This window comes from Crocodylus siamensis, chromosome 7, assembly GCF_052110815.1.
Source record: "Crocodylus siamensis isolate JL-2025a chromosome 7, ASM5211081v1, whole genome shotgun sequence".
Taxonomy (NCBI): domain Eukaryota; kingdom Metazoa; phylum Chordata; order Crocodylia; family Crocodylidae; genus Crocodylus; species Crocodylus siamensis.
In genome coordinates, this window is record NC_143401.1 from 382291 (window position 1) to 449191 (window position 66901).

The window sequence follows — 66901 nt, forward strand, 5'->3', positions numbered from 1 at the left end:
CTCCAAAGTTATTTCAAAAAATGGCTGAATTGTTTCAGAACACCTAAAGACAAAATCAGCCTTGGGCAGGCAGGCATGTGGCTGAGAAATTTCAGCTCGGATCCTTGAAGCTTACAAAGCTGATGGCAGCTGAAGACCGTGTGAAGGGAGGTGAGAGGCGGCTTTAGTAATAAGCACCTATACTTTGAGTATGCTTGGACTTCTCCAGCTTTCTCCAGTTGTTACTATTATACATGAACTGATTATTAGGTGAGAAAATACAAAGAATGCTAGTGCCTCTGCTGTGTTTCTGTCCCCTGCATATGAATACACCATGCAGCACACTCCTAATTTTTACAAGGCACTTAGGGGCGAGGGTTGGGTGTTTTGAAACCCATTGGCAACTTGCCTGGAAAAACATGGGCAGTAAAGAATATAGCAAGAGCTGCTACCACTTAAAAACTGCTGGGAAGTTTAGTTGTGGATAATTAGAAAACAGGATCTCCACTGTCATGGTGCATAATAATCAGGGAATTAACATAAAACCAAAATGGGATTGGCAAATTTTATCAAACAGTTGTCTTAAGAAACCTAAGTGTCAGTACTGGCAGGAAGCCACAGTCCTGTCTATAAAATTTAGATTGTTACCTGAGCTGTAGATTATTAAAACCTTCTTTGCAGTGCTAGAAATTGATTTTTGTCACAGCCTGATGTCAGTTGTACAATAGACTAATGGCACAAAATTCAGTAGCCTCACATTGAGTTCCTTGCCCTTCAATCACTAGGAATTATACCTGCAGCAGACTGTACCAGTGATGGGAATACATCTCAGGCCCTTGCCAATTCCCTGTCCCACGCACTTAATTTTTTTTTTTTAATTGGCTAGCACCAAACCTGTTGTTAGTCTGGAACTGATGTGTTATGGGTTTAGGAAGAGTTAATCTCACGAGGTGCCCCACTTCTGCAAAATAAGAATGAATTCACCTGGATGTCTACCCAGACTGAAATCAGCTCTTAAACCTGTGGGAGTTGTCCTCTCCTTACCAGGGACCATGTCAGTGATGCATAAAGCGGTTCGTTTCTCTGGAGGCCACAAAAATCACAGACACACACTCATTAGATGGCACAAAAGGTGTATTTGCAAATAGGGTCAGAGCAGAGTCAAAAACTCAGATTACTCTGAACCCACCAAGGAATTTTGCAGGCTGTATTTATCTTTTCCCTCCTGGGCATGTGTGCAGAAACAGGAACTCTTACAGCTCACTTCTGTTTCATACAAGCATACATGTGGTTACATCACTACATACATCGCATGTATAGTATAATTAACTACTTAAGTATGCAGGGCAGAGAGGTAAATATGCATCAGCTAATTAAGCATGCTCAGAGACTACTATAGGTCACCAAGAGTTCAAACCCTCCCCCCCTTTAAAGGACACAGTCAGTTGAATTCCAGCTTCTGTAATCTGTATGAGAAAGGCTAGGGAGAAGCTGGGGGAGAGTCTGCGATTTAGTATAAGAAAAGCTGTGGCAAGGCTGGGAAAGGAAAAAAGTCCTTGGCAGTGTTTCTTTCTTATCGGGTGCAAGATGCAAGCTGTGCATTTCTAACAATACTCCATTTCTAACAGTATTCCATTTCTAACATCAGCACTGTAGGATGAGCTGTTGACTTCCCTCTCTCCACCAGTCGGTGAAATTGGATTTTAGGGGGAGAAAATAAGTGTAGTTTGTATGCAAAGTCTGGTAAACAAACAGATGCATAACATGGTGTATCCAGGAGAAGTGGCAGGCATTACAGTGCAGGGAAGCAGGCAGAGGAAGGATTTTGGAGATTGCCGGGCATGGGCAGGAATGATGGGCAGGCTGCGGGGAAGGGGCTGGAAGAACACCTGCAGCACCGCGGCTTGGGACCCTCCTGAAAAATGCTTGTTGTTCTCTGGACGCGTGGGCGGGAGGAAGTAGAGATGCATGGAGAGAGAATAATCAGTGTCTTGTTCACAAATATCCCCCAAGTCTAGACCTTCCCTGGGCTCTGAAGAGCAAAAGGAGTAACTTTCATAGCTGATAAAAAATAAAAATAAAATAAAAGTCTCATCTTGTTAGCCTGGTAATTTTGCATGCAAAACTTATTTAACAGTCAAAAATGTTATTGTCATATTTTGAACAGCTACATCATTAACTTCCTTATTTGTCTTATTAACATAGTTTTTCATGTCTAAGAGTTTGCCAGTCATCACTAGCAGCGAGTTAGCACATGGCTTAGAGCACTGACTGAGATGTGAAGTTAAGACACGTGTCTCAGACCTGATTATAAACTGCAGCCAGCAAAACAGAGTGATTTAATGAAGTTTTGATACAGCTCATCAAATACCGAAATGGGAAGTTGCAATATTAATTTAGAAACTCATTATCATTTCAGCTCCACTCATTCTAAAGAGTATTAATAACAGGGGAGTGGGTGGCATTTTGGAAGGATGATGTATTATTCTAAAGGCAAAAGTATCCTTCAAAATTACATTTCATTTGACACTTAAACATCGAACACATTCTTATTATGGCCGTGATCAATTTTTTTGCCGTGTTGTCCATGCTGAGTGTAACAGCTCAGACGACACCCCCCCCACAACCCTTGCACAAAAGCTGCTCCAGGGGATGGGCAGAAGCACCAGGAATCACTGGCTCCCATTGGAAAGCATTTGTTATCAAGGCCACGTTGGTTTTCGAATAAGCAGTTTCCACTCTCACTAACTTCTCTCTGCCTGCACAACATGGTCTGGACTCCAGAGGAATTGCTCTGGATGCACCTTTGAGTCGCATTTATATTTCCCATTAGGCATAGTGCTATCAGTCCCCGCGCCTGGACAGTCCTATTCGTCTTCGCACCAGAGTCAATGCACTGAGCAGGGAGCCCGGATTGTAGTCAGCATCCTTTCCAGACCGGCCAAGATCCTGGCATCTTAATTAAGACTGATGATATGCGAGGCAGAGACAACACCACTTGGTTTGTCTGCTCCCAGGTGCAGCTTCATGGAAATTACCATTTGACTTGAGAACTGAGCGGATTTGGCACAAGGGTTATTCAGAGATCGTGAGAGACCTCGTCCTTGCGCGGAGCCGCGTTTCTGATGGCTGGAGAATTCCTCTGAGGGTGCAAGTGCTAAATTTAGGCTCCGAAAAGGAAAGGGTAGCAGTTGGTGCCGAGGTGCATATTGCCACCCTCCGCAGTGAGGTGTCTGGGGGAGGGCTCCCCTCCCTCGGCCAGACAGGGTGAGGTGAGGGATGAACAGATCAGGAAATGCCCTTTCCTCGGAGGTCTGCCCGCGTGCCAGGGGCCCAGCACGGTTGAGACAGGCCAGCAGTGCACAGGAGTGGCGTGATGTGACCACTGGCATGTCCTGTCCAGCCCCTTTGGACTCCCAGCACAACTGAAGCACTTGCCCCTTTACCATTGGGTTGACTGGGGGTGGGAGGTGCAGGGGATCTTCAGTACGAGCTTGGAGCAAGGCTCAAATGTGCTCTTCTGAATCTGTAGTGAGATGCATTTAACAACTTATCACCCACCCCAAGTCCTGCCTGAGAGGCACGTTGCAGGGTTATGGCATTAATGAGAAACCTTTGGTGAATGTTTGAACAGTTCTCCCAGGAGGGGTCTGAGCTCTTCCGAAACAGGAGAGATGGTGTGCAGGGCAGTGCCTTCCTTGTGCTCCAGCTGCTCTGGATTTAAGCACCACCTTGGCCAGGCCCAGGGAGAGATCCCAGGACTGCATCTGGGGCACAGCTGGGCTGGGGGAATCCCGGGGGTTTTACTTGGTCGAGGACAAGGGTAACCAGTGGCTGAGTAACAGGGAAGGGTGGTAGAGATGAAGGCAGCCATAGGGCGGGTTGTCACCTGGGTCCCATCAGGGACCATCCACCTCGCTTACAGCCCCTCGTGCAGTCTGTCTAGTGGGTGCGAAGGACGCTGGCCTGGCGCGGTGTGCAGGCACAGCCAGAGCTGTCCGGCCATGCTCTGCTGCGAGGGCAAAGGACGTGGCCCGCCCTGCCGTCTCCCAGTGACCGCAGCCCGCAAGACGTGGCTCCCCGCTCCGTGCTGGCAGGCTGCACAGGTGCATCGGTTTGCGGGGTTGAGCAGTGTCCGGCAAGCTGCTGTAGCAGGTGCCCAGAGCAAAATTGCCTTTTGTTTCACCAGGATCTGGGGGAACGTCTGTTCACCAGAGCGCCCCAAGGGATGACGAGGTCGAACGGTCACAAACTCCTGCAAGACCGTTTCAGGCTGGACATGAGGAAGAATTTCTTTCCTGTCCGAGCCCCCGAGGTCTGGAACAGCCTGCCAGTGGAGGTGGTTCAAGCCCCTACATTGAACACCTTCAAGAGCAAATTGGATGCTTATCTTGCTGGGATCCTATGACCCCAGCTGACTTCCTGCCCTTTGGGCAGGGGGCTGGACTCGATGATCTCCCGAGGTCCCTTCCAGCCCTAATGTCTAAGAAAATCTATGAAACTTATATGTGGGTGGCACCCTGAAAGCCTTTATGCATGTGCACTCTGTCTTTGAGCTTTAGTCCTAATGCTTTACCATGATTTGCAATAAACCCATTACCCACGCCTCTCCTGGCATTGGCAGGCTCCCCGCGACCGCAGTCGCTCCATCTGCGGCGGCGTCCATCATCCCCTGACACGAACAGCAGCGCGTCCTCGGCTGGCATCTCCCAGCCCATCGGATCTGTCAGTCCCAGAAAGGTTTACAGTGCCTGTTCCTTCGTCGATCAAAACCGGGCTGCCGGGCAGAGCCCAGTGATTGATAGATGCTGGTATGCTCGCAAGGGGAAGTGAATTTATTTCGGCTGCGAGTGGACAGCTGTGCGACTGCCTGTCTCCTCTGCCAGCTCCGTGCAGGGGCACGTGCAGTCGGGGAGCTGCACGTTTTCTGGGCACGTACAAAGAATGGCACTGCATCTGACTGGACGACCCCAGCAGAGCCCCATCCTTGAGGGCAGGGACGGCCCTTTATAGCAAACAAAACGTAAGCGATTGCTGCCTGACAGCTGTTTGAGGTCCCATCCCGTGCCACCTCTCCAGCCACGCTGCTCGGTGCAGGGCAGGGAGGGAGCCCCCATGCACTCCTGCAATGCAACCACTAACACCGGTCCCTCTGTCCCTGGAGAGGGCAAGACACCCATGCGTCCTCCCTTCTCCCTGTGATGGAGAGAGAAATAACGAGGCCATAGTTTACTTCCTAGGTTCTGCCACTGCCGAACTCTTCAAAACGCATTCCCCGAAGCTGTGAGGCTGGCAGCGGGCTTCCATGGCAAGGCAGGTAATTAATCATTCAGCTTAACAATGAGGAAAGTTTCATGGGTCTGATTAGCACCAGGTGAAGTAATTATCGCAATTAATCAGGTGCAGAAGTGGTTGAGGCTGAATTCAGGCAGAAAAACTTTTTGTTTTGGAAAGCAACTGTCTCCTGCTCCTGTGTTTTGAAAATATCCCTCTCTTTATTTCCTCTCACATCACTTATTCTGCTGTCGTGCTCTGCATCAGGAGGCAGGACGCTCAGATGTGGGGCTGGTGCCAGCGCTCGCTGCCAGCCCCTCTCACCAGCCAGGCGGGTGTCAGCCCCAGGAGCCGTGGGATTCACGGGCATCTTGCTCTCAAGTTCATGGCTGCATTTGGCTGCATGGGGGAGGGAAAGTAGCTGTTCCCCCAGTGCCCGGCTTTCTCCATGATTATACTGGCTTGTCACCTGGCATTTTACTTTAACCAGCAGCATTTAATGTTGCAGGACTCTTCTTGCCCCCTGACCAGGCCTGGGCACGCTTCTCGCAATACAAAGCTCAGGTCGGACCACAGTTCCTCCATGAATGCTTTGGCCTCCTGACATCAGCATTCACGTCTGCGACCGTCACTCCCCATCGCAGGGAGGACTCATCTTGTTAAGTGATTTTATGTTTATGCTGCCAACAAAAAAATGAGCTCGCTCTCTCCAATGGCAGGGAAATTCTGTAATTGGGCTGAGAGGTTTATGGGCCTAAAGTAATGAAGATACAAATGCTTGCATCACAGTGAGATGAGCAACAAGGCAGGAGGAAAGGGGGTACAATAATGGATGGCAACAATCAGAGGAGGAAATATCCAGCTGGTGAGATCACAAAGGAAAACAATATCTGCAATCTGGAGGGCAATTAAATCAGCATTATTCTTGGATCGAGAATGCAAATGCTCAAAGAAATAAATCCAAACCCTCTACAGTGTGAGGAACAGAGCTGCTTCCCTTTGTCTCTTCCGGTGGTGAAGACGCCACTGTTCGTCCTCCCTCTGCCCCGCAGCCTGACAGGACCAGTGCAAAACCTCTTACGACTCGGGGTACTGAGCGCTTGAAAACTTGGCCATGAGCTCGTGAAAATGTCACCCTTGATGACCGACTACTGCTCCACTTGACCCCTCGTACCAGCCTCCAGTTGCACCGCATGGCCCAGGAAAAGTCTCAGCTTGTTGATGCATATTCCATACAGATAATTTTGTAGTTATATTTCCGAACAATCCCGGACAGCTGAGTGCACCCCTTGCTTCAATGGCAGGCTGTCATGTCGTTCCTGATGAAATAGCTCCACCATCAACCCTGGAGCTTTCTGCCAGTGTCTCCACCCCTGGAATTCATCTTCTATCTCCGCGTTGCATACATGGTTTTTAAATTGCAGCTTAAGGCTCATTTCTATATCCAAGATAGAGTCGCTTTTCGGCTTTTCGTGGCTTTAGTTCATTGTATTATAATTGGATAGCCTTAGGGGAATTACTGTCAGAGATGATAGTCTTCTAGGTATTTTTTTGTATCTGTTGGGAAACTCCATGTAGCATTTCAGCTGTGCAAGTATTTAACACATTTCAGTGTGCTGCGTTTCCTTTAAAAGTGTACACACATGCACACGTGCACACACATGTTTCTGAGTCGCTAGGCAAGGCCAAGCACGCTGCCTCGTGCCAGAGAGCGGGAGTAGCATCTTTTAAATAACATTATCTTGGCCCTCTCCTATCCGAGATCCTCTCTGAAATCTTTTTTTTTTTTGTGGGGGGAGAGGAGGAGGTGGGATTTCTGCAGGCGTGTTGGGTGGCGGCTCTGCAGACCTGTCCAACCAGTGAGGGACAGATGTCCTGCTCGGCGATGGGGCTCCTGCCGTGCATGAGGCACCACCTTGGCTTATTCACGGTCTCATTCAATGCCTCTCCCGCTGCCCAGCTTCCCACACCTGCTCCAAATGGAGCCCGTAAGAGCTGTGTGAATGACTTTATTGCACCACATTTTCAATGCACTTCCTTACTGAAATGGTGCGTTTCCATCTTAGGAAATGAATGGGCCATTATTCTTGTGATGATTTAAAGGCCAAAATGAGAGCTGTGTAATTTCATGAACCCTCAGGACTACAGTTGCTTTTGCCAGGAGCAAGGCTATTTCATTGCTTCCCGCATCAACACTGCCATCCTGAACGGAGAGGCTAAAGGCAAATTATCTCCATGGAGGAAGAAAACAACCTGTGCGCGCTCCTTTGGGCATTATTACTGTTGTTGGTGTTATTATTGGCATTTTCAGTGTAGAGGCACCAGCTGTGAGTTGACCCCACTGCACAAGCTGCTTTACAAACCCGTAGCTAGAGCTGGCCCCTGCCCTGATGTGGTAGCAACGTGAAGGGACTGGACAAAGGCTCGGAGAAAAGGTGTGCAGCAGTGTTGTCCCTGCTCACCAAGGGAGGAGCGAAGGCCCAGACTGTCCGTGAGTTATCCCAAAGTCTCACGGGACAGCGTGACCCTGCAGCCCAGACAGGCTGCACCCTAAAAACCAACCTTCCCCTGCACGGGAATCCAGCGACATCAGAGACGTCGCTAGCCCGTTAAAGTGTACGGGGGTCCTTGCGCATTGGAAGGGCAAATGGAAATACCTCTGGATCCCGTGTAGGCAGCATCCTGCTTGTGATCGTGAAGCCCACAAAGGGAATCTGTTCTCAAAGTTGAAGCCAGATATTAATTTTTTGCAGTTTGCAGCCCTAGCAGATCCGGAAGCTTTCAAAGGTTAACGCCTGCATCGCCTTAGCTCCCAATCTGCTGGGACTTGCTACGTGAAATGGTGGAAGTGGTGTCTGATGAGGAAATGCCCTTTGCAAAAGGTTAAGACGGCTGCCAGTTTATCATGCAGCTTTGAGAGAGAGGGGAAAAGGGCCGGTGGGAAATCAGCAGCAGGGAGGTTTGCTTGCACTGATTAGCGGGAGCTCAGCTTTCTTGCATCAGCCAAAGTGGTACAGAGAGGCACATGCAGAATTAGGATGAGCCTCGGCACTTGATTCTAGGGGGCTTGGCCTCCGGGTTCAGCCCCAGCAGCCGGCACCATTGCACGACGTCCCTGGTTTTGCTCTGTGGGACGTGCAGAAAAACATCCCTTGCCATGGAGCAGTTTGAACAGGACCATGCACAGAAGGCAGCAGCTGTCTGTGGTCCCCTGGACTCTGGTTTAGATGCTGTTAAACAGGATTGAAAATGTTTGTAGCTGTCTAGGAGTGAAGCTTCCAGCGTACACTGTTTTTTCCTGCAACAAACATCTCCCTTTGCTCCGGCCTGCAATGTTAGTGCTGTCCCCAGCCCGAGGAGGGGAAACGGGGCACTACCCTCAACTGGATGTTGGGGAGGGAAATGGAAGTGGAATTGGTGTATTTCTCTGAACTCTGTCCTGCAGATCGGCTGTTCCTTGCTGTAGGTCAGCAATATTGAACAAAGTTTAACGACACACATCCATCAACCTTTCTGTGTGCCTTTCCCCGTGGGCACACTGACTGGAGGTAGGACACTTTCCTAGTCGTGGGGCAGCTTGCTTGCTTTGCTAGAATCTGAGATCCAGCTTTACATCGGAGCCAGCCCTCCAAACCCTTCACCAATCCTTTCTGGCCAAGCGTTGTACATGCACAATACAATTTCCACCTAACATTTTAGCAGCAACTCCTCTTCCTGCCTTTGCCCCCAAGATATAAAAATATCAGGATTCCTATTGTGAAACTGTCTCCCTCGCCTTCTTAAATCGGCTTTAAAAATGGTAAAAACATTCCCCTTTCCTTGGGCCAAGCCTGATTGCACCATGTTCACAGCATGGTGCAATATTTCAGCCGAAATACACGGGTTAGATGCCTTCTTGTTTAAAATATCTCCCCAAAACTAGGAGGGAGAGGTTGGGGGTGAATTGTAGTCGTGGCCGGTAGAAACCCTGCGATTGCTTTGTACTGACAGAGGGAAGTGTGAAGTGGGAGGGAGAGAAGATGGAGCCGTGTTTCCTCAAGTTACTGGGCTGAGGTTAGGCAGGCGAAGCCTGTGGATCACATCTGATCTGGGAAGTTTGAGGGCCTCATCCACCAGCACCATGGCTGAGATGCACCCGGCCTGTGTGCACGTCACGGCCCATTTCAAACCCTCCAAATAGGCCTTTCAGCCTTGTCTGCTCTGCTGCACCAGGCTGGATGTTGCAGGGGAAGATGGTGGGATTTATAAGTTGCTGATCTCTAGTGTACACAAGGGTTTATTTCTACTGCCCACTTATTTATCATGGGGACTGTCTACCTCGAGAACATTTGCACTACTGTCATCCTTGAGTCCCAATATGACGTCAAGCCTCAGAGAGATGGCTTGAAAAACTATGATTTTGTGGTTGTTGAAAAAATAGTGCACTTTAGAACAGACTTATTTTTATTTTTCTTAGTGGTTCATGAGCTTCTCACTGCATCCATGAGGGCTGGGAACTTGCTTTATTTTTGAAAGATGGCTGAGATTGTCAAAGCATCAGGTGACTCTAAGCAGAGGACAGAAGGGGAAAATAGAAATATTGAAAAGAATCTTGATAAAACTTTAAAAGCCAGGAACTTTGCAATGAATAAAAAGATGAGCTGAACGGTGTGCTGAGTTTATTCAGTGACTTGGCCAGACCTTTTTGCAATGGAAAACCCTGAAGGTTCCTTGCATAAAGCTTGCGTTGGGAGGCAGCATTCATGCAATGCTTTTTCAGCTCCATTAAATAGCACAGCTGCCCAAGCAGCTAAATGGATGAGGCTAATGAACATGTGCAGGAGATGATGGTTCAGGAACTAAATTGCCTAGGAGCAAGCAAAACAGAATTAGGCAGGGAAGGAACCTGATTGTTTTTCAAGTGATAAGAGATTGGCATGAATTATGGGAGGCATTAGAAATTTGGAAAATATGTGATTTTAAATGGATGCATTTGTTTCAATTAAGCAAACATGGAGGATCAAAACAGTGGCTCGATAATAGCATATAGTTTCCTTATCAGATTCATTTGGGATATTGGAGTCAAATTTACATGTGGGGGTGTGGTGGGGAAGGCAGTGGTGCGTCTCTTTTGGGGGAAAAATCCCCTGCAAAGAATCTGAGTGGTATAGATGAGCACAGACCTTATCAAAGCCAGAGAGGTGGAGAGCCACGATTTTACCCAGTCCTGGACAGGTCAGTAGCACTTCCTAAAGCAGGTCCAAATAAGCAGAGCACAGGGATGTCTCCTCTGACCGCCATAAACCAACAACGGTGGATGCCAGTGGGAGTCTGCGAGGGCCTAGGCAAGTGCCGTTCCTATTTGCTTCTTCGAAGTCATTTCCTCCTTGCCACCATGGGGCTACATGGACTGTTGGGCTGACTCTGCCTGGCATTGCTTTCTTCTTGTGATTTGTGCAATTTTGCTAGATTTCAGCCTGGGGAGTTGTACAAACTGCAGTGCACAGAGCCCTCCCCTCTCATGATTGTATGGTTTGGGTGCTTTTCCATCCCTACATGTAATCATAGAAAATCACAGGTAACGAAGATGGGAAGGGACTTCAGGAGGTCATATCTAGTCCAACCCCCTGCTCCAAGCAGGACCATCCCCAACTACATCATCCCAGCCAGGGCTTTGTCTACCCGAGGCTTCAACACCTCCAAGGATGGAGATCTCCACCACCTCTCTCTGGGGAGCCTGTCCCAGTGCTTCACCACCTTCCTGGTAAGAGTTTTTCCTAACGTCCAACCTCAACTTCCCTTGCTGCAACTTGAGCCCATTGCTCCTTGTTCTGCCATCTGCCCCCACTGAGAGCGGTCCAGCTCCATCCTCTTTGCGGCCCCCCTGCAGGGAGGTGAAGGCTGCTAGTCAACCCCCCTCAGTCTCCTCTTCTCCACACTCAATCAGCCCATTTCCCTCAGCCTCTCCTCCCCAGTCCTGTCCCTGAGCCCCCAACCATTTTCGTTGTTCTCCGTTGGACTCTCTCCAATGTGTCCACATCCTTTCTGTAGTTGGGTGCCCACAGCTGGACACAGGACTCCAGATGTGGCCTCCCCAGTGCTGAATAGTGGGGAAGAATCATGTCCCTCGATCTGCTGGCAATGCTCTTGCTCCTGCCAACGCAGCCCAGGATGCCGTCAGCCTTCTTGGCAACAAGGGCACACTGCTGGCTCCTAACCCCAAGATTAAGGTGGGCAGTAACACAGTAATATCCATAACCATTATGAAGTTCACCACTGGATCTGTACCAGAAACCCAATAAATCTGGGGAAGTTCAGATTTAAAAAAAAAAAAAAAAGAGAGAGAACAAAAAGCCTATGTGATTGCTCACTCAAGTGGGGTAAATGAATTCATATACTGTTATCTCTGGGTTGCTAGAGAACAATGCTCTGTAGCCACAGAAAATGCAGAAAGCAATATGGTTATTGCCCCCAAAACACATCTGTAACAGAAGAAATACTCATAGCTAGATCTAATAAAACAATAGTATACTGGTGAAAAATTGCAACATTTTGAAGCTGGTTTATTTTTTCTCACCGTGCTCAAAGCAGATTGATTCCTACTTTTTTGCAAAATGTTCTGTGATAGTTTTTACCAACATTATAGTGAAAAATGTTGTTATGATGCTTTTCAGTTTGATTGTCATAGTATTTTTTAACTGAAACCATCATCTCCTACTCAGGAGTGAGTTTTGGTAAATGAAGCATTTCTAGGATGATTTTGAAAACTATTTCAATGAAAAGGTTTCTACTTACCATCTTCGTCTTAAAAAATGCTGGGTTCTTGTTGGGAAGCTGAAGGAGCTGGGAGACTCCCGAGACACTTGGTCCTTGAGACTACGGCATCCCGCTAGGATCAGATCTCTCCAGCTTCCTTGGTTTGGTGACCCCCCTTCTTGTGAAAACCCCCCAGCAGAATTGAACATGCACTCTCTGGGGCCCGCTGCCTTTCGTGTGTTCCTGTCTCTGTTTAACACAGCCGTTTCTGTGACGGTTCCCGTCATGTCCCATTCAGGTCTTGAGATAACTATGGCATTGATTGAACAGGAAATTCATTTTTGGGGGGGATACACTTGTGGAAGATACAATAATTTAAATAATTGGCAATTTTTTTGTGTATGTGAGAACATAAGAAATAGAGAGAGCTCAATTCCTCCCGGACCGCGGCGGCGGGAGCAGATGAATTCTTATGAAACAAAGATTCTATTTTCATGCAAATATTCCTCCGTAATAAAACGCCCAGGGAATAAAAATGACAGGAAAATATACGATGTACAAGCAGAATTGTTTCCAAAGCAGTGAATTTTCCAGGAGGCCTCAGCCGCTCGTTATGTCGCAGGCCATGTTAGCAGTGATGTGAGAAGCATGTTGGGATGCCCTGCTAATGCAGCAGCAGGAGGGAGGAGCGAGCGATGCTTGACGGGGGTTTTGCCACGTTCTCGGCATGGAGCCACCCTCTGACCGCGCAGCACGGTCGTGGTGCTGCTGGCTCGAGGGAGCCGGCTTGGGATCAAGTGGCTGTGAGCGAGGAAGTGAGAGGACTGGACGTGCTGCGAGCTCTGCTCCAGGGTCCGTCTCGCGTTACGGGGGGATGTCTGCCTGCCGGGGTCTAGTCCCTCTCCCCCGTCCCTCTACCTCCTACAATGGGGTTCCAGGCTCTGCTTTCTTGCTTTTCTTTATTGATTTTATGTATTTATTGTGCACGTCTTAAGGTCTGTTCAGCACCTGGCACTCGGGCAACCTGGTAACGTAAAGAAAGGAGCTCGAGCCCACGTGTTCTCCCGAGCTCTCCAGACAGGCTAGCAGCAGAACTGTGTCTCAGTGACCCTGTCGCCTATGATTATCCAAGTATCTGGACTCAGGAGGAGCTGGCGGACTGTGGATAAACATGTCTGTCCCTGTCATCACCCATGGCCGAAGCGCCGAATCTTTTCCAAACCAATTCAGGAGCTCCAAATCGATTTGGAAAGCCTCAAGCTTCCAGAGATTCGATTTGGATTCGTAGATTCAGCCTCTGAATCAACCGAATCATCTCCGAACCCGAATTGTGATCCGAAGGTTTGCACAGCCCTATCGCCCACCCTCACACCTTACCTGGTCCTTGGTTGTGTCTGATCCTAGCATGTTTGGTGAGTTCCCTGGCAGGGCAAGCAGCCTCCCGCAAAGGGGGCTTCGCTCACTGCTCCCCACTGACCTTCCTACAGCAGAAGTCAGGAGCGATGACCCCGGTGCCTGGGTGCTTCGTGCTGTAGGTTGATGTATTGGGAGTGCCAGATACAGATCTTTGGGTTTCCGTGGCTCAGACTTTGTGTTCTTCACCTCTGCTTGCTTGTCGAAGCTCAGATTCAGCTATGGTTAGAGACGGAGCCTCAGAGACAAGCTGCTCTGTTATTAGGATGAGAGAGGAGGCAATGGGGATTTTAGTGCAGGCTTGGACTTCCATCCGCAGTCGCTGGTGGAAGAACCTGCATGTCACTTCACGCTCCTCAGATGCATCCTGGTGTGTTTTGCAGAGCAAAAAGTCCCCTCTTCTTTAAGGCAAGCTAATGCAAACGTGTCTGCAGAAGATGCAACTTTACACAGCAGATATTATTAGAGCTCAGCGATCTTCTCAGCTTCTGGTTTTGAGAAAAAGTGCCCTCAAAATTTTTAAGATGATCTAGAGCAAGCTGTTAGCTTCTCTATAGGCAGCTGATAAATTACTGGAATATGGAACATCCCCTGCTGCCTGGGCTAATGATTGCTTTCCAAATAGCATATGTATTCTGGAGGGTTTGAGGCAGACATAGCACCGCTGGAGAAAGGGAATAATCACACCAAACTAAATCTTAAAAAGTGCTGTGGGTATATATCATTTTTATTGTAAGGAAGATTAATAGACCCCGTGGTGTTTTGGCTTGTTTGGGTGGAAGGGACTGTTTAAGATGCTAGTTTATTTCAAACTGTTACAGTAATCTGGGGCTAATAAAATTCAAGTTGATTGGGTTTTTTGAACTCCAGTGATTTCTGATGTGTTATGAGTTCACTCATCCCAATGTCTCATGCCATTGCTGTGATGGGACCAGGGCAAGGACTGTCAGGTTTTGCTACTTCTGCAGCACAAGGAGACGTTGCTTCTTGACCTGGCTCCCAAAAGTGGCAGTGCAAAAGCAATAATTAATAACTGCATTCAGCTTCTTGTCTCTTCCATCAAGAATCATCCTGGCTTGAACTGGACGGGCAACGAGTGGTCAGGTCAGCCATCCTTTTGCAAATCAGCTGCTAGCTTATGCTCAAAGAATGTAAGTTTTACATAAAAAAGAAGGAAAAACAATTTCTAATGCACATGTGGCCTTCACAGAGCTGGAAGAAAATTGTTTTGCACATTTTTTATCAACACTTTAATATTCCATGACTTCATACTGATTATGTTGAATCACAATTTGATTGATTTTGCACTAAATTGTTCATTTGTCGGGGGGAGGGAGGAAATGAAAAAAAAATCTAGATCACACATTTTGTTTCAACATTTCTGAAATGAAACATGTTACTTTTTTCAGCTGAAAACAACTTTTCAAGAAGAAAGTTCCTTCACTTTTATTACAAAGAAGTCAAAAGTTTTCTTTCAGTCAAAACAAAGTATTCTGTTCAACTTGGAATGAAACTTGCAGAATTGTCAATAAACCCCACGTTCCCTTGGCCAAGACCTAGGTCTTACTTGCATTCATTCAACCAGTGATTCATGGATAACTAGAGATGCTCGGTCATAAGCTTTGAAGTTTAAAACCTTGTATGGTATGTTCTAACATTAGCAATCCTAAATTATACTCACTTTTCTCCCAATGCATTGTTTTTTGTCATATGTGAACAAAGAAGAATCTAAAAATGGGCGAAAAGTGTATTTGTGACCATTACATAACTTGACAGGATGAGCTGGAGTTGCTTAGTTTTCCCAGATCATTTCCTTCAGATCTAGGAGATTTCAGCCCAAAAAGAGATTTTTTTAAGGAAGTCAGGAGCATGCGCTACCGCCAGAATTTACAGTGAATGTCCCGACATAACCTCATCTCCATCATGCCTGTGTGTGCATATGTGTATAGATATCAGTTTGAGGCTTGCAATGGGGGGGAAAAACATAAACTTACCTTTTTCAATAATGTTAAGTCAGTCTATCCCATTAATCTATTTTTGAACCTGAATATTGCATAAAGACTGCATTATCTTGGAGGAAGAAGCAACCCAGTAATGTATTCTGACCATAATGTAGTCTCATTCACTATGCAAAATGCAGTGTGTCGGAGACGCAAGAAATCAGGCAGACTTATTTAATACTGGGTTTGAAAAACAACTGAATCAGACAGATAAATTATCCATACATTTTTAAACCTGCCATTGGCTTATGTTAATTTTGTCTTTATTTATTTTTAAGGATGTGTTTGGTAAGATTAGTCTGTTCTAAATGAAAAGGCCTTTCGGGCGGTGCTCAGAGCTAATATTACATTTCTCAGGAAGGCTTCAGGAAGCAGTCTCATCTATTTAACGCTGGCTGCTAATCAGCTAGGATGCTGTACTCTTGACCCCCTGCCAAACAAATCTCTATTACTCAATTAGCAATGGAATCAGTGCTCTAACCATGAGCGGGCCTAGAATTAAGTCAGCTCATCATTTGGAAAGGGAAGGGTGGAAATTTGCATTCTGAGGCATTGTTCCCAACATTTTGCAGCATTTATAATCTCCGGGAAAAAATGCTATTGTGGTAGAGGAAGTCTCAGACCCCAATTTGATCTCTTTCTTTCTCTTTCTCTCTTGCTCTCTCTCATTAAACTTCAAATGAATGCTGTCTACAGTGACTTGCAGACTTCAACTTTGCCCTTTCCTGAGCACGTTTAGAATATCAAACACGACATGCATGAGGCTCTTTGAGTGCTATTTGTGGTCAGGGGAAGCTCTGGGAAGGGTGGTGTTTAATCGCTGAGCAGACCGGGGGCACTGGGTCAGCCATGCTGTTACTTGGCTTTGGGAAATTTAATAGCCCGGAGCCACTTTTTGGCTCTTGAGTTGTTTCTTTCCTGGCTGTGCCTTTTGCAAGGGGTGCAATGCAGTCCCTGCTGCAGCTGCAAGGGTTTCCTGAGCTCTCGCTCTGTAGCAGGAGCTCAGCTCTCAGGCCGCTGTTTCATCCGTGGGACTGGCCCAGGCAGCATCGGCATTCGCGCACCAGGATCTGACCCACCAGCAGGTTCAGAGGGGGAGCAGAGGGTGTCCAGCTGGGTGGCAAAAGGGCTTGTTGGCAGCTTCCCGTGGAAATGAAGATGTCCCCTGGCCTTGGAGAATGAAGCAGAACTGAAGTCATTTCTGAGGTAGTTTAGATGAAAAGTAGAAATGCTAATTCTGAGCTGCCTTTGAGGTCAGGGACCACTTTTCTGTTGCACGTGGTTTAAACTGCACCCTCGTCTTTCACCGGAGTGTGTGCGTGTGAGAGAGAGATGTCTGTCTGTCACCTCTGCAGGGATGATGGTGCCAAGAGTTCGCGTGCTGTGTTTTGCCAAAGGCCTGGCCCGCATCTATATCCCACCACGGTCTGCGGCCCAGGCATCAGCCGATCCCGGCCTCCCAGGTCCAGCAAGACGCGCTCTGTTCTGCACAGCCGCTCGGTTGTTGCATTTGCTGATGACTTTTGAACAGAAACGCTTCATGCCGTTGGGCTGCATGCCCTGTCCCTCTTCCTCTCTCTGCCTCCCTAAGCACGCTCACCTCTGAATTTATCACTAGATCTATTCAAATGTTTGCAGCCCCTACAGTGCTGGATTTCCCTGGGTTTTGGGCAAAACCACATCCACATGGAGTGGAAAGCCTCAACTGTCTGCCCCCACGACAAATACAGGGGACGCCAGCTCGCGGCCGCGTCCCCACCGAGTGTGCTATGGGTGTGCAACTGCCGTGGACGTGTGCCCTCTGCTCCCGCTCTCTGCAGTTTCCGCTGGCTCTGTGAATCCCGCGCCAGCCCCGGTTCACGTGGGCCTCCGTCGCCTGCAGCGGTGGGAGGCAACCGGCTGAAAAATCTGCTCTATTGTTTCACTCCCGTGCGCTGGAAAATTGGGCTGTTCCTTTTCGAAAAGGGCCTGCAGCACAGCCAGACTGCACGGGAAACAGGATTGCTTGGCGGGGGCGGAGAAGCGGGATCTTTTGCAAACACCGTGCCTGGAGTTTCACTGACTTCAGCAGGCCTGAATTGGACCCGGCTCTGGGTCCTGCACTGGCAGCCTGCTCCCCACCGAAGCGCCTCACTCCTTATTGCAGGTTTGTTACTGTGGCTGGTGGCAGCAATGACAAGCTGGTGCAATGTTAATTAAGGCTTTTTCTGCTATAGCTTGTGCTCTACAAGTGTGGGTTTAAACTTTAAATGAAACAAAATTAATCAATGTACAAATTAATTACCAAAAAATGACTTTGCCTCAAAGGCTGTGAGGAGGGAGGCGGGACTCTAAATGCCAAAATTAAAACCTCAATTATATTTTGCAAATAATGGATAATTACAATTTTTACGTTCACATTAAATCGTAAGGAATTATTAGATATTTAACTGACATTTATCCAGATAGCCCACAGCAAGTTAGGTAGCAGCTACATGCGGTAATAAATGTCAGCATTTAAAAATTAATTGCTGCACTATCTAACTTGCTGTGGGCTGTCTCGTTAAATATTAATGGGATGTCTAAAAATACATTAGGAGTTGAAAGGATTGTTTAGGTACGGGACGGCAGAGCTATGAAGCACCTGCTGCTTGCGGGGGGAAGACGAGACATGCAAGCACCGGGGGGATGGAGGAGTCTCCCGGGGCTGCATCCTTGTTCTTGCAGGCTGGCCAAGGTACCAGTCTGTGCAAGGGCCAAACTCTTGCCTAGCGAGTCCCTCGTTCTCACAGACTGGGGCCTGGTTCCTGATCCCCAAGGACTTCTCCAGTTGCTCGGGATTGGGATCTACCGGGCACACCGTGCCTCGCCCTTGCCCCGGGGCCTTCTGGCTCCCTCCGCCAGCGCCGAGAAGGGAACAGCCCAGGAATGAGCCTTGCGGCCTGGCTCTGCCCATGTTGCTGCCCACAGAGAGTCCCTATGAGTCCTGTGGTGGGGGATCGCACCTGGCTTCCCCTGCATTGGCACCAACCTCCAGCATCCCTGTCCTCAAGTGTGCATGTGCGGACATGCACCCACGCTGAATACGCCCATGTGCCCAAGGACCTGGCGAGTGGCAGCCCCTGCCCCTTTCCATGCAGAGCTGGTGTGAGTGGACCCTGCCTGTGGTTATTACTTTTCTTCATTGCTTATTTAGGGTAAGGGTCATTTATTGCTTTCCAAAGAACCACGCCCCGCAGCTCTCCCCAGTTTGGTAAAGCAGCGCAAGCCCTGGGAGGGCAAAGTCTTTTGCAGCTGAGCGGTACAAAGTGTAGGTTTTCCTTTTTTTCTGTTCTAACTCAGTATCGCCCCATGAATAATGCATGCCAGTTTCCCAGAAACAGAGTAATCAGAAATGCACTGTGTCCAAGACAAACACAGTGCACATTACTGTAATAGAGCCTAAACACCATTCACGTCGACTCACTATTTAAAGCTAAGAGCTGTGCTGTGCATTTTCCCAGGCACTCACCACTTTAAGCCTAATGCTTTGCTACTCCCCAAGCACTAATAAAGTGTTTAAAGTGAGCGAGAGAGTTTGCACAAGGAGGCAAGGACAGGCTGTCCAGCCAGGCAACTCAAGCTTTCCTGGTGGGTCTGAGTCCTTGTGGGATGTTCCCGTGAGCTCTTGCAGACAGACTTGGTGCAAAGCAGAAAGGTGCCTGCTGTCTCTACGTTGCAAGGCGTGTGAGAACAGGGGTGCAAAGACCCTACCCCTTGCTGACGTTGCTATGCCAGCAACCCCCCTGGTAGGACTATGCTGCAGAGGACTTCCCTCTGCTTGGCCTCTGTCGTTCAGGGAGGATGTACAAGTAACCAGCACTAACGTTGGCATGTGCCAGGGCTCTGCTTTGGGGCTTGGGTGGGGGTGGCTCCCCAGGAGCATGTACCTCCAGTGCTCCCCAGCGCACTGCACATTGTGATGGAGCCCCCCTACATACCACTCCTCCCATAGCACGGCTAGCTCCATCCACCCAAGAAACCACTTCTTCCACCTGATCTTGGAGAGGTGCAGAGGAGCTTTTCCTCTTGGTTTTGCCCAGCCGAGCCATGGAAGACCAGTGTCATTCATCCTGCGCTCAATGGGAAGCCAGGTTTGCGGCGGCAGGACCGGGCAAATACAATTTAAGGTTCCACTGCGTAGATGACAGATTTAATTAGTGCGTACAGGAGCCTGGAGTTGCCCAGGAGGTGTCTGTTTGCATAAAATGGGCCGCTTCTGCCATTTAAGGTGGAATAAAACATACCAGTTATGAAGGATGTAATGAGTTGTTGCATAATGTCCTTTATAAACACCACCCTCGACGAGAAATTCTATTAGGAGATAAAAACTAGGTTAGTGAAAGCAGCCAAATACGGCGCGGCGCAGCCCTGTGGTTACTGTCGCTGTAATTCGTTGGTAATGTCATTCCATTAATCTGAATGGGAATTGCAGGGCTGCAGTGGATGAGGGAGGAACCAGGATGACAATCCCCGGTGCTCATTATCTCATTGCTCCCTAAGTGGAAACATTGCTTTCTCAGCTGCACTTGCTCTGGGGCGAGAGAGCCCCAGGCATCCTTGGGAAGGGAAAGTCAATGTAATCCCTTGTAAACATGCATGTTCGGGGTCCTTTGCCCTGTGCCTGTGTGGATTGACGACCGCTCCACTGCACAAACTCGCCTGCGTTTTCACACATGCTCACAGGTATAAGCAGGTGTGCACACAAACATGCACACATCTGTCAGTCTGTTGTCTCACACAGTGTTGTACGTGCAACCTTTCCTGCAGTCCTCTTCATTCCTCTTTTCTCCTCCTCTCCTCTCTCCACTAATTATTTTCACCCAGAGCAATAAGGGAATGTGGAACTCTGCAAATCTCCGTGGAGGTAGGTTGAATTAAACCACCTGGAGATTTGTCTAAGTGACGCATCCTGAAAGTAGGTGCCATTGAAATGAGTCGGGGGATGAGGCGGTGGCTGCCCATCATTAAACGTCCCATCTGAACTTGCAAATCTTGACAACAGTTGAGCACAAACTCCTGCTCCATCCTTCTTAATGCACCATCCCCCAGGGAAGCATAGCTCCTGGGCTACGTGAAATCTTTATCAGCTGAGTGCATGTTGCACACATGCAAAGTCAGGAAGGCCAGCCACATCTTGTCCTGCATCCACAGATGCATCTCAAGCAGGTCCGAGGAGATGATCCTCCCCCTCTATGCGGCACTGATCAGGCCTCAGCTGGAGTACTGCACCCAGCTCTGGACACCACACTTCAGGAGGGATGTGGACAGCATGGAGAGGGTCCAAGGGAGGCCATTTGCATGGTCGGGGGCAGCAGGGCAGGCCCTACGAGGAGAGGTGACGGGACCTGAACCTGTTCAGCCTCCAAAAGAGAAGGCTGAGGGGGGATCTCGTGGCCTGTTATAAACTACTCAGGGGGGATCAGCAGGCATTGGGGGAGTCACTGTTCCCCCAGGCACTGCCAGGAGTGACCAGGAATAACGGTCACAAGCTGGCGGAGGGTAGGTTTAGGTTAGATACCAGGAAGCACTACTTCACGGTCAGGGCGGCTAGGGTCTGGGACCTGTTTCCAAGAGAGGTGGTCCTGGCTCCTACCCTGGGGGTTTTTAAGAGGAGGTTGGATGAACACCTTGCTGGGGTTGTTTGACCCCAGTATTGTTTCCTGCCATGGCAGGGGGTCGGACTAGATGATCTGCTCAGGTCCCTTCCGACCCGACCAACTATGAAACTATGAAAACTCATAGCTGCTTCCTGGCAGATTTGAAATTAATTAATCCCTGTCATGTTTATTTTTTGCAAATATTTCAGTGATTGAATTATGGGCAAACTCTTTTGCCAAAAAAGCACACTTTATGCAAGTATTACACAATATTTACAGAAAGCAAACTGAATTTGTAATCTTTTGTAACCAGATATGTAGCCATCCAACTGATCAAGAACAATATGTCTTCTGAGTATGGTGTCCAATCAAAGCCACTTGAAGAGATGCTTAGAAGTAAATTAGATCAAGAAAGATTAGTCATGGGGGTAATGCCTTTGAGGAATGAGTACATTCAAGAAAACTGCAATCTCCTGGTGACCAGAAGGAATGGGGTTCATATGATGACTCGCCTGTCCCAATTTTTATGCTGCGCACAAGGAAGCAGATATATTTGGCATTCTCATTACTGTCCAGGAGCATGCTGTTACGCACGCACACACACACACACACGTGCACACCCACTCTGGTGTCATGCCATTCTCCAACACCGTAAGGTTTTGCAGATGCATCCTAGGATTCATGTCTGCGTATCGGCTGCAGATCTGGCCCTCAGCTTGTTTTGCTACTACCTGGAAGTCAAAGCCTAACTCAGCTGCATCCAGTGCAGATCCTGTGGGCTAATTTTAAAAACCCCGGGTAACTAACTTAAGGCCTGACCATGCTGTTTAGGAAAAGCTCAGTGAGGGGTGAAATGCAACGACGGGTAGAACCTGGTTATGGGGGGAAGGAATGGCTCGCACTGGAAACGCTGAGTTTCAGGTAGCGGTTACTGCGAGAAATCAGGTGAGTCACACGGAGATCGCACCATTCACATTCGTGGAAAGGTAAGTCCGTATGGCAGGCTAGGGAGTACCACAGCACACAGCCCAAAATGAAATAACCCTAGCACATTTGGTTGGGTTGATAGGAGACGGCAAGCAAACCATTTCTTTGCTTTTCTGCAATTTCTCCAGGGTTTTGACTTCTAAATAATTTCCAGGCATGAGCTCGGCCTCATGATTTGAACCAGAAACTTTTTTCTTGCCTGCCTTGAAAGCTTGCCTTGTTTGACACCATTTCAAGTAAAACGGGAAGCACAACGGAGCCGTGCAAGGGAAAGCAACAACTCGAAGGTGTCCATATTACTCAGCTAAGTGCAAAGATGCAAGGAGCGGTGGGATTTTTGATTCCACCTTTCTGGGGACAAAACCACCTTTTCTGCTCCCCGGGACTTGGCAAAAAATAACCTGTTCCAGTGCTTCACCGCCTTCCTCGTGAGAGCACTAAAGGGCCCCTCAAGGGCAGTGCTGGGAGCTGTACATAAATGCCAGCAGAGATTGCCGCTGTCCTAAGCACGTGCAGTCTGCAGGACGAGACAGATGGGAGGAAGGCTGTGACACCTGGGACGTCTGTAGCAGAGGCAGAAAGCTGACTCAAGCTGCAAGGCCATCCCGTCTGCCGAGGAGATTGGACACTCCCGTCTTTGGTGCTGGGAGCTTGTTCCCGTAACGGCCTGCAATCTCCGCGGTCCGGCTGCTCCCGGCCTGGGGAGTCCAGCTCCTCCCCACACTAATGCACATGCAGGACTCCGGTTTGCTGCTGCACTTACTCCGTCAGGCAAAGATTTTGCTGCATTTCCAGGCAGGCCTGGGGGTTGAAAATGAGGTGAAGCGCTGCTTGAAATAAATAAAGTGCTTAATTAGAGGAACTGTTAATAAAGGAATTGCTTTCTTTATAACACATGCAGTACATCTTAATAAAGCAAAACGCAGCTGATGAAAGGAGGCTGATGAAATATTTAACTGGAATTGCTCTCTTCTTCCTCTCTGATAAATCCCCGTTGCTGATAAATCGAGGAGCAGCAGAGGCTGCTGCAAGAGCGGGTTCGGCGCTCAGTTATTATCCGGTGCCTCTGGAGGTCACTCTAACAATGGGAGAAACACGGTGCTGCTGCTGCTGCTGCTGCTGGATGGCTCCGAGCGCCCCGCTCTGCTCTTCACCCTCCTTGCAGCGAAGGCGGGAGGCAGCCTGTGCTGTCGCTAAGCACATAAGTCGTCCCATTGATTTTATGGGGTTGACTCGCCTGGTTAAATATAAGCATGGATTGAAGTGCTCTACTGCATTAGGGCTCGGTCCTCTGAAGTACCTGGGGCCTGACTCCTGTCAGGCTCTTTGCGCAGGCTAGCAGCTCTTGAGGCTCTTGGTCAAAGGGCTCTGCACCTCGGGACATGAAGTCCTGCGTCATTAAGCAGCGCTAGAAGTCCCCCCGCTGCGGGTGGCGTGGGGGCACAATTCTACCTTGGTGTGATGAGTACAGGATCATGCCTGCGGGAGCTAGCCTGAGCGTACCTGAATATGGGGCTGAGCCTCCTGGGCTGCTCCAGAGGCGTGGGAGTCACAGACCACACCTGTAGGGAAGATGCCTAGGCAGGCACGCGCACTTGTGCACACACACAGCTGCTTGAGCCTCAGAGCAGACGTGAATAACCTCCATCCCGGTTTGGGGGGCTTCTTCACCCCCATCCAGCCGTCCGGCACCCCTGGACTGGCCCAGCCTCTAAAGATGTCCCATGCTTGGTATAATTGCCTATAAGCTCACCCGGTGGAAAACCAAGTTTCCCTGCCCTTATTCTTCCAGAGCAGCACCGGATAATCCCATTGGGCACAGGTGAGCAACATGTATGAACCACGTCATGAGCATGAAAAATGAGTGGGGGTCTGGGAAACATGACTTATGTGGAAAGGCTAAAAGACCTGGGATTGCTTAGCATGGAGAAGAGAAGATCAAGGCAGATTTGATAACGACCTGCAAGCATCTGAAGGGTGGCTATGCAGAGGATGGAGCTGGGCCGTTCTTGGGGTGCCAGGAGACGGGCCAAGGAGCAACGGTCTCACGCTGCAGCCGGGAAATTCAGGCTGGAGGTGAGGAAGGGATCTCCGTCCTCGGACATTTTTAAGAGCAGCACAGTTGGACACTTGTCTGGGATGATTTAGGCAGGGGCAGTCCTGCCTTGCGCAGAGGCTGGGCGAGGTGTGACGGCCCGAGGGCCCTGCCGGCCAGGCTCGTGAGGACTGTCTCAAAGGCAAGCAAAGCTCCAGATGGGGACCGACCCGCCCAGCCTCACTGGGACAGATGGGACTGTTGGAGGGGCAAAGACTTGCCTGCGCCAGAAGACGCAGCGTGGCCGTGGTGCTCTGCCGGTGCGGAGGGCCTCTTTGCAAAACAGCTATTTTTAACCCCTTTTTGTTGGATAAACCTTCTATTTCTGCTCTAGGGATGAAAAAGGAAAGACTCTGAGACGCGGTCTTTGATCCTTTTCACGCAGGAGGAGGAGCAGAGCCCATCCTGTCCAGTTGGTGCGCATCAGTCACTCCCCCTGCCCTGTTTAAAGACTCTCCAGTGGTCGAAAACCAAATCTCAAACCTGGCATTTTACTTCTGGCCCTTTCATGTTTAATATGCACTAACCTATTTAAGGCAGTCAGAGGCCCAGATCCTTCCCAGGGGAGGCTTTGTTAAATAACGAGGGCTAAGTCTTCTGTACACCAAAGCCAGGAAGCTGAACATTGGTTTCTTAAGAGACTTTCTTTGGAAGAAATAGTCTAAAGGCAAATTACCCCGTTAGCAAGTAATCAAATCTCCAATATGGGTTAGCAAGTGAAGTATCAAATGGACCGTCCTAATAAAGCTAATGAGAGAGGCACTGACAAGTAGCAGCATAAGGCAACAGCTCCTAGTCGAGCTTTCCCAGTGGCACTCCTGGTCTAGCTGAAATGGGCCTGATTCTTGCAAGGTTTGGGTGTAACACCAGCTACCAGGGGATGAAGTGACACCATCACATGGCTCCCCATGAAAAATAAAGTCTATGCAAGACAAACAAGACGGATGCAGACCATCGCTAGTGGCTGGCGGCTTCGCTATATGCCGCCGGCTGTCCCTGCTGGGCCAGCGTAGTGAGCGGGCCGCTGAAATGTGCGTGGAGCCCGGAGACTCCCGTCCCCTCCTGGCACATGCGAGGTTGCAGCTTAGTCGCTCAGCAGCGCACAAAAGACCCTTGGTGAAGACGGGGACTATCCAACGCTGCCCGTCTGGCCCAGAAGCTGCTCTTGGCACACCCAGGACCCTCGCTGGTGTTCATCTGCCTCATTCCAAGACGGCGCCTGTGAGGAGCTGGGGGACCGTCCCCTCGTTTCACAGCCATGGGACAGGGAGCTAGGGTGTCATGCCCAAGGTCCCAGAGGAAGTCGGTGGCAGAGCCAGGAGTGGAATCAGAGTCCCGGCCCTGGGCCCTGGTCACAAGAACATCTTTTATCCCTGCGTCCTTCGTGGAGGGAGATGGGCTCCATTCGCCAGAGCCGGGCACCCGGGATGAGCCTGCTGAGACCAATGCACAGGCAGCCCGAATAGGCCCATCTTGGGAGCTGGGTGCAAGTCATGAGGAGCCTCCCAATATTTGCAGGGGATTAATGGCAGGAAGGAATTAGGGCAGCCGGTGGTTAGGAGAAGACTTGCAGTAATGGGACTAAGGGAAGTGCCAGAAGCCTGGGACGGAGGTCGGGGGTGCCTGTGTGGCAGGAAGTACATGAGCTGCAAAACCAGCTCTCGCGTACTTCAGCCTCTGGAAACTTCCCTGGGAAAGGCACCCAAAAATGTTGGTCCGGGGACTATCCTGCATTGGGTGTGCAGGGCGGGCTAACAGACACCAGGTCACTTCCACGCTGGCCGGTGGGAGGGCGCAGGATAGATACGGGGAGTCCTTCTCCCTCTCTGGCTGCAAAGCGATGGCAGAGAAGACGAGGCAGAAGGGATCATCTGCCAGCTGTGGGGTCTGCGCAACCTGGGACTGGTGAAAGGACTCGTGGGCAAGCATTTGCTATTGCATTGTCCAAAATACTGGTTTGGAATGAAATCCTTTTGGAGGGCACTGGGATCTACGACAGCGGTCTGGCTGAGGGCAATTGCTAACGCCAGGAATTGCTGTGGTTTTGTTTCTGCATGAGGACAACTTCCTATGAGAGAGGATGAATGAATTGCATGCCCAAACAACACGAGTAACCGTCCCAGAGCAGCCAGCTTTCAGCCTCTGCCCCGGTGCTTTCCCAGCATTTGGGACCAGTGGGAGAGAAGATGCATTTGCCTGTCCTAAAACTGAGCTAAACAAGTCGCTAAGCAGAGGCACGTGGCGGGAGGAGCCCAGGGTGGTGTCAATACTCGTTCATATTCTTGAAAGGGAAGATAATGCAAGCAGGATGAAGTGAAGAGCTGACATTGCCATGGGAGGCATTGAAATTACTACGGAGAACAGGCATCGGAGGGGGAGTCCCAGGACCGCCGGGGTCTGCCCAGGGCAGACAGGCGCTGCTGGAGAGCGGAGCTCAGATAAGCAATTACAGAATCATGATCTCAAATGCGGAGGAAAATGGGGGGAAGGGAAGGCTGGGAAGTGGCAATGGCTGAGAAGACTTGGGTCCACATCATAATGAATCCCCCAGCCAAGCTTTCGGGTAGAGGCAGTTGGAAAATGCTGTACATTTCCTTCTGTGGTTGTTTCCAACAAGTGATGAATGAGATAGGGCTGGGGGCTGTGCTTTCTTCTCCTTTCCACTTTTTTCCCTAAAAAAATAAATAAAAGGAACATCCATAATTTTGAAATTTTAGCTAAAATGAAAATGTGCATTGCTTTTTACTTTCAGCTGGAGAGCCTTTTTTTTCATCCAGAAAGCATTTTGTTGGAAAAAACTTTGCCCTGTTCTGTTAACCAGGTCCTGGGTGCGCACAACCAGTGCTTGTCTGTTGTGTGCACCTTTTAACCAGTCAGGTCACAGGGCAAGACTAACCCCTAATAGAAATGACCATCCTGGTCGCTGACACTGCGACCCTCCACTCTCAGAAATCGGAAAGAAAAATCGCCCAAACGTTCCCACCGATGAGGCCAGATTATAGCATAGACTAGGGGGGTCTCCTGTGGTAAGAGGACAGCAGGTGCCAGGAGTGTCTTGCCCGGGAAGCGCAGTGTCTGCTGCCTGATGCGTCACCACGTAGATGCAGTTTTGTGTGCGATGATGGCTCAGGCTGACTCTTCACCTGCTCCGTTCACGTGGTGGTTTCCATTTGCAGGCAGACCCGGGGTTCGTTTGATCCATGTTCGCGCTGCAACTCTTCAGGAGTCTCTGAACATTGGCATTGTTAAACAGACAACAATTTTTCTTCTGATTAGATGCTGCTGCAGCATGACTGTCTGGGTTTCAGACTCATCTGAGCGGTTTTCTCAAGTGCTGAAAGTTTACCCTTGAACATGACAGGTATAAAATGCCTTTGCTGTATTCGTGGAGCTTTCATTTGTGTGATTGATCTGCAGCATTCCCGTGCGCCTGGGATTTGTATCTCTGATGCCTCCAGACTGGAAGAAGGGATGACCGAGTGTCAAATTACCCAAGGATGCCCAAGCAATAGCCTGTCCCCTGGCATCAAATTGTGTACACGGCATGGATATGAAATTGGGGCTTAGCAAAAAGCTCAGCGCTAACACTGTTTGCAAGGCCATGCATGGGAGAAAAACAGCAGGGGCAAGGGGCAGGTGGGGCTTGAAAGCTCAGGCATGTTGCCTGATGTCCCTTCCTCTATGAACTCTTTTTCAGGTGTCTCCATCCCCATGGTTAACCCACTCTGTTACCATTAACCCACCCGGCTAGCACGGGGTGCATAACAGCTTAGCAAAGTTGCCAGGGACTGTGGGATGGGGACCATGTCCCTAGGCAGTGGAAGGAAATGGGGGTTTGAAAACGTTTTTTGCAATCTTTTGTTAAATGCCAGGTTGGATTTGGTGCAGCCAAAGGTACAAAACTCCAGCCGGGCAGGGGCAGCTCTGCCTCCCTGCCCTAACTCTTCTCGGGCCCCTTTTGCCCCCTCAGCCACCCCCAGCCATTGTGGAGCCCGTGTGACTCCTTCACTGTCCCTTGGACTGGCTGCTCCTGGATGATGCATCTTCCCTGACACCCTGCGTGGGGCTGTGCCTGTGGAGTTAGCTGGCTCTCGACCAACGGCACGTCTGCAGAAAAGACAGGTTAGGTATTTGATAGATCACGGGACCAATTACTGCATAATTTATCCACCAATTGACATGTGCTTGATACCAGCCTTTGCACCACATTTCCAGAGATGGAGGGTGGGAACGGGGACCCCGTGGCCAGTAACCAGCAGTCTGCTGTCTCGTGTCGGCTTGGACATGTGCCCTGTAGCTGGCCGTGAGGTCCATGCAGGGGAGCAGTGATTTTGCTACTGGGTTTGATTATATCTTTCTATCAAAGGGCAATTAGCAACAACAAAAAAAAGAACTGGGTTTGTCTTTCCTCCCCGGCAGTCCTGGCAGACGGGCGTGTGTGGCACAGTAAATTTCTGACAACGTACTGTCATGTTTTGCATTGTACAAGATCCTAATCGCAGCAAAATTTATAAGCGCTTCTCATGAGATAATCAATCTCTCCCTCTAGTTTTATGCCGCCCTTCTTTCCCCAGAACATGGGAAGCAATTGATATTTGGCCCTTTGTCTTGTTACAAGTTTAATCAGCTGAATTTCAGTGTTTTAATCAGCACTAAATGCAGAGGAGGAAATTTCCTTACTAAGAACAATCAAACTGTGCAGGGTAAACAGCATACGATGTTGTACTTCACTAAAAGACCTAGCTTGTTATGCCTTCTGGCTGTTAGCTGCAAAGAGGAGGGGGAAAAAAGCAATAGAGATTAAGTAAAGGTCTGTGCAACTGTGAAAGACAAAGAGCTGAATAAGAATAATAATTAGAATAGAAATCCTCCATTCTGGAGTCCAAAGATGTTTCATTTTGGAAAGAGAGTGAAAAGTCGGTCAAAACTTACCAAGAAGTCAAGGCACCTGAACTTCAGAGATGAGGCTGCTGGAAGTGGTGCATGCAGCCCTGATTAAATGGACAGAGTCGTACAAAGTGCGTCAACTCTTCATTGTGTAGCTCGTGTGGGCGCTTACTTTAAGTGCTACCATGAAATATTAATTCACTTCTTTCATTGTATGCGTAGCCCAGCCATTGCAGCGAGCAGTTCAGACATACAGGCAGCTTGGCGGAGCATGAATTTCCAGACCGGGGGGGAAGATTTCTTGGAAACTTGAATGGCAGCTGTCAAATGTGCAACTGAAACCAATGTCTGTTTAATTTGCCTCAAGAGATGAGAAATTCCTTGGCGACATTTCGTTATGTCTCAGAAGGTGTTAGAGGTTAGGTTTTTCTGAGACCACTTTTCTGAAGTGCCACAGAATAAGTATTCAATTTCCTCCTCTCCCCAGAGACCCCGGGCATCTTTGCGAAATATCAAGCAGGGTAAAGTGGAGAGACATAAAAAGGTCATTAGACAATATTGAGAAAGTGGCATTTACCAAGTGGAACTGAATTATGTCAAACGAAACTCTGGCATGAGCATTAACTAATTGTTATACATATATTGTTATCTCCAGGAACTCTGAAGTGCCGGAGAAAATCTCTGCAGAAGATCAATGAAGAAAGTTGCCGCTCTCTTAATTTGGCCTTTGGCTTTACCCAGATTCTTTTCTTTGTCAGAGAAGTGCCTGGAAGGTAACACTTCCCTTGAGTTATGTTTTAATAGACATAAAGGACATTATTCTTTGGTGTTTAAGATGGAAACGGCAAACACTGTAGACAGCATGGCTGCATGTTCAGGTGGTCGGAGTGTGCCTGGATGTCTGTCCCTGGAGAGAGGAGGTTTGGGTCCTGCTTTGCATTCAGTGTTGCATTTCCAGCCCTGCATAAAGAGATGGATTTCCCTTGGGAACTGAGCCAATCTCAGTCTTCCCTTGAATTTGGTGGGCTTTGCATTGAGCTCTTGGTTTACCAGTGGGGAGCCTCTTGAACAGAGACAGCTGCTGACAGAAGAGACATGAGCGTCGCTCCAAGGATTGAGTCTGCTTTGGTGAAGAGCCAGGGAGATGGGGTGCAAACCCTGCTCTCGCTCTGGTGAGATCAAGTAGAGCAGAAGAGTGGATTGAGAGAGCTGAGATGCTGAGCAAAGAGGGGAAATTTAAAGCAGCTAAAGGGGTGACATGCGCCGTGATCTGTGCACGGGAAGCTGCGGGTCCCCACGGCCCGTCAGCGAGGTTAAAAAAGCTTAGATGGGAAATGAAGTGCAGCTTTTTAAACCAGTGTCCCTGGTTGGGGAGTGCCAAGGGCAGCAGGTTCATCACCCCTTGAAAAGGATCCTAATGCAATGAGGGGGCGTGCCTGGGGACACCAGTTTCCAGCACTCAGGGCAGGAATTAGCGGGTGGAGTTTTGGGATGGTTATGCAAGACGTCAGCCGAGAGGATTTAGAGTTGCACTTCTGGCCTTGAAGTCTATGAATTGTGTGTGGAGTACCTCACTTACACCTGGCTAATTTTGAAGTATCTGCTTAAAGCTGAGCAGAAGCCAAAGTTTGAACGTGAGTGCCGTTTTGAATCGTGACTTTATTTTGTTCAAGAATTGGTGGCCTACTGGAGAGGGTCGTTCTAGGCAAGGCCAAGCAGTTGTTATCCGCCGTGATTATGGGCAGGGGAAGAGAGACTTCACTTCACTTCACTTCTCCTGTGGAGGGCTGAAATCTGATCCTCAGAAACATATTATTTACCAACATCATTTTCATAAAGAACAGTTTAGGTGGGTGCGAAACCTGGCCTGTCTGTGTTTCTCCCTCGGGAAGTTCAAAATGCCACAGAGCTGATCAGAAACCATTGTCTCTCCCCCAAATCCTTGTTTCTCCCCCAGAAGCATTTTGGATCTTTTTGTTGAAAAACAAAAATCCTAAAACAAAATTGCTTTCCAGGGAGAGAAAACCGAATAAACTTTTTGCCGTAACCTGCTGAACACTGAAAAACCTTTGTTTCTTGAGAAGGCATTGAAACTTTTCCAGGAGAGCAGGCGCTTTTCATAAAAATTTTAGTTTCATTGTAAAGGCAATCTTCTGTTTAGGGGGAAAAAAAGGTTTCAACAGAGCATTTTCCAGCAGCCCTAATGTGCTGAATAGCCAAGGGAAGCTTGTTAGAGGAATATTTCCAGAGTACTTTTAGCTCTCATCATTTTCCCCGTCACATCTGGGCAGCTCTGCTACAGAAACAATTGCATGTGTAGTGCTTAGGAAATGCCACTACCTACTGGGACATAATGGATTAAAGTACTGCTCTACTGTGTGTTTAACCTTGCAGCGTGCGTGGTTAATTATTTTACCAACATCGTGAGAGAAAACAGAGTGTTTAAGTACCTGTGTACTCACAATAGAGTGCAACCAAACGATCTTTAAGTATTGATACCTTTCTAAACGGCTTTCAAAGCACGTGTAACAGGGAGCTATATTAAGGTATAATAGGATAGGTATCTCAAAAATGAGAATCCATCAGTAACGTTTCAATTGGCATCTGAGAGGCATCGGCTTCTGCTCGGGCTGACGGGCTGAAAGTGCCTCGTAGAATAACCCGTGGAAAACGTGAGACGAGTTAACCGTGAACCCGGGAGGAAGGTCTGAGAGTCTGCTGGCAGCAAGAAGCCGATCAATGGAGAACAGAGAGCGAAACAATGGTGAAGTCTAGCAGCTAAGTAGGTCACCGGTTAACAAGAACGAGTGAGTCACAGAAAGGGGGACCGTTTAATTTTTAAACGGCAAAGCCCCAAGTTTTGTTGCAAATTATAGATATGTATTCCTTTAGCAGCAGGTCGAATCAAATAAAACATTTGATTTCATGTTATTTCTCTTCACTCCAGTGTTGGCTATAATATGATTGCATTGCTAATAATGGCGAATGTGCGAGTCTTCTGGTACTAAAAATATTTCCCTGGCAGCTGCTTGGAAGAAGAGGATGGTTTCTCTGCGTCGCTGTTGTGCGGACCTGCCCCACGCACCTGGACGCTGGAGCGGGGCGTGCTCCAGCACCTGGGGCCTGTCTGCAGCATCACCAGCCGCACTTGGGAGCGCCACGGCCTGCCCCCCGTGTGTGCCACGCCACCAGCCCGAAACAGCAGCTGGCAACTGAAGGTGACATGAATCCTCTGAGCTTCCAGGCCAGCCCCTTCCCTCAGGGCTGCTTGCAAGCACCCGCGAGTAGCAAAGGTAGCAAAAAGACTTTGGCTGGCAAGGGAAGGCTGGTTTGTTCTGAGCATTTGAACACACTGGGGATTTGAACCCTGGACAAGTACTGTTATGAAGGGGCAGAAGAGAGAGAGTATTTTCAAAAGCTGGGCAGCCAGGGAACACGCGAACCAGAAACCAGGGGAGCATTTTAACCACAAGCCAAGCAATCTGTAGGAGCCATTTCAAACAGTTTTGCATGCAAGCAACTTCTCATCTCGAATCTTTCTAATCAAAACCATCTGCTCTGTATTAGTCAGCTCATATGCATATTTCCCATTTACATTCCTGGCTCACCACAGCGCCAGACTTCCCCGACTTTCCAGCTCCTTCTAGTGACATTCTCCTGATTGCATTTCCCCCTGTCAGGTCGATGCTAAACGCCCCCCGGCCGAGAGCCTGCTATTCCCACTGAAGTCAGCCAGCCTCAACTCGCCAATGCCTGAGTTTTCCCATGCCAGGGGAATGCCATGCTCATTGTGGGGAGCAATGTTGTGGGAAGTTGGAGAAAGCCCCGGCTGTGGAAAGGGAGACCCAGAGGGGCCTTTGCAGCAGTCAGTCCTCTAGCCCCCGCCCGCCCCTTGCATGTCCCTACGTCCAGACCCAGCGCGATGGATTCGTGGGCCTGCTCCCAAGAGGCACTGCCCTGGAAGCGGAGCTGGAGACCAGCAGAGTCGCCACCTCCCTCCTGCCCTGCTTGTTGGCAGCATGGGGCAGGGATGAATTGAGTGTGGTCTGCTGTGCACAATGGGGCTCTCGTTAAGAGCGGCATTGTCAAAGCTTAACAAGTGATGAGCAAAACATGCCAGAGTTGGGGGGAGGGCAATAGTTTTTTTTAATCTTGTCCCATCCCTTCCTGCTTCCCTCTGCCCCAGGCAGTGGTTTATATCTAGTCCTTGTGCAGTATGGAGATGTTTGAATGGTTCCCTCTTGTAGACACACTCGTACAGCAATACACTCCCAGGCACTAAGCTACAGCAGAAAAACAATATTTAGAAGTAATTTAGGTTTTGAGTAAATTAAGTATTTAGGAGTTACTAGTTCTGAGCTCACCAGATAGGAGACTTTATAAAAACTATTCCATATTAATACATTTATAATACACAAGATAGATGAGATACCATCCTTTTTAATAGATTGTCATAGAGCATCATTATAAGGGTGCGAGATTTTCTGCTCTGTCCTTCCCAAGGTTTGAATAGCAATAATATGGATTTATTCTTGTGGTGGTGATACAGGGGGTGGGTTTTTTTAATCCCTCTTTTAATCACCTTGCCAGTCTATCAATAAAAGGCTGTGGGCAATGCAATTTCAGCTGTTAGCGGGTTGTATAAACAGCACCCAGAAAACTTGGAGTAAAATGTTTGTTGGTATTCATTTAATTGAATGCAGGACATGCAATTTATGGCTCTGATCTAGAGATGGCTGAAAGCAAAAGGAAACTGGGGTTCAAACTGCATTCAGAGAAGCCTTCAAAAGCACAGAAACAAGTCTAGAAGTGGTCCTGAGTTATGGGAACCTCCCGCATCTGATGCATTGGACAGTCTCAGGCAAGCAGCGCCACGTGCAATGCATGCCCACGCATCGCTGCAGACAACACCCCCGTGTCTTTAGTTCCCGCGGTGCTGGGGCTTGTGCAGGTAGCATGGCCCTCCGCCTCATCCCGGCAGGATGGGCTGCATCACCAGGCCTTCTCCAGATTGCGCAGATGATCTGGTTTTGGGGGCAGGAAGGAGCCCCTGCCGTGCTTGCAGCTCAAACGAGGATTTGGTTCTGAGTCCATTGTGAAAACAGGCACAGGTCTGATGGAGACTTTGGGGGTTATTTCACCTGGACTATTTTGTTTGTCCCTAATTTGTACCTTGATAGACCTGTATAAGTGCCTACAAGCTACCTATTACTGCAGAGTCTCGGTGCTGGCTGCTGGGACTCATCAGACAAAGGCACATGCCTACCTAGGAATTAATTTCTTGCCCCGTTCCTCGACTCCAGTTAATGGAAGTCATCTTCCCCATCGGCCCCAGGACACGCTCGCCCACAGACGGGCTCGACCGCCTCCAGTGGAAGGGAAGCCTGCAGAGAGGACACGATCCTGCCATTGCAAGGTCAGATGAGATGCCCTACCTAGTCAGACATCTAATCAGCATGGTTTTTAGCCATCATTTCTACGAGGTAATGCTGCACAGGTAGAAATGCTTGCAGTTATGTCACATGGATCATTTCACACCCAGGGACTGAAGTATTTCATTCAAAAGACAGCTTAAAGACGGCGCAAATCGTGTCTTGACATAGCCGCTCCGAGCAGCGGCCTGTGTGCAGATGCGGCGTCATCTTTATAGCCTATTTCCCTGCTTGCCCAGAAATGAGTTTGGGCCAGGGGGAGGAGAGAGGGGAGTCTTGAAAGAGGTTCACTTTTGCTATAAAAAGAAGAGAAGTCCTTTTTTCAGCACTCTTCCAGGAAGAAACTACTTCAGCGTGAGATTTAAAAATAAAGACAAACCAGAAGAGGAAGCAGCAGCAGCATCCAGGGCCCGCTACAAAATCACAGGTCTGCACCTTTGGGCAACCTTCGCCAGATGCTCTCACCTGCAGCAATGAGGATCCCATGGTTTTTTAAAAATCTGCACCTTCCTAGTTAATGTCCCCCCACCCTTGGATCACAGAACCGTCCATGCAGACATGGAATAGCTTTGGCAAGGCACAATTCTGCTCTTGTTACTTTGCTTGATTGTTAGGTATTTATATGTTAGATACTTCATTTTTGTGCAAGGGGAAATGCCGTTGCCCCCAGACCTATTTCTGAAGGCCATTGCCATTTCGTTGGTGGCTTAGCAGCAAGACGAACTAGATGCTCAGAGGTGCAGAGCCCTTTCGGTGAGACGCCGTCACCCGTTTTTCCAAGGAAGATGCATGCTGCAGCCCCTGCTCAAGAAAAGAGTTAGCCATATGCTTTTTATCAACTACGTAAGTAGATCTGAAGATCGGGCTAACCCTTTAAGTATCCTGTTGAACTCAAGCCTTGTGTGTATATAGAGAGAAGCTGATTTAGTTCAGCCAGAAGCACCTTTCACAACTGATCATCTCGGATGCCTGGATCGCAGACAAGGCGGGCTGGCAGGCCCTCGGGACGTCATGTCTAGTCCAGTCTCCGGCTCACGGCAGGATCACCCCTGACTAAACCAACCCGCCTAGCGCTCGTCTCGTCATTGAGGGGTGAAGACGGAGCCCGGTACCTCCGTCCATGGGTCCCTCGGGCCCCCCGGGGAACCACGTACTTACACGCAGGCTTCATTTTCAAACACTTGAATAATCCCAGGAGCGTGAAAGGTTTTTGTGTGTGTATTTGAGTGGGTCTTTGGATTGAGTGGGCCTGGGGGGGTGTTGTAGCCATGATGCTTCAAGACACGTCAAGAAGCCAATCTCTGACCTCACAAGCCTTGAATTAAAAAACAACCCTCCAGAAGACAGGCCTGGGAGCAGAAAGACATGGGTCAGATAGTAAAACATATGGTCTCAATGGAAACGGTGACTTTATGGCGTATTACAGCCTTACAAATATTGACAGTCGTCCCCTTGCACTTCATAGGTAAGAGCTGCCCCCTTCTTGAATGCTTTCGCTCTAACTAGACGGGTCTTTTCTTCTTCTGTCTGATGAGGACTCCTGTTTTCACATCAGTCACAGTTCACAGCCCTCCTTCCCCCACAAGCAGACTTTGCATTTCCATGGAGCCTTTTCCCTGAGGTTTAGCTCAGCTCGGCCTGTTTCTGCTTTCCCTTCAGGCTTGCGGAAGGGCCCCTGTGGCCCCAAAGCGTGCCCAGCAGCTCCCCCGCCATACAGTACAGCCGGTCCACTCAAAGATGTCACAAAAAGCCATATTGGCCTGAGGCCTGCAGCAGCTACCATGCATCCTGCATAACACCACCAGAAAAACAGTACATAAAGCGTGTCTACTTCCACATGATTTTTTTTTAAGGAACAGGAATTCATTTCCATCTGGATTACAATCATATGAAATTAAAAGGGGAAAGGAAATGCTGTCTTAAAATAAACAAGATTTTGCTATTCAAAGTACATTTCCAAGGGTAAGGGTAAAACCAGGCCTACCTCCCTGCAGCCCTCAAAACACATGTGACATGCATGCATTTCTCTGCAAAGCACACGCATGGAATAGTTTTTTCCTAATATATATAGAATATATTTTCCTAACAAGGGAATATATCAGAGCTCCCCAAAGTCCTTTTTTCCTATCTGCTGCTGTGGAACAACCTTACACAAGCAAGTAGCCACAGAAACAGGAACACTCATAATGTGTTGGGTTTTTTTGGAGATGATGATGATTATGATAAAAGACTGAATGTCATAATGAGGGGGCTCATGAATGATATTTATGACAGCTTAGGATTGGTAAGGACTGAAGAAGAATAGAAATGATGATTAGACTTCAGGCCGGCGCTCAGCTCTGGGTGCTGGCATGTCCTGGGGTCCAGGCCCCCATCACTCGGGAGTCGCTTCCACTAAGCACCAAGTACCACAGCCTCGGGGCCTGCGACACAAGTTGCAGAGACTGAGGCTTCGCCTCTTGTTTGCAGACCTTGCTCCTGCTCTGGGTGTGAGGCTGCAAGTCCTCCCATGAGAGCCGTCTTCCTTACCCACCCCTGGGGAGACTGCCTCTGGGCCCTGCTCCCCCCCAGGGCAGAGGTGACTGTCCCCCAGCCCCCCGTGAGCATGTAGGGGCACAGCCGAGCCCGCACACCCAGATCTAGACAACAAAGGCAGAAATTACAGAATAGCGCCAAAATCTGTTTTCTCTCCAGGGAGAGCCGAGATGCTCAGATTAAAATAATAGAAAGTCCCCCAGAGTGTTTGTACTGCATTTGTTGTGCCCTGCTAATACACAGCCGAGCCCATGGCGAGCCTCAAAATCATCTTGGAAGTGTCCTATCTCTGATCTTAACATTACTTAAGCAAAATCCCTTATGTGGCTCTCAGTCCTTTCCTTTGATGTGAGTCACTCCAACTATTCAGCTCAATTTTCCATGTGTTTTGATTTCTCTCAGGCATTTCAGATCAAAAGAGATGTGTTATTTGGGACTCTCTTGGAATACACAATGGCCTGCTCCTTCCCGTACTGCAACCGGTGCAGCAGGATGTCACGGGCAAACAAAGCTGGCTGCTCGGTAGCTTTGCTTTCTACCCCGTCACAGAAAGTCTTTGCAGGGGGGAGCGCAGCCTTGCAGTATGGGCATTGGGTTGAGCATCTCGAGATCAGAGCCCAGTGTCCGCAGTCACCGCTCTCCGGCACTTGTTCTCATACACAGACAGAACATGTAGCTCAATGGCACTGGTTCGTGCTGTTAGGCCTGTCCGTATTATAAATAAAAGTAGAGAATTAAAGCCTCTGTTTGCCCTTCCAGGTTGATGAAAATTGAAATAAAGATTTTGGATTCACTATCAGCAGAGACATATATGTACCCTTACTAAGCAGGGGCAGGGGACAGGAAGGTGGACAGTTGCAGACAGGGCCTTGCCAGCATGCTTTATATTTTACTGCACTTTAAAATCTCTCATTGAAGCACTTAGCAGCTTTCCTCCCTGCCTTCAGGAATCTGGGGGTAGTTTTTGGATTTCAAGTTCCAAATAGCTCTGAAGTTGAAGGTGATTTTCTGTGTTTGATCCTTCCTGCCAACCTGCCCCGACCCTGCCCCATTACTCCTGTAGACACCACTGCTCATGCCTCAAGCCTCAATCAGGGGCTAATAAATTATTTACCTGCTAAAAGTTTGACGAGTGGGTGGGGGGGATGAAGAATACAGCACAGTGAGGTGCTGCATTATTGACTAGTGAGAGAAGGTAATCATCAACAAGCCGGAGCATCTGTTAGATGAATGCACCAAGCTACTCTCATGTCTCATTTGAAATATCTCCTGCTTTAAAAATTAAAACAATAAAGAGGGACACGTAGCTTTTAAATAAGGATTGTATTTTTACTGGTGGGCGTGGGAAGGAATGGTCACTTCCCCATTCTTATTAGCAATTATATAAGGACTATGTTTTTGTCAGGGTCCTCAGGGCTTTTTGAGTGGCATCTCTGATTAATCGTTAACTGAAAAATAACTAGGCAAGGGATAAATTAATAATAATACAAAATGTTGTCCTGTTTGTGGAGATTCAACACTGCAGGCAGCATTAAAAGTCTAATACCAGAATCCGACCTAACAAGCTAGTCACAGGAGCAGAAATTGGCACAAATTCAATTCATTTTTCTGACTGAGGCTGGAAATAAGTATGGGAAATACCATCACCTTAATTCATTATTATTTCACCTTGTGAATTGTAATCTCTTCATTATCCTGTCTGCCATCTTTAGGGTAGCTCTGTTCCCTAGGGAATTTCAAGTGTTTTGAGTCACGCAGCAATGCTAGCAATATTGAATGTTGGATATTGGTGCACCAGTCACAGGACTGTGATTAACAAGGACACGGTCTCATTTAAACTCCAGTGGGGCCCCTTTCCATTAGTTAAGGTGCTATCTTCATTATGCTACATGGCAACTGCTCACATTGCCTTTACACAGATGGACATTAGATCAAACTGTTTGTTCTTTCATTATGTATTTCCTTAGTAATCATAACTCGGCGCGCAGAATGCTCTGGGGATACTGGGAGGCCATAAGGAGTACTGAGATGTACTTCATTACCACCAACCGCGTTTGAAATAAAAAAGCTTGGTGGGTAATTTAGAAACTCACTGGACCAAATAAAATGGGATGTCGAGACCTGGAGGATGTGGAGCACGGAAACTTTGAGAGAGTGCGTTTGAAACTCTGGTTTCTGTCTCTCTTGGCCTGGTTTGGGAAAGTGCCGGGACACGTGTTTCACTTCCATTGGCTTCAGATGGAAGGAAGCAAACATGGAAGTGTTGTCCAGGACAAGGATGCTCTCCCACTTTGGGGCCTAACTGGCTTCTCCGCAGGGGTCACCGCAGCCCCAGGCCACATGTGCGCTAAGGTTGTGCTCATTATTATCAGGTGAATTGTGGAAGCACCTGTGAGTGCTGACCCTGAACTGGAAAAACAAATAGAAAAGAAATTAAAATAGCATAACTTTCCAATGAAATCGTTCTACTGGCATTATCCCAACTTCCAGCCTGAAAAGGGTGGGAGGAAGGAAGGGACCATTGAGCCGGGGAACACAGGAGAGGCCATTGCAGCTTGGCGTGAAATCCCAGCTGGAATTACACTGACAGGCGTGGGGCGACCGCTCGGTTTGGGGCTTGGGCTGCGCTGCTCCTTCCTCTCCGGGTCGCCTCGCTGCTGTTTCGCACCTGGCCGCGCTGGTGCAGAGGAGCCCGTGGAGGAGGAAGCGGAGGGGCAGGGGTAAGTGGCTGGAACGAGCGGTCTGATGACATTAAAGAAGTCACCGGCAGGGCACCAGAGTCTGAGGCTGGTGCCTGTTTCCCTCTTGCCATTTTCATCGCGGTTGACAGCTCTGTCCTCGCCCGGCAGTCCGAGGCAGCGGGCCGCGGCAGGGACCTGACAGCGTGATAAAAAACACGCCGGTGTGTAGGACAAATTGCAGTGGAAAAGCGGTGGTATCAGCTTCTAATGCAGAGGGAAAATAAACTGAGCATCGCCTGGACAATGCAGGCAGCCCTTGTGTGACTGGTGCCCAGGCCCATCCTGCAGAGATCATCATCTGCCCATCCCCTCTCCGGCTCCCCCCGAGCCAGCCCACCTGGCAAACACAGAGCTAACTGTGCCTAGATGGCTGTAAAGAATATATGATAGGTGATATCTGCAACAGCATCCATCTTCATGAGTGAGGGCAGGATGGAGTGGCGTAGTCGCAAGTGAGTTATCCTGTCACTCCTGACAAATGAAGACGAATGGTGTGACATCAGCTATTTATTTATACCGTTTACACGGGATGCATGCCTGTGTGAGCACCGGGTGCCCCTGACACATGGACTAGATAATGGCAGGCTAGGCAGGTTTCTCGCTGGCCTGAAAATTAGGGGAGGATCCGTGAGTGGGGATATTTACCAAGCAGTCGCTGAACTTCGCTGTGACAGAGAATCCAAATTTAGCAAGGAGACGGCCAAGGGGGCAGATGGAAACCAATGCTTGTGTGCAGCACGTGAGATGCCTCCTGCTCCAGCCCGCTGCACAAACCATCAGCTTTCCGAGGCCCATGTGGGGTCTGCGTATCCTCAGCCTGGGGTCACCACAGTCAGGGGCTGTTTGCTGGCACTCCTGACCTGAGCCTTGTGCTGGGTGAATATTTGCAACGTGGCACCTCGTGGGTGAGGAAGACGCCTCTCTCCGAGTGGGGGCTCGGGGCAGGAACAGATGAATGTGGAGCAGGCATTGCGGTCCTGCAACGCACAGACAAACCGGTGAGCTCCCGAGAGCGAGGGGAGCTCGGCTAGAGAGGGGCTGCCAGCGAGAGCAGGCGCCGCAGTCCCTGCTTCCAGCCCTTTCTGAACATGGACCTCCTCGGTTATCTCCTCCCCTGAGCAAGGACTGCAGAGGCCATCTGGCTCCGCGTGGGACAAGCTCTCTGTTTCAGCCGTCATTAAGCTAGACGATGCACCTGGCAGACCTGCAAGCCTCACAGCAGACCTCCATCCAGGTGTTTGCCTTTGCAGATGGAGGGAGCTATCCATCACGCAGAAGCACTGGACCCTCCCGCGAGCAGAGATGGCCTGTTACCTTGGCCCATCCATCACGCTTCTGCACTCTATTGTTTTATGACTGCCGGAGGTGTGCTCCTGCTAATGTGGCTCGCTGCCACCACGGGTCAGCAAAGCAAACGGCTTCTGCTTGGGAGGCTTCAAGCAACTTAACAGTTTGCAACAACTGGCCCTCGCCTTAGCACTGACGGCGATTCATCACCTGCGTTTTGGGCCAGCTTAGCATTTGAATGGGGCCGGGCCCATCTCAGCACAGGCACAGTCTTTGCAAAATCCTAGATGAGCACCACGGCTCCTTTTGTACATCCCACGGATGCAGATGGACCGCGTCCTCCCTGCCGAGCTGGCCGTGATGGAGGTGCCAGCAGCGACGGTGCTTTTTTGTGACGGGAACAAACGACAAGAAAGAACCTTGTCGCAGGTAAGGGCCAGGGAGCAGCCGCGAGGTCCGAGACACGTCCTCAGAGGAAAAGGATCGTTTCTGTGCCGTCAGTGGACTGGGACATCAGAAGCAGGATTCAAATCTCAGCCCTGCCACAGGCTTCTAGTGTGACATTGGGCGAGTAACTTTATATTGCAGCTGGCCAGAAGATTAGACTTTCCCGCAAAAAAGATCAATAAAAAATTAAAACTTTCTATTCATTGGGTTGGAGTGTTTGAGGGGTTCTGTTTTAGTTTTGGTGTTTAATTTAAGAAATTACAGGTTTTTTTAATGAATTAGTGGATGAGAAATTAGGAAACTGTAATTTTTTTCTGCCATGAAATATTCTGTTTTACTAAAAATGGGATGGGAAATATTTGACCAGCTCGACTCAGCGGCTCCATGGCTGTTTCCCATGTATGAGACAAGGATAATGATGAACACTTGTTGGCTGGTTTCCTTCTTTTCTTTAAAGACTGTATGTCCTTTGAGGTGCAGCCCATGTCTTGTGTGCTTGTACCTAGCACCGTAATCGCCCATCTTAACAGTCATCTGGTTCTGCGCCAAGGGCTTGAGGCTGAAGGCTCACTAGCACCTGCATTAAGCAGCCACTTGGGCAAAGATGCGAGATTCAGATTCCCTAAGGATGCAAGGCTGGGAAATGCCTAGTCCATGTGCATGAGATAAATCGACTTCGCCTCTGCAAAGGAAAGCAAAAATAAATCTAATTATATCTGTTACTGTTTGCAGTCAATGATTTTGTGGGCAATTGACCTGTTTTATTTATTGTGTAAACCATCATGAAACCAAGGCTCCATATTACTTATGCTAATAAAAAGTAATAGGTCATAAATTTAGAATTACAATATTGGCAACACAGATGGTGGCGGGTGGTGCTCGCTGGCTCCGGGTAGAGGCAGGCATTTCTGACTCGAGCGTGCCAGTGAATCCCTGAAGAAGAGGTGCATCTCCACGTGAGACAAGGCGACGGGAACCCGAGGGTCTGGGTGGCACCGAAGTCCCGTCTCGGCCCACGGAGGTGACCCCAAAGGCAGGTGCTAGGACATGCTTGAGGCCGCAAGCCGGTCCCCCGGTGGGCTCCGCGTGCCTGTTGTGAGCACATCCAGGGACTGGCAGCGCTTGGGATGATTTACTGTCACCGCACCTCCTCCCTCCCTTATTCTCAGGAAATAAATACCCAACCTGATTTATATTCTCACTCCAAGGTGAATCCACTTCACATGGAAACCAAATACGAGCTGGGCAGAAAGCCAGTTTTTTACATGGGGAAAAAAACAGGGCTTTGTGCCTGGCTATAAAGGTCTGTGCATCCTGGCAGTAATCCTTTTTAATCAGGAAAAATTCGAGAAGAAAAAAAAGGCTTTTTGAATGCTCTGGACATTCCTGTGGGAAATTTCTGTGTTGCTTGAAAACCTTCTTATTTCTCACTGAAGCAATTCAACGCAGAAAATTATTTGAAGAGTCAAAATAAAAAAGGCTATTTTTTCTGAGGGTTCTTCTGTGTTCCTGCTTTTCTTCCCCCGCCCTTTTTTTCAATATGCATTTTTCCAAGAGAGGTCCTTGCCAGCTCTGTTTGCCTGTGGCTTAGTTTGTTTCCATAGAACCGGTATTATCCTATGAAAACTGAAACAGATATTTTGCAAAATTCAAAATCCAGGAACAAGGCAATTGCAGCACGGCTCTATGGACAGTCAGCGATGCCTACAGCACACACTTAATTGCGGCAGTCGTGAAGACATAAGAAGCAGGGGGTTGGAGTGACATTATGCACTTTGCATTATGCACCTTTATAGATGCAAATTTATATTCAAATGAACTCTCAGCTCAATGGAGTCCTACTAATCCTTTTACAAAGGCATGAAATGCTAATCCCAGCCTAGCACAAGACTAGCTATTTTTTTAAGTAGTTACCTAAAGTAGCTTTCAGAGGTAAGAAGAAATAAATAAATATTTATCCATTGTGCATCCAGAGCACATTTTGACTTTGGCCTGACTTGTTGACACCTTGGAGAAGGTACCATTTCACCAGGGATGCGAGGGGAGCAGATTCATGCCTTGAATTTCAAGGGACAACCTTGCTAACAGGTCAAAAATCACTTAATGGAGGCCTAGCGGAAACCTGCCAGTGTGCCTGTTCACCCCTGAAGCATATCCACCCCCATAATTTAGCTCCCTGCTGCAACGCGCTTTCACTCTGTCTATTATGTGACACCTTCACCTTCCAGCAGCCCTTGCCATTGCCTGCAGCCTCAGTGAAATGTATTTGAAGACTCATTTGTCCCTGTTAAACAAGATTTGGGAGATGTATTGAGGCTGCAGGGTATGTGCTGCTCTGCAGCTCCGTGCTGGGAAGACGGTTGGTTCAAAAGGGCAGTGTATGGCCGTGGACATGATCGGAGCGGCTTGCCTGGGTGCAGTATTTTCACTAGCAGTATTTGCACTATGCTGAGAGGGAACTAAACGGACCCCAGTCAGCTGGGTCGCAGTGGCCTTTGGGAGCTCCCACAGGCAGGAGGGGAGGTGGACGGAAGTCTGTACTGGGCCTGTCCAGTAGCCTTGGGATCACTTGCGGACCTGCTGCAAAACACCATGGAGAGGTTCTGCAAAACCCTTGCAGGGCTGCTGCACAGACATGGAGGGAGTTTGCAAAACCTGCCCTGGTGAAGACTTGGGGGGACTGCTGGAGACACAGCCATTTATACGCCTCTCTTCAGCATGTAGCAGGGACTGCAAGGAGCATCTATCCAGCATCTGTTCAGCGGTGGGTGCTTCGTCTCAGTCTGGCTCTTAGTGGGCATGGGGACTGTGCCCCCGACCCTGCTCCACCTTGGATCAAGTTTGGTAGCTGTAGGCACCTGCTCTGTCTGCACACCAGGTGCAGGGCAGGGCAGACCAGGCCGCAGGATGATAACAGACCTGCCACGCTTCCAAACCCCATCATTAAAGGTGCCAGGTGCATCTCTCGTGGGAATGGCTGGCGATGCTGTCATGCCCGGCTGCTTGTCCTTCCTCGTGCCCCACTCCAGGATGATAACTTTGCACTGTCGCCGCCTTATAGGACTCCAGAGGAAATGGGGCGCAAGCGAGAAGCTGGCTGCATTTGCTGCAGGAGGGTGTTGGATGTGATCCTGCCTGGAGAGCTCAGATGCAGGCGCCAGAGGCTTCAGCACGGCAGCCTTTGCTGTAGCAGCCACTTCTAAGAGAAAGCTGCCGTGTATTAAAAAGGAAGGGAAAAAGGCAATAAGCCCATCCGTCTCCCAGCCCCCTGAATTAGCGCAGCGTCTGCGATTGGAAAAATAAAAGGAGAATTATATTAATACGATGTCATAATTTTTGGCTCTGGCACATAACACAAATGTGGATCAAAGCAAAGAAGGGAGATGACAGTGGTATTAGCCAGTAATAGCTAGCAAGTGAAGCAGTGAAGGAGGCATACAAATAGGCTGTGCCGCGTATGGTGATTACCCATTATCTTCCATCAATGGATTGATAAACTGTTATCACTAAATTATCCTCAGTCTAATACAAGACTTTACATCAGCCTGGTATGAAATCCATTACTGTCTGTCAAACCACTTGGCTAATGGAAAAAAAACCGTTCCCTCCATTACATTTCCGTCAGACCCCTTTATCTGTCTATTACTTTTACTAGAACTCTTTGAAATGAAATTGGGCTAATATAAAGTGACAGAGACTCGTACGAAGTGACACTCAAATGGGGAAGCTGAGTAAACCCTGGGGCCCTCCTTGCTGGGCCTTGCACGCTACGAAGCCTGGCTTCGTCTGGTGGGTGGGTTTGCTCTTCATTCAGCAGCCCCTCGGAGGAGTGTTGTCCTCGGAAAGAGGATACCTGGTGCCCGGAGACTCGGATCTCAAGCTATGGGAGACACCCCAGTGTTTGGCTTCAGTTTTACAACACAATTTTAAGCATGGTTTTGCGAGAGTAGAAACAGATGGAAAGACCCAGAGTCTCCGCGTGCTCAGAGTGGCTGGGCTCAAAGCAGGCCTTTTTTGCAAAACTGGAGCCTTCATCTGGAAGTTTAGTTCTTCCCGCTGCTTTCATCTCTCTGCCGTTCCCTGTGGCAGCAGCACGGCCCCAGTGCAGCGTTCGCCCCTGAACTATCTGAAAGGAAGGAGGTTTCGGAGCGGAAGTGGAAACCTCGCTGCTCCCATGCAGCGCGCGCGGGGCGACTGCAGCGTGCGGGCACAAGCGCTGGAGCGCAGAAGGTGCGTGTGCTTGCCGTGGGGTGTCGGGGCCCTGGCAGGGGACCCGCAGTCCTGGCTCTCAGCCCAATTCACCACGCAGAGATGGCGCATGCTTCGCTCCTGCTTCCCTGGAGCAGCTGGGTTCCCGAGACCGGCCGCGGAGCCTGGTGTTCAGTGTTGGCTCACTCCTTCGTGGTGGTCGCTTGCACTGAGTGGAGGCAGCTGCTAAATGCTGCTCCCTTGTGCTGGCCGTGGCTTCCCATCCGGTCGAGGGGGTTTCCTGCGGGAGGCAGCACCAGGCAGCGCTCGTCACGCGTTCGTGGACGCTGGCTTGTTGCTGACGCTCCTGGGCCGGGCGTGAAGAGGCGCCAAGCTGAGCACGAGGAGGGCAGGCGAATCCAAGAGCGGTGCAGGGGAAAGGGCCAGGAGCAGAGGGCGCAGCGGCAGTGCTGAGGCTGGCCCTCGCTGCAGAGCGGGCAGGGCCAAGCGGGGCGGCTGGGACGGATGCAGAAACAAATGCGAGACATTTTCATGGAAAAAAACTAATAAAAAAAAAAAATTCCTTCCAAACTGCCAGGTGTGTTGTGTTTACGTGATGCATGGCAGCAAGAACACCTCGTTTTATTCCTGTGTCTGTCCTTCCCTCGTCCCCGCAAGCCCAGGCCTCTCGCACTGCATCCTCTGCTGTTCCAGCTCCGCCAGCCTCTGCTCTTCTCGGGACCTCATCCCCTGGCAGCTCCTGGAGACCGTGGGCGTCTCGGAGGTGGAAGGCTTCATTCTTCCTCTCGCTCTTTTTACCTCTCCTCTTTGCTGCGGGCCTGAAAACAGCCCAAGCGTTTTGGCCCCTTGCCAAACCCGCTTCTTCTGGAGTATTGCTAACTAATCCCAGCTTCCACTGCTGAAATGTAATCCACGTCAAAGTTTATTCTTCGCTTGCTTAATTTAAGAAAAAAATCCCTTTGTTCTTATTCAAATTCTTTGTCTTTATTTTTCGAAGCGTCTTAGTCTCCTCTGGCGGCTGCATGTTGATGGAGCCTTTAAGAGCCTTTGCTGAAGGCCGGGAGAAGGTCTGTGCAGCCTAAATTGGTGCTAATCCTGGTCGGCAGAGGCTGGGACTGAAGGGAAGATCCGATCTGGCTCGCTCTGCAGGAGAAGCCTTTCATTTCCAGTGCTCCCCGGGCTCCCCCGTCCCTGCTCTGGGCAGGGAATCCTTCACCGTGCCTGAGCTGCTGGGCGCTCTCGTCCTTTCCCGATAAGTGCAAGGATTAATAGAAATAAATAAATGAATGAAGAAGTGGAGTGTTTCCTGGGTAATGGAAAGGTCTACGCAGATCATGCTGCGGCATTGCCTTCTCTCTAAACATGTTTTTCTGCCTTCTCGTTAATCCCAAGACAAGCCGCGAGTGCATTAGGTCGTCTTTTTTACATCCATCTCCCAGGAGGCTGGCGGGATTGTCGCGGCTGTAACCAGTTGTACGCTCTCCCCTGCTGCAGATATTAATTTTTTGTTTATAGAAAAATCAATAAAGTTTGAGTTATCAAAAGCTGTGTGCACCAGTTGGAAAGGCACAAAATCAATACTGAAATATTGCCTTATTTAATGGCTGCTGTAAATAGCTCTGTTATGATTCTTTAGTAGAGGTAAATTATGAAAGCATAAGAGAGGTCAGTTTAACTGCATTTGTTTCCAGCAGATACTGTATGTAGCAAGCCCGTGGCTCGCTTTGCCAGCCAGGTGTTAGCTGACAGGACCGTGAGAGATTTCGGTTGCACTTGGAGGAAAGCAGGATGGGATGCTGGCTGGGTTTGGGTCCTTTCACACATCGGTGTGTATGTGTACGTTCATTTATCTCTCCTCTTGTGGACTGTTGCACCCTTGGTGTCTAGCATGTGCCGAACTGGACTCGCCCTCCAGGAAAAATGCTGAAGCCAAGCACCTTTCCTGTCCAGGGCTTTATTCACCCTTGTTTCTCAGTCTCGGGGAGCAGAAAGAATCGGTTTCCATTTCCCAGACACCTGATTGCTGTTGGGAGGAACCATGGACAGCAACCGCCTCTTGCTTTTCTCTGGGATGGCTCGACCACGGCCTCCGGAGAAGGGGTTTGACCGGTTGGCTCTTTCCCCGGTGACCTGCACTCCTCCAAAAGTTCAGGTCTCTGCTGATGGGTAGAAATGGAGCCTGTGTTAGGCTTTTCAAAATCTGCGATCAAGTCAGGTTTTGTTGGACGTACTTACCCTGTGAAGAGTTTTTCCCTAAATCTCCCTGGGGCTTGGCTCACCTGCCCGACTGACTTTCCCCGGGAGTCACCATGGCTCTGCCTCTGTGCGTGCCCCCAGCATCCTGATTCTTGTGATGCAGGAGAAAAAATAAACCCTGTGCTACAGCTATCACGGTGCAAGAGTCACGTGCAACAAGGAAATTCCTCCCCAGCGCACGTCCTTGAAGGTCACCCAGTGCTCCCTTCGAGAGCAGCATTAGTCACTCCGATCACACGTGCAAACGCCAGCATCTGAAGGGCTCATGGGAAGCTGATAAGAGTCTTCCCGGAAGCCCTGCTGCAGCCAGGCAGATAGCACATGCATCACCTCTGTCAATATTTAACCTCAGGTCAATACATCTTGATGGCTGGCTTAACAGAAGTTAATATCTACTTAATGCAGGTGCAGCTCTGGGAATAATATCTTGCTCCGAGGGGGAAGCAATTTCTTTATCATGCAGCTCAGGAACCCCTGGCTTTTGTGTGGTGAATCCACACGGCCACCATCCTCCCTTGTGTCGAGCTGTTAGATGCTCATTAAGGTGACTAATTGTAGCCTGCAGGGCTAATGGGCATGGTAATCACAGAGCTGATGGCCTTTCTCCTCTCCAGTAAGAGGCCCTTGGATGAGTCCCTTGCACAGGCTGAAGGTACCCAAAGATGGGCAGAGAGGAGAAAGGCAGCCTGGAGATCTCTGCCTCGTGTGCCTGGCCCTCCTCCGAGCAAATGCTGGGAACGTCGCCCAGGTACTGACATGGAAAGCGGCATCTCCAGCAAGGACCCCCAGCTCCGTGCATGATGAGCCTGTGCATCCTGGGGACCCCAACCCATGCCCTGGAGCATCCCTGCTGCCTCTTGACCAAGACGAGCCGTTAGGAAATGCAGTTATGACCTGGCTAGTTGCACGGTGGGGATAGCTGTCTGGTCATTCAAGGAGTCCTGTGTTTTATTGCCAGGTCTCCCAGAGACTTGCTGTTGACCCCGACAGCTTGCCCAGCCTCGGTTTGCCTGCCTGTATGCTGGGGGGAAGGCAGAGTGGTGGCCCTGCTATGGACTTGCGGTGCGCTGCAGACCGATTTCCAGGGAGATTTTCGAATGAGACGTGCCTGTCTGAGCAGGGGAAATTGTCCTTTCTTTCTTTTTTTTTAATGGGGGCTGTGAGGGGTGAAGCTGCTCTGGGCAGATTGTGGGATGAGTTCCCAACAAACACGGCTGTGTCCTCCAGAGAGTAAAGGTGCATCTGCCCGCTGCAAATGTCCCTGGCTGGCTCTGAAAGAAAAGAGGCAGGGGGTGGGGAATGGCATTAGCGTGCGAGGAGATGCCCCGGTGGGAGGCAGGGAAGGGGCTGCGGCGGTCCGCGGAAATGGAGACGCACCGGTTGCCCCCCAGCTTGGGTACTGAGCAGACGGACGAACCTGTTCTGAGTTTGCCGCCCAGCTGCACCCGTCTAGGGTGTTGTTAGCAGTTACGTGGTTTACTGCAGCACGTAGAGGTCCCAAGCAAGACTGTGGCCCCGCAGTGCTTGGCGCTGTACAAACTCAGAAGAGACAGGCCCTGTCTCATCCTGTGCAGGCTGGAAAAAAGGGGCAGGGGATGCCCAGAGTTAGGCACGTGCACCGTCATGGGAAGAGCTGGGAGCAGAGCCAGGGTGCCCTGGCACCTCGGGCCCTGCCCAGAAACCATGCTGCCTTCCTGGCACGTGGCCGCCTGTCCTAGTCTCCTGCTCCTCGTAGGCCTCCCCTCTCCTCACCCTGCTGCGCCCTCGAAGTCCGCCCCAAGCCCCAGTCTCTGCCCCGCTGGCAGCCGTCGCCTCCTCCCGCGCTAGCTGCTTCCCGGGGTCCGTGCCCTCTGCAGAGTCCTCGCTCCGGGCAGGGCCTAGCTGTCTGAAGAGCCGGCCTGCTCTTTATTATGGCTTTAATATTCATGATGCACACAAATTAGCACAGAGGCAATTGCCCCAATTAACACAAAGTGGTTTTTCCCCCACATCTTTACTAATTTGATGCTTCTGCTTTCCTCATAAAAAAAAAAAAAAGTTTCCTTGTGAAACTGCCTCTGACCTTGAGTTCACACAAAGGCCTGCTGAGCTTCGGTAATTAAGCTGTGATTAGCCGGCTATAAATACCCTTCTTGAATTCAGCATTGCGCTTTTAGGGCAAGTGGGGATAATGCGGTGCAGCAGACAGTCCCCAAGATGGTCACTACCTACCGCCCCAAACCAGGTCTCCCTGCACCTCAAAGCAGCGGGAGAGGTGGGGGAGCACCTGGCCCACGGGGAGGGAGGAAAGGGGCATCGCTCAGGTGCTCTGGGGAAAGGGCGAGGGGGTGCACTGAAGAGTGCAGCTGCATTGCACCTCCTTCCCCAACGGTCCATGGCACCTGCACGCCCAGTGTCCATGCTGCAAAACGGGAGGCACCAGCAGCACTTGCCGAGACTGCTGTCGGGAGCAAGGGACCTGCAGAGAAGCCCGTATCCTCCTGCGGCACTTGGGCTTGGTAAAGGTCCGGGCCCGGGCGGCCGGACACTGCAGCCATACTGGCCGTGCCCCGGGCTTCTGCTGGGCCCGAAGCCCCTCGTGTGCGGCCCAAGTCCCGTGCCAGAAACAGCGGTCTGCAGCTCCAGTCGCTCCGGCACAACGGAGAATATATCGCATGCCTTGCAATAGGTCCAATCAAAGCAGTGTGAGCGCGTGGCGTTAACGAGCGGCTCGCGAATGAATTAGGGCCCAATATTTCATCACAGATATTATTCAGACAAAGAATAAATGTGAGGAAACCAGGCCAATTCAATGAAGAAAGCATGATGACAGCTCCCGAATAAATGATTCACTGCATTATTCACCCGACCGGAGCTGTTTACCACAGTCGTCCCCACTTCTGCAAGGAAGTTGGTTCTCTTCAAACGCGGCTGCTTTTCCAGTGCTGTGATGTGACAGATGAAATCTTCACTAGCGCACTTCTCTCTCCAGCTAGAAGCTCTGTCAAAGCAGATCCTCGAGCTGTTCACGGACAATTCATATCAGCTGCTAATTCTTGCCTACTTACTTAGCCAAACCTGTTGTGTGTGTTGTAATGTACTCATATTTTTGTTTTAAAAACACTTCAAGAGGAGAGACTGGAGATTATCTGGCTGTTTAAAGGGCTGTCACTCCGAGGCTTTCCTTTCACCAGCTTTTCCTCCCCACTATTGTTACCGCAGTGTGCCTGCAGCGGTGTGGCGCGTGGTGCCGGCCGAGGGAGCTAGTGAAATCCCAGCACGCGGCTGCAGGGCACGGGAGGTTCGTAATTGTTTCCAAAGGGGTTGCTGGTTAAACTGGCCAGTAGGGAATCCTGGAGGGAGAAATGATGATGTTTAAATCTTCCTGGAGCCTCAGATGCCTCACCTGGGCTGCAGGAAGTGTATGCATGAGATCAGGAGTCCTAACCCAGACCCGAGCTGTTTCTTTTAGCCTTTCCTGCCCTCTCATCTGGAAGGAGGGCTGCCCTGGCCTCTGGGTCTAGCTCCTCAGACTCTATGTATTTTACATTAAACAGCGACAGGATAAGATGCCTAGTCTCGGACCAGCCCCGGGCCCCCGAACTTGGCACTGGAGAGGCCTGTTCTGTGACCCGGTGACTCTCCAAATCTCATCTGCACGGGGACACAGCACCCGCGGGAGAGGGGCAATGCCCCTGCCCTATCCTATCGACCGTGGTCAAGGCAGTGCCCCGTAAGCAGGGTGATCTGGGCATGAGCCCAGGCCTCCCACATCTGGGGGACACTCTCTGACCTCCTTTCAGCAGGGCGGTCCCTGGAAGACGGTGGTGGCTGCAGCTGCCCCTCGAGCAGACCATCGTCCTGGAGGGGCATTTCCTGAGTCCCCCGGCCGACCAGGGAGATGGGGGCGGAAGGCCCAGTTTGGGGGCATAGGCAAGAGATGGGCACCAAGCCCGGGTAAGATGAGGGCAGTCTGGCTGTGCACAGGGGCAGAACGTGGGCATCTAGTGAAAGCATCGGTGCCTACAGGGTTCGGTGGGGTAGGACTTAGGCACCCAAATGCACAGCAGATGCACAAAGTGGCGGCATCTCTCCTCCTCCTTTGCAACCTTTGCTGCCAGCAAGTCGGGCTCAAAAGGGCTCAGCACCTGCCGAATGAGGCAGTGGCTGCACTCAACCCTGCCCTGCCTTGCCGTCCATTCCCTATGCCCTCTGCTGTAGATGAGCCTCCAAATCCCTTCATCTGGAGGGGGCAGGGACCAGCCCATGCACGCGCATGGTGCTGCACAGTGCACTGACTGGTCTCACAACAGGGGTGGGGGAGGCTGAGCTCAAGGCAGAGGACGCGGGGAAGGGACCGGGTGCCAGGACAAGACTGCAGCTGGGGTGCTCGATTTGCAGCATGCGATGCACCAGCCACCACCTGCAAACAGCCGGAGCTGCCAGGAGGACACTGCCTGGGGGCCTGCAAATGCGTCCCAGATCGCTGCGATAGCATTGCTTCCTGCGCTGGCCTCGGCTGTGTCCGTGTCTACATTACCGCTGGCAGCACCAAGCAGCTGCGCTCAGGGTCAGGCGGGGAAAGAATCGACCCAACGTTTCTCAGGACGGGGGATGTCTTCCCTTGCTGCTAATTCTCTGCGTGTTTTGAATCTCCTTCGAGTTCCCATTCAACTTTGTGTGGGTGCTCCTGATGATGAGGTGCACTCAGAACTGGCATACGATTTTACCCGCTAATCACGGCATGATTGTTATCAGGAATTAAGAGGCTTTTTTCTGTAAAGTGGTGCCAGAATTTCATTTTTGAAAGTCCCCAACCTGTCATTATGTTACTTAGGCCTACAGCAAGGAGCAAGGATGAGAAGGCGGAGAGGGTGATTTCATGAGAAGAGCAATCATGTGCAGGCCATTTTACTGCAGCCAGCTTCCAATATTGATCGTGTCTCTGGGCAATGCTCAGATGTCTCTTCTTCATGCTTGCCGAAGCAGTTGAGTCCTGACCTGCTACCTTCATGTTGCCCCCTGCTCTGCCAACCCGGCCCTGCCCTGCCCTGGGCATGCCAATGCGGAGATTTTGTTGGTTGTTTAGGTGAAATCTGGCAGTTTTGCAAGCGTTGCCTTTGTTGTTGGAAGGGTTTCTATTTGTGCCGGCAGAGAAAAGGCTAGGACCTTCTGTCTCCTGAGGCAAATGGGCCTGGGCCTTTCGGAAGGGGTTTGCAGTGTCCATGGGAGGACAGAGCAGTAAAACATCTGTGCAGGTCACTGCAGCGCAGTGGTTTCATTGCATCTGCTTGTCACCCCATAGACACCGACCCCTTCCTTGCACCTTGCCCAAACAAGCCCTTCCACTTGGTCAGCCCCGTTTTTAGGAGAGGGTCGCCTCATTCAAATGCTGCAGGGGCTCAGATTTGCAGCTGTATCAGCCTTCGCAGGTGAAAAGCTTGGGGAGGTGCCTGTTCCTCCAACCTCTAGCTGGGTTGGACGATCCATCCGCCAAGGAAACCCATGCTGCATATTCACCTACAGATGAAATATTGATATTTTGCTCATGTCACTAAAGGCAGAAGCTGCTTTACTCGCCCAGCGTTACAACTGACCAGGAAGTCAATCCACTGCTGGAGGGGGACGGACATGCAGATGGGTCGACAGGAGCAAAGCGAGTCGAACATATTCGCAGCTTCTGGCAGCACCTGCAACAGACACTTGGTGAGCTGTGAACTCGTCAGCTCCCACCCGTTAAGCAGAGTCAGACCAAGTCAATACAGTGATCAGAGACCCCGGTAAGGAAAAGCCCTGTATTGAGGATACAGCAGGCAGCAGCATGCTTATTTCTCCAAGCAAATCGGCACCGTTTCTATGCTGCCTATTGCCACGTGTCTGGGAACAGCTGCTGCAGTGGATGGGCAATCCCAGCCCAGGGTCGGGGCGCGATGCAGGAATTTGCCAAGAGCAGCACCAGGGGCCAGCCCTGGGACTTGGCTATGACGTCTGCCTTGTTCCTGGCTGCGTCAAAGCTTTCCAGATGCTTTCTGCCTCGCACCAGTAAGACACAGCCTGGTACCCAGCAGGAACAGCCATCTGGAGTCTCGCTACCTGGTATCTCAATTCCTTCTCTGGTCTGTCTTCCGCACTGGCAGGATTCATTTCTTCTCCAGATACCTGACAGGAATGCTGCAGCGAGGTGCATTTTCCCTGCCCTTTATGGACGCTGAAAGGAAGGAGAAGAGGAAATGGTTCCTAACAAATCATACATCTGATAGATGTCGATGCTGTTTCTGCCCTCCAGTTGCTTGCTAGCTTCCCGTGATCTCAAATATAACCATGGTTTGAAAGGTTTGCTGAACCATTTGTGAATAATGGTCTGTAGTCAGTTTCTGAGCAGATAGCTGGGAGAATTCGGTCAGTGAAATCACGCCGTGACGGCTGGGTTAGACTGCACATGGAAGTTGTATGGTACACATGTACTCAGAATATTTACAAAAAATTACTGCCAGATTTTCCCAAATTTCCCTCTCGACTCATCTAACTGAAGTCAAAGCACGCGCAGAATTTTCATTCGCTAAAACTACACAAGTCAGCAGGCTCTGGGGTGCCAAGGGCGTGCCAGCTCCCATGACATCACGTTGCAAAGAAAGCATCCTGCTTGCTGGAGCAGGGCTAGAGCGGGCAGTGTACCTGGCACCGCGGTGTCATTGCAGGAAAGGTGCACAGTCCAGTGCGGCAGGTGAAGCATTTGCAGTTACACCCATCACAAGAAGAAAAGAGCACAAACAGAGGCTCACTTTGGGCACATCTACATGTGCATTAACACACTTTAGTTAATGTGCATTAAATCTAGTACCTCCCTTGTGAGGTACTAGAAAAATGTGCATTAGCACAGGTTTTTAAGTGATGCTTAATGTACATTAGCCCAGTTTAATGCATATTTACTAAAGAGCATCTTTTTATTGCCACTTTAATGTGCATTAAAATAGGCAAATATGCGTTAAAGTGCACATGTAGATGCTCCCTTTAGGTGTCAAATGCAAGCTGATGAATAGATGGGTGCAGTAATTCTCAGGCATGTCTCAGTGATAAATTTAGGGAGGGTGCATGAAATATATGTTTGCTCTGATTTTGTGGTCAAGACCAGCAGGCACTGGGCAGGGAAAACAGCTCTGCCCAGTCCGGTGGCCTGACGGTGGGCAAGCCACTCTTGATTTATGCTCTGACATTATGTTTTACTTACCCCAAAATGAAAGGTTTTGCTTTGTTAGCAAGGTATTTCCCCCACTTCTCTCTCTCTCTCTCTCGCTCTCTCTATATATTTATATCTATATGTATATATTTTAATTGTAGTTGGGTGAATTAGTCTTGAAATATCATTGCAAAGTGACAAACTGAAACAGTTTACTTGGAACACAGGCCTTAACTTTTCCAAAATTACACACACACACACAAAAATTCTCTGAAATCATTTGCCAAATTTGCCCTAAATCAATTAATGAACAGGATTCAGTGCTGCACTGGGCACATTTCTTTACCCACCTGGTCCTCGGCAGCCAAGGTGGTGACACACTGTACAGGGAGAGATCAAAACATCGCACTGTGGTGCAGTGAGCACAAAAGAAGCCAAATTGCCCAGCGCTGCACTTCTCAATCACCATCACCTTCAGTTTTGTCGTCTTGGTCAACATCTCCGCCCCACTCGGATCAGCCCACGTGCCAATTCCATGTTCCTTGTCAGATGAGAGATTTCAGGAGAGGCATTAGTAATTAGGAGCTCCGCTCTCATTCAGGAAAGTAATTACTAAGAAGGGATGCAGTTTACAAAAGCCCGCTCAATTAAAGAGAATAACAAGCTTTTTACAGCAACAAAGAAAGGACTAAGTAGACCTCAGTGAGTAAATAAAGCTGTAATCAGAGTGATTAATTTAAAATCTCAGGAAGGGATGGCTTGAGCTGATAGTCCAAAAGTCTAATGCATCCCATGGGAGCACCAAAGAAATCATTTTACATTTTAAGGGGAGAAAGAGGCTTCATCAATTGTAAACAATGAGGAAAAAATATAAAACTGATACGCTCTTTTGACATAAATTTCTTTTCTTTGCAAGCTCCCTTTTTTGGTATTTTTAACACGGCTCTTGCACAACCCCACATGTGTTGCCGAGCTATCATTTGTTAGGAATAAATTGGTCAGAAATATTAACTGAGCATTTTTAAAAGCTTCTTGCTTTTGGATGCACGAAAGCAAAATTCACAATAGAGGGTATTTTTATTGTAAACAAAGATGGCATTACAAAGGAATCTCATCGAAGGAGGCTAAATATAGGAATTAATTTGAGCTGCATTGTATCTCCACATGGGAGAAGGAGCCAGGTATCTGAGCCGGCTGTGCATTTTAAAAGAAATAAGGGTGTTGAAGGGCGGCGGATAACAGCGATATGCAAGCAGAAGGTGCAGTGATACTCCATGGGTGGTTCAAGCACCCACTTTGATCACCTTCAGGACGCGCTTATCTTGGATGTTTATCTTGCTGGGATCCTATGATCCCTGCTGACTTCCTGCCCCTGGGGTGGGGAGCTAGCCTCGATGATCCTCTGGGGTCCCTTCCAGGCTGAATGTCTATGAAGTCTGACCGAGTGTATACACGCTCCCCTCCCTGGTAGCATCTGAGCGTGCTTTTATAACCCGCCGCCTCGGTACCAGTTGCTGGTAATTCAGCCATCTCAGAGCAGTCTAGGACACAAACAGTCTCATCCTCAAAAGGGAGGCTGCACCTGCCATGTCCCTGGGGTGGCTGGAAGAGGTGCCTCGCGTCCCTCCTCACCCCCTCGACAAGGGCGCAAGGGTAGGAGCAATCATGGCAAGTAGTGGAGAAGCCGCCTCCAAGTTGCCTCATAGGAGCAGCGTCGAAGGGAGGATAGGGGTCCGCTTGGCCTCTCCAAGCCCTGCGGAGCCGAGAGCCCGAGGGAGGAAAACCAAAGTCTGTTGTTTTTTCACTGCCCTTGAGTTTATGCGGTCTCAGGTGCTTTGTGCATGCCTCCAGTAAACTCAGAAGTACAAGGGTGCACAGCTAAAAAGAGCATGCACACCTCATTTCAATCAGAAAACTTGCCTCGCAATCCAAAAATTGGCTCTGCTTTTTTGTGCGTTTAACCTTGGAGGTTAACGAACACTCAGCAGCTGGATGGGAATGCAGACTGTACAGCGCAGAGAAGTTTTATTGCCTTCATCTTCCATTGAAAATTGATGATTTTATGGCATTTTATTATACTTCATAATAATTTAAAATGCATGTTTAGCACATCAATAAAACCTGTTTTGCAATAAACTGGTGACAAGGGAGAAAATATATGTTCTTCCCACTTTTGTTCAGGTTGTAAAGCTTAGACCCGTCAGGAAAGAGCCTGACATGAGTTTCCTGAGGGGGAAAGGGCTGGATGAAGCCCCCCCTCCAGGGCTTCAGGCTCCGGTGTCAGAGCATCTTTCTGGCAGCGCATGGTGGGGCAAGGAAAGTCTCCCTCCAAGCCAGAGTTGCATTGGCATGACTTTCCTTCAAGGATGTAACAGGGGAGCACATAGCGTAAGGGCCGGATGACTTTTTTTTCATTAAAACATTTTTTGAAAGGCAAGGGACTTTTTTTTTTGTTTTAAGGTAAAACAAACATTTTTAAAAATCTATTGAAAGGTATTTTGATTGTTTCTTTCCCCCAACAGAAACCCCAGAAATATAATAGAAAAATAAAGCACTTTCTTTGTTTTTAATTTTAAGCAGAAGAAAACCCAACTTGCCCCAAACTGAAACAGGTTTCCTGCACCAGATCTCGTTGCTAGGTGAAAAGCCAAGCGGCGTGCAGGGGAAGGCTGCGGTCTGCCCCGCGGTGGAGGTGGATGCGCTCGGCGCGCCCCTCCAGCGCCGGCGGCTGGGACCGCTCGTTCCCGTAGCCGTGACCTGACAAGGCCGAAGGTGCGGCTGCCTGCAAAGGTAAGGCCGGGGAAACGGCTGTACAAGGAGCCGAGTCTCACCCCACCTCTGCTCCCATCGCTTCCTCCTTCTTCCCACAAAAACTGCCCAGTGGCCTCTTCAATCCACGCGCGCCGCTTGTCCGACGGCCCGGCTGGGTCCCTTTCTCCAGACGCCTGCCCCTCTTCGAGGGGCGAGGACGGATTTGCCCCTCTGGGATGTTTCGGAGGCTCTCAGACTGGGGGGCAGATTTCACCATGTTCAACTTGGCCGAGTCTTTCTTGTTGTGACCCAGTGTACGCGGTGGCTGCAAACTGTTCTGTCTCAGACGCTGCAATGTAATAGCCTGGCTGTCCTCCGCGGTCCCCGGGCTAAGCAATGCTACCTATCTTGTCTAATGCAGAGACTGCAGATCAATCGCCCGCAGGGGCCCAGTGACCTTCTCGCCTGCCCCTGGGCTGCGGCATCCCCCCTCCCACGTCTGATTTAGGAGCTCCGGGTCAACCGCGCAATAAGACATTTCCAGGGTACAGCCAACGGCTTTGATCCGTCGTCGGGAGCGGATGAAGCACGCTGCACGTTCTCGAGCTCCGGCTATTGGTCCGCGGCCGGTGAACTCGCTGCCCGCGTGTCCGAGGAGCTCGTCTGCGCAGCGGCGTCGCAGCAGCCAGCCCCGAGAGCGGCGTGGCCGCGGCGTCGTGGTGCAGGCCACTTGAAGGATTCCTGCGCAAAACCCGTAAGTGGGAAAACCGTGCCATTATCAGGTTTTCTCCAGAACCCATTTACAGTAAATGGACTCTGCCCTGATTTTCCTTATTTGAAAAATGCTCGCGTACAGAAGGATTTTCATTTACAGAACAGAGTAGGGAAAGCAAAAAACCTGCCCTGTTTTCAGCTGAACATCAAAACTGGTGAAAAATGTATCTCCATTTTCTAGCTGTGGCATGGGGAAAGCCTGAGAAGTTAACTGGATTTAAACAAAGGCCAGACTATCGAGATCGCTGGGAAAACACATACAATCTAACCGAGCGAGATTGCTCTGCTCTGTAATTCTGACTAAACCAAAGACCTGTGTAGAAATGGCAATTTCCCCCCAACTATCCCATTCTGTAGCACTTTTTCACAGCAGACAGAAATATCCCAAATCCTCCTAAACCTTTTCATCTTCTCCTCATTATTTTTCCAGTGTTTTTTAAGGCAGTTAACAAATAATCTTGCATTTGATATTGATTTTCACTAGTGGAAAAATTCAGACATGTTATGTGAGGGAAGGCCCCAAAGTGGGTTATCTCTGAGCAAGCCCTCTTCCCTTGCACACAGCGGTGCATCTCTGTGGGCTTTGAACAGTCAAGTATACACGCAGAAGAGCTGGCTCCCTGCCCCTTGTCTCGCAGAGCCGCAAGATCCTGGATCACATCCAGAGAATTAGTTAAGCCAGACCTCCCTCTTGCAAGTACAATGTGGTCGCCTCTAATCAAATGATGTCTCTCCGGGTCTTCGCTGGCTAAATACTGCAAAATTGTTTCTCAGCTAAACAAAACAACCAACCTCAGCGCTGGATTTGGTGCATCAGCCTCTGTGCCAGCACCCCGAAGAGCTGGGTGAGACTTAAAAAAGGAACCAGAACAGGTAGCAGGGAAATGAACCTTAATTAAAAATGCAGCTGAGTAAACAGGATGGTGATTGGCTCTAAAACGTGCCAGGATACCAGGACCGCAGACCCCTTTACCTGGGGATGCTCTCATTGTGTGCTATATCGCTGCAAGAGTGGTATGCTCAGCCAGGCCTCGTTTCCTGGCCTGTTAGCCAGGCTTGCCCGGTCCTCGGAGGGAGCTCCAGTCAAGATTTCTGCACGAGGCTGCGGCAGAAGCATTATCCAAAGATCCTGTGAGATCAGCGCCTTGCCAAGCTGGATGGACCGAACACAAGAAAATCTGCTTCATTCGCAGTCCAGCTGCAGGTGAGGAGTGTGCAAGGGGCCCCGGAGCTGACCGCTTCTCCCTCCCATGTGCTGCAGCCCAGGATAAATTAGCAGGAAGCTGTTCAAGGCTTCATGGACAATCAGGAAACCCAGCGACATTTTAGCTGAACTCAGCTGAACGCCGCTAAACTGCCCAACAGCTGTGGCGGCCAAACTTGGCAAGAGCTGAAGGCAAGGCAGGGAGGAAAGATGAGCGATTGCAGCGTGAGCTCCAGCGAAGCAAGAGGGGAGAGGCGAGGGGTGGGTCGGGCTGCCCGGTTCTGCTGAGATCAGTACTCTGCGTTTCCGGCACCCGGCGAAAATCAGCTAATTAATTCCCCAAATACCCTGTGGAAGCGGGGATGAGTCCACATCCCCTCTGCCAACAGTGGCGAGGAAAGGGAAACAAAGTTTTCCGTGACTGGCACGAGGCCAGGCAACGAGTGTGCCCCAGAAGTGATGAAAACGCAGAAGGTCCTTGCCGGGATTGGAAAGGGCGACTGAGCTGCTCCACCCAGTGCTGAACCAGCCTCCTGAAGGTGCCCCCGGCATTAACAACCCGTTCATCAGTGAGTAATTTGTCACAGCAAAACCACGAGTTAATGTGGGTCCCCCATCTCTTCCATCTCTCTCCAGCCCCTCTCACCTGCTCTCCGGGCATTGCTGTCTTTAATGAAGAGGGGTCCGGCAAGGGTCCAGGGAAGCAGGAGCCATGAGCTGCCAGGCCAGTGATGCTGATGTAACTGTATCCAGTCTGATTTTGAATGCAGCTGGAAAGGACATTTTTGCTTAGCTTGTTCTGTATTTTCCCCCGTAGCAGCTGGAAGTTCCTTATTAATGATGTTCCTAATCTGAACATGCCACGTCTGTGAACCCTACAGCAACGGGCACCACAGTGCTGCAGGGCCTGATGGAAATATCCATTCCCTAAATAAACACCCAGCTCCGGGGAGTATGTGCCGCGCAAATGAAAAATCAGAAGAGATGGGGTTATTTCCGTGAGTTCAGGCTGCAGCCGGCCACCTTCCAGCAAAGGAAAATGTTGTGTGGATACTGCCATGTCCCTTTTGTTTCCACTGGAGAAATTCATTGCTTGTATTTAAGTTTCCCAAACTTTTTGTAACCTAATTTCCCCCAGGGGAATTTTCCGGCAGGATAATATATAGCCCCGTTTTACACGTTACCAAATTCCATTTGCCTGAGATCAGTGTTTTATTGCTATATCAGTGTTTTCAAATTGCTCTATATTTTCTTAGCTTGATGGGAATTTATGGCACCCACAGTGGAATGAAATGGGGCTTTGCAGTGTGGCTGGGAAATTATTTTTGCCAATTATTTCTGAGTAGAATCTTTAACCCCTGATTAATTTTGCTAATTAGTTATAAAAAGTAGTTACTGCAAAAGACCCAAACAGTTATTGGCTTGATTAAGGGTCTAGGAGCTTGTCGGTCTTCACTGGATTTTGTTGTTGTGTTTTGTTTCTAGTTATCTGCGTGCTTGCAGCTCGGATACAGATGCCCGGGATGCCTTGGGCACATGCCCAAATTTGCAGGGTGTCAATGAGATGATGTGAGAGTGCCAGGTGAGCTGGGCCCTCATTCTGGGGAAGCAAATTCCCCTGGGAGTGTGTGGCTTTCCTGTCCAACTACAAAGCCAAGGATACTTGGAGAGTGGATCCTGCGGCCACAAAGGTCTTGATGCTACGGATGCTGACTGCTGCCTCTTGGACGCGCAGTTGGGCCGGCCCGGGGACGGCGACATGTCTTCTCTCATCAGTCGCCACGTGGATCGGATGTCACTCTTGCAGGGAGAGCGCCTTCTTGCCTGAAGGATGGACGCTGGCACTTTCACACTAGGAGACTTCAGCGAAGACTGAGCTCCAGACGGCAGGGTTTTCCTAAGGTCTTTTAAGTCCCTTCCTTCCTCCGGCCCATGGTCTAATGACTGCTGAGGCCAGTCATGCCACCGTGCTCTGCCTTGCACTGCAGCACATCCTGCCTTTAAGTCCCTGCTGCAGTGTTTTGGTGCCTCTTGCTCTGCTGCCGTCAGCCGGCCCAGGATGGTTGCCCTGAGCAGGTAGTCATCCTTCCTCCGGCACAGCCGTCCCTGATTGTCCTGCCCAGGCAGATGCCCTTTACTCTCCATGTTGCCTTCAGGTGCCCCATTGCAGGCCCTGGGTGTTTCCCACTTGCCAGAGAGCAGTGGTTTTCAATCTTTTTCTCATTTGTGGACCCCTTTGGAAATTTCAAATGGAGGTGCAGACCCCTTTACATCATAAATGTGGGTATTCACACACTTTTGATGGACCACAGTCATCTTTCATGGATGCCTTAGGAAGTCTAGACCCTCCACGGACCACAGGCTGAAAACCATCGCTCTAGAGGACTCGCTGTCTCAGCTGGATAGGGCTTCCCAGCCAGAGGGAGGGTCCTTGCTCCCCTGCGTGAAGGTGTGCATGGCTCTCTCCATGTGGTACTACTGAGCCTTCAAAGTGGCCATGCAGAACCACGGCAAAGGGGATGAGCCAGTGTTTGCTCTTTGCCTGGTTTTCCTTTGAAGCTCTCCAGCCACCAAAGGTCTGGGTGTCCTCATCCCCCCTAGGAATAGCTTTGTCCCATGGTCTGCTCACCTGCGGGATCAATGACACCAAAAGTAAGTGGGTCTTTTTGGGCCTGGAAGCAAAATCATGTGCAGCCAGTGTCATCTACCATGGGGACCATTTCTTTCCATGCCTTCCATTGCAATCCCTAAGCTCAGCTGAGAGCAGCTTCATGCAAGACCCATCAGTGCACTGAGTTTTTTGGGAGAAAACACCTTGGGGGTCACTCTCGACCGTCGGTGCTCTGCTCTGGACCCTGCTTCCCTCTGAGTCTGCCGGGGCTTGAGCCTGGATGTCTTCTGGAAGCCCCGTAAGACCACCTCATCTGAGCAGGTGCTTCGCAGGAAGGGTTGAGCTCCAGGATGCTGCCCAGGTCCTTGTTTGGGGAGTTGCTTTATCACTTATTATTTCACTATAAGATTTTATCTGTTTTTATAACTTACCTTTGTTTCTTGCAAACCACCCTGCGCCTTTCTGGGGGCAGGCGGCAAATACATGACATAAATAATAGGCGTGCTGTCCTAGCACAAGGACCCATTATAGGCTGTGGTCTGTGATCCCTTTGACATCTGGGTTCATTTTCTAGAGCATTAACAGAGAGTCACTATACCGGCTAATTGCTGCTAATTAATACTGTGCAGTGTTTATCATGTTTATGGGTAGATAAAGTGGAACTTTCTTTCTCTCCTGAACAACCTGAGAGCTATTAAGCCTGTTGTGTTGTTGTGTTGCCACATGTTTTCCAACTCCACGGTTACTGAAATACTTAATAATTTGCTTATACTTCTGCTGTACTTGATGATAAGAAGATGAGGATTTTACAGCCTTTTTTCCTTCCCCTGTATTTTTATGTTTTTATTTCCATATGGCAAATTAGCTCCATTTTAATTGCATGATTCTTCTTCTGACTTGTTAAAGCATTTCTGGCTTCATAATACCCATTTTCGCCTTCTCCTAAACACGCACTTGCGTGAACACCCACACCCACCACCCGCACACCGGTGTGGCCTGGCACTGAGCTGGACGAAAGCCTCCTGCAGACCGGTTTCAGCGCGCAGTGTGGGATGTGGGATGTGGTTGGTGCTCCAAACCACACACCATGGCTTTCAGGGCATTCTCAGCTGGGAGCTGATGGGCTCCCACTGAGCAGAGGGCTCCTTTGGTTCGATGTCCCCACGTGGCCCCAGCATGCAGCAAGCACGTGCTGGTGACCTGAACAATGCTCTGCTCCTCCAGAGCACTGCTAACCAGCAGATTTCCACCTGCTTTCTGCATGAGATCAGTCTCCTTGACCCCTCGTTTTGCTGGTGGGGGCACTAAGGAACGGAGGGGTGAAGTGACTTACCCTGGGGCACTCGGGTAGCTAGTGTCAGAGGGGAGACCGAAAGCCTGAGCTCCAGCCCTGTGCTCCATCCTGGAGGCTGCACAGCAAGCTGTCGAAGTGGTACATATAACAGGTCAGTCCCAAGAATCAGGCTTGAAGATTTAGGAGATCCTGTTTTCCAATGTTCCTCTGCCTTTGTGAAGACTGGAAGCTTCTTTCTAAGCAAAGCAAGGTCCTCACCTAATGACGTGCTTCTGGGACCTGGGGCTTTCAGACAGATGTGACGTACCACGTGGCTTGTCACAAAATCAGCCGCGTGCGCAAGGCTGGGACCACGAAGGGGCCTTAAGCGACTTTGGTCCCTGCTGCAGATGCAGGAATGGGGTAAGCAGGATTCAGCATCCCCCCGGAGCAGCATCACTTGTGCACACTTATGCCGGCAAAGCCTCGCATAGGTTCATGCCGTGCCAGCCTGCTGCGTCGCCGCGCCCCGTGGACGGCGGTTGTGATCTCGCTGCCTGGAGATCTTCCAGACGAGACAGCGCTGCTGATCTTCTGCTGCTGGAATCGCACCACGAATCCCTTGCTGATTTCCGTCATGGCACATTAGCTGGCAGTTGCAGACTCTATTATTTATTACGTTAATTGTGCGTCTTTTGCAAAGTGCCTGGGGATGTCTCAGCTTGTATTTCTGGCTAATTCCAAGCAGAATCTTCCTCGAGGTCCTGCCGAGTCTGGGTGGTTCCCAGAAAAAATTGCTTTTTTGTGCTGGTTCTTGCCCATCTCGCTTCTGTCTGGAACCATGACAGGAAGGGCTGGGAATCTCTTAAGCAACAAAAAGTCCCCCAAGACCTCCGGGCTCCAGGGTCAGTGGCGCATGCAGGCTTCTGCACGCTTATCTGCCCCAACGTCGGGCTCGGATGCCCTTCCTCCCTGGTACGTGTCTGGCACCTGTATGAACTCCTTTAGCAATGTCTGGCTGGCCTCTGGTTTGCATGCAAGGAACCTCCCTCTCTCAGCTGGCTGTTAAAAAAGAAAACAAAACCCCGAGACCTCCTCTTCTTCAGAGCGGCCCAGTGACGTGGAATGTGCAACTGCCACCAGACATGCTGCTTTTCAGCGATAATATTAATGGAGATAGAGGCATCCTCCTTACTCCTGAGGGGTGATGACAGTTTAAAAAATGCCCCGTCCTGCTTGAACTCTTTTCATCTGGAAGATTTGGGTGGTTTATATAATTTGGCAGTGATCCTCTGTCTAAACCATGTCCAACATTTCAAGCAATAAAGTTAATGGACTTTTCCATCTTTGAACAGCTGAATTCTTTCTGAGCAGCTGCTCTGGGTTATTGATGATCTAATTAGGATGCTGCCTTAGGCATACCACTAGACTATGAAAGGCTTTTTTACATATTCCAGTGTGCACCAGAAGCAAAGTGTTTCTAAACGATTCTGCTTAGAGGAACGAGGCACCTTGTGTTTGGGTTTTGATGCCGCAGACCTTGAAGGGCAGAGGAAAGGGGGCACGGCCAGGACAAGTGGCATCATTTGAGAAGGTGGGAGGCTGGATCCTGACTTTTTTTTGCTGTGTGTGCTTGTTGAACGGCTCTTGTTGAAATGTTCACTTAGTAGAAACGGGTCTTTGCACAAATAGGAAACCAAAAATATTCACTTTTATTAATATTTTAGGCAATGGCTTTGTCTGGGATGGTTTGGATTGGGATGATCCTGCCTCAGGCAAGGGGTCGGTCTAGATGACGTCTGGAGGTCCCTTCCAGCCCCACTGCTCGATCATTTCTATGAATAAGTTTTTGACTTTGGGTTCTTCCCCCCATCCCACCTTTACTCTCTTTAGTTTAGCAGCATTTTAAAATTTCTCTTATTACTCAAGAAGCACGTATTTCTTAGGGTGATATCTTTTAATGGACCAACTATGGAGTTGGGATGGAGCTTGACAAGCTTTTGAACGCAAGGCGCTTTTCATTAGGTCCTGCTTCATGGTGCAGCAACGCTGGCTGTGGAAAGACCAGCCCTGTGGATGCAAGACCACGCCTGGTGAAGTCCAGGAGTGTCCTGCCACAGATTGATTTATGCATGTGATTTTTATACACTGCCCATCCCAAGAAAGACTCAGACGAGCGAAGCGAACAAGCAGGTAAGAGAGAGGGGCCAGGGTAACGTTGGGACGAGGGGGTCAGTGCACACACCCACAGGAGGCCTCAAACACCTCTACACAAACGCTCGTAGCATGGGCAACAAGCAGGAGGAGCTCACCCTCCTGCTGGCTGACACCAGCCCGGACACAGTGGGGATTACAGAAACGTGGTGGGACGCAACGCATGACTGGGCGGTGAATGTCCAGGGCTATGGGCTGTACCAGAGGGACAGGACAAGAAAGAGAGGTGGGGGAGTGGCACTCTATATTAAGGAGGAATACACATCCTCGTTAATTAGCAAGGAGTCAGGGGAGGGGCACTCTGAAGTGCTTTGGGTTAGGGTACAAGGCAGTCGAGGGGAAAGGGACTTAACGGTGGGAGTCTACTACAGACCCCCCAACCAGGGAGAGGAGCTTGACCAGGATTTCTTGGGTCAGCTCACAGAGGTAGTGAAGGCTAGGGATGTGGTGGTCATGGGGGACCTGAACTTCCCAGACATCTGCTGGGAGGAGCAGTCGGCCAGGTCTGACCACTCACGCAGGGTCTTGGCCAGAGTGCAGGACCTCCATCTAACCCAGGAGGTGCCCAGCCCCCCCAGGGGGGACACCTTGTTGGACCTAGTGCTGGCCACGGGTGATGACCTGGTGAGGCGGCTGCGGGTGCTCGACCCCCTGGGCAACAGCGATCATCGCCTGCTGGGATTCACCATCCAGCGCAAGGTGGCAAAGGCACACAGTAAGGCAGCGGCCCTAGATTTTAGGAGGGCAGACTTCAACAACAGCCGGCCCTGACAACCTGCACCCCAGGGTACTCAAGGAGCTGGCAAGCGTCATAGCCCAGCCCCTGGCACGGGTCTTTGAAAACTCCTGGCGCTCTGGTGTAGTGCCCGAAGACTGGAAGAAGGCCAATGTGGTGCCGATCTTCAAGAAGGGGAGGAGAGTGGATCCGGCTAACTACAGGCCCATTAGCCTGACTTCTATCCTGGGGAAGATCCTAGAAAAGTTTATTAAGGAGGCCATCCTTGAGGGACTGACCCAGGCTAA

At 49.8% G+C, this 66901-nt stretch overlaps 1 long non-coding RNA gene across 1 annotated transcript; it reads right to left on the minus strand.

Annotated features, from left to right (window-relative positions):
- Positions 1-53783: 53783 nt before the first annotated feature.
- Positions 53784-60639, minus strand: LOC149859216 (uncharacterized). The gene is made up of 3 exons (XR_016443648.1): positions 60427-60639; positions 55402-55592; positions 53784-54082 (listed from the first exon to the last, which is right to left on the minus strand). It is a non-coding gene; the product is annotated as an uncharacterized LOC149859216 (long non-coding RNA).
- Between the last annotated feature and the right edge of the window lie 6262 nt (positions 60640-66901).